This window comes from Platalea leucorodia, assembly GCF_965183815.1.
Source record: "Platalea leucorodia genome assembly, chromosome: Z".
NCBI lineage: Eukaryota > Metazoa > Chordata > Aves > Pelecaniformes > Threskiornithidae > Platalea > Platalea leucorodia.
This window is the reverse complement of record NC_138858.1, coordinates 28,733,211-28,803,087: the sequence shown is the minus strand read 5'-3', so window position 1 is coordinate 28,803,087 and position 69,877 is coordinate 28,733,211. Positions and strand designations below refer to the sequence as shown.

Below are 69,877 nucleotides of genomic sequence, written 5' to 3'. Positions count from 1 at the left end.
TGTCCAGCAGTGGCTTGCGTGGCTCGATGATGTACGTTAATAGGTTTTTCTTACGCTCCACTGCACCGGCCAAAGACAAAACTTCACATATTTTGATCTTTCTTTTTAAAAAATAATGTTTGACAAAACTCATTAGATCGCGCAAACTTTGAGGTGTTAATTTAATAACTTCCATTCCTGAAGGACAAATATTTATTTTAATTCCCCTTTTATCTCTTTCTGCCATCAACATCTGGGGAAAGCCGTTGCTCTGGCTGGTTGAGATGGCCAGATCACAAGGGTACTTCGGCAGGAGATGGCGAGGAGTGCGTGTTTTTAGACACGTATTTCAGAGGCAAAACCCCTCGCTTGGGCAGATCTCCGTCCCTCCGAAACTCCCCTTAGTAAAGCCCCTGACCCCCCGCGCCCCGCTTTCACCCGCGGCAGCGGCCCCCGGGGCCCGGCAAGGGCCGTCCCCCAGCGGGGCGGGGGGGCGGGGGGGCGGGGGGCCCCTGCATCAACCCCCTGCCCAATCACCTTCTGGCCTGCTTCAATCCCGAGCACCCGGGGGGGGGGGGGGGGGCGGGAATCCCACAGCTCCCTACATCCCGGAGAGAGCTGCCGCTCCCCGGGGATGAAATTTCCCCGGCCACGGGGCGGCTCTGACTCTGCGCCCCCCGCCCCGCGCGGGATTTTCACCGAGGTCTGGATTTCAGAGAGGCTTAACGCATCTTCTCCTCCCGCCCTCAGCCTCCCCCGCCGCCAAAACATCCAACCCCCCACCTCCTGCCTTCGCGCCCAGCCCGGAGTGGAGATGGCACGACTGCACAAGGGACTCCCGGGGCAAGGCCACTGCCAGGACTCGCAGAAGCAGAGGAGCAGATGGGTGCCGGGGCACAGGTTTCAGTTAAACCTCTCAACCCGGAGCCCTGACCCTATGTTCATGCTACTTGCAGAAATTCCCCATCTGGATTAAAAAAAAAAAAAAAAAAAAAAAGAAAAATTCCCGGTGGTAACAAGGAAACTTGCCGTATAACGCCCACGAGGGAAACAATGTGAAACATGTAAAATGTAGACAAACAGCTCAGCCACCTGCTGATTGCGACGCACTACCAGGCACACAGCTGCAGCTGCCCCTGGGTCCGGACAGGGACCATCCTCAGCCCTCACTACTTGTTTTCCGAAAGAAGGAGGTCACCAGCACCAGGGCTTCCCCTGGGGCTCCAGGAATGCAGATACAGGCCCTGGGAAGATCCTGCACTCTCTAAATTTAAGAAAACTCTAAAACTGAGTAAAACTCGGCAAGCTCTCAAGTACCCCTCACGCTGTCCTTTGATCCTTGCAGGCCGGGCACCCTCTGCTCTCGGGCACCTCCGGAGCCGCGTTTCGTGGTGAAGGGCCCCAGAACCCGTCCGTGCTGGAGGGGTGCGAGCAGGGCACAGCCAATGAGCAGGGACAAGCGACAAGCCCGCCTTTTGGGAGGGGGTGGCCTCCCTCCTTACATCGTCAGCGGCCCGGCCCGGTAGCCGGGACAAAGTCTTCTGCTCGTCCCCCGGGGCCAGTCCCCATCCCTGGCGCAGGGTGAGATCCTCCGGGAGCATTTAATGGAGAGATGCGCTCTCTGCAGCCGAGCAGATCTGTCCTCTGAGCTGGGCTCGCTTTTGAAGGCGGGGGGGAGAGAAGAAAGTAGATTCTCTGTCCCTACGGGAAATATTTGATCGGTTTTATCCTTTGGACTCGTCCTGTTGAGTTCACTGCGATTAGGCGTGACACAGCGTGAGCAGCTCCCCGCCTGGCCGCGGGCAGAGGACAGCGCGCCCGGACGAGGGCGGCGGAGCCGGGACAGGCGGGGGCTGCCCCGCTTCCCACCTGCCTGCTCACCCGGGGCGGAGAGCCCGTCCTTCCCCCGCCGGCAACGCCGCCTCATTGCCGGGGCAAAGAGCAGCACACCGAGCAGACCCTCCCAGTTCTCTCCCGTTCCCTCCCCGGCCAGAGGGTCTCTGGAGAAAGCGACTCTGGAGACCTGGAAGAAAAGGAAAGATGCCGCTTGGTTTTCCGCGCTTGCCGCTCCCGTAGGTCTTTCTCCCACGAGATCCCACCCGCCAGCGGCTCAGAGGGGCCTCTCTTGGGGGAAGGCCGGGAGAACGGGACGCAGATACTTTCCCCGGGCAGATACGACTGTTTCTCCGGAAGGGCCCATCGGGTCGTTCTGTAAAAAAAATAAATTAAAAAAAAAAAAATCCCACCCCGACTTTACCCCACTCTGCTGGCACGTGATGCGCTGCATTCACCAAAGACCCTGGTGAAATCCGCACCCTCAGCCCCCCCGGGCTTCCCGACGGCACCGCAGCCCCCCCCGCGCCGGCACAAGGTGGGTGCGGCCCCCCCGGGCGAGCGCCGTCTTCGGCACCGGCTGTCGGGGGCTCGTCGCCTGCCAAGTCATGAGTGCAAGCTCTTTTCAAGCACTTTCGGTCATATCGAGCCCGTAAATTAGAGCATCTGGGTGTAGCAGGCTGGTGTTAATGAAGAGAACATTTTCTTCCTCCCTTGCCCCGTCAGCACCAGCCTTTTATTCGCGTTTATGAGGACAAAAATCCCTCTATCGTACGCGGCAGAAGCGGCGCCGCTGATTTACGAGGTGCTCAGACACGGCAGTGCCCCGCCGGGGCCGGGCCCCCCCGGAGCGGGGCGCCCCGAGGGCTGCCCGCGCCCCCGCCCGCAGCCCGGGAGCCGTGCGGCGGGAAACGCGGGTCCGGGCGGCTCCGGGGGATGCAAACGCGTGTTTGGGTGTGCGGGGGTCTTCCCAGCTCCGAGCTGAAGGCAGAGGGCACCCCGGGGAGAGATTTCCAGCCGCCCTTCCCTCACCCCGCCCAGAGGCCCGTTGGAAACTGCCGCCCCTCCTGGGCTTCCCGCAGGCAGCGTTTTGGGGGCAGGAGCCGCTCCCCCGCGGGTGACCTTTCCCCACCCGCCCTCCGCCCCTTTTTTACCCCGCCGGTGCTTTCCGACCCAGTCCGGCGCGGCAGAGCGCAGCGGGGCGGGCGGCGAGGCAAGGCGGAGCGCCGGGCTCCGCACCTGCGCACGCACCGCGGCCGCGGGGCCGCTGGGCCAGGGGAGGAGGGCGGCGGCCTTTTCCCCTTCCCCGAGCTCCCTCCTCGCTGGCAGCAGGCAGCGGAGAAGGAGCTGGGGAGCCCAATCCAAACACACAACCCCCATCTCTTCCCCGGGGTCGGGAGCATCCCAGCCGCTGAGAAACCCCGAGGACGGAGAGCCTGGGCCTGTGAGCAGGAAAGCCGGGGCCCAACATAACGCTTGGGGAGAAAGACTTCGGCCTAGCGCCATTTTTCTGCCCTCCGTTTTTATAGCTGCGTTATCTCTTTCTGTCTTTTTTTTTTTTTTTTTTTTTTTTTTCCCCCCGAGGTGGGGGCGGGGTGGTGGTGGAGAGAAGTAATTCTGCTGAACAGAAAAGCCAGGCCCGGGAAGGAGTTTCTTTTGACTGATCAGGGTGATCTATCCAGGCCCTCTAATTAGAGAGGGATCCAGGGTGGCATTAGTTTCCAAACATTTTAATCGAGCTTTAAGCAGAGCTCTTTTCAATGGCAGGAGATAAATGTAGCAACTGTTACCGTCCCCCTGAATGGCCACCTCCCATGGCGGGCATTCAGCCTTCCTTTCACAAGCCCTAAGCAGTTTAGTCTATGGACCCAGCAACACTCCACATATCTTCTAATTAGTCTAATTAGAAAGGTGGATTGATAGATGCAAGGAAGACAGAGTTAAGTTAGGAAGATGCTCAATGCTGCCAATCTGCACCGGAGAGCGGCTTATTCTCTGTGGGAGGAAAAAGAAATAAAGGAAAAGAAAAAGAAAAGATAAAGGGGAAAAAAAAAAAAGATAAAAGAAAGAGAGAAAGAAGGAGAATCCCGGAGCCTGACACGAAGGACAAGTCCCGAGGAGTCCGAGGTCTCTTAATTGAGGGGGATACACGACTGAGGTGCCTTTCCCGGCCGGGTTTTCCCCCGGTGGGTTTGGCTGTTTGCCGTCCAGGCCTGGAAGCGCTCCCCGCCGCACGGCACAGCCCCGGGCTGGGCCACGCCGTCGAGGCACTGCTCCGGGCACCGCTCCGGCCCCCGCCGGCTCGCCGCTGGGGCGCGGGGCAACGCGATCACACACGCGTGGAGGGGAAGGAAAAGAAAGGGGAAGGCGCTGAGAAGCGGCTTGCTTCCCGGGTCCCCACCTCGGCCCACCGCGCCTCCCTGGCAGGGAGCCGGGACCCACGGAGGCCCCAGCGAGGCCGCGTTTGTGCAAGGATGGGTGACAGGGGTCTGGTCGGGGCGCAGGGGCAGGCGGGGGGCTGAGGAGGGTCTCCTCCCCGCTTTCCAGCCCACCGCTGCCTCCTCGCAGGGAGGAAAGTGCGGTGGGAAAAAGCGCGGGTGGCTTGAGGAAGGCTGAACCTTTAATTGGGCGATAAATCAGGGAGAGGAGCATGGGGCAGTGCGCGCAGGTGTCAAAACAGAGGAAAAGTCCGCCGGCCAGCACGGCAGGGCAGGGACCCTTCGCCCCCTCCCCCGCTAATGTCACCCCTGGTAAGTCTGCTGCCCGCAGAGGGGACGGGGGGGACGGGGAGGGGGGGTCAAGGCAGGGCCGGCGGATGACGAGTCCCTCCGGGCCACGGGGAGTAACCGGGCCGCGCGTGGGGTTCCCTCCCCGCCACGGCCGGTGCCAGTGTGTCCAGCGGTGGGCTTTCCCCTTCTCCCTCTTCCGCCAGGCCGGCACAAGAGCCCGCAGGAGAAGCACGGTGGAGGGAAAGGCCCCCACCTCTCATTTCGGCACCCTGCGGCAACTGAGCCGCCACTCCTCTCCCCGCCCGGTCTCCTTGCTCCTTCCCCCCCTACCTGCCTTTCCCCGCACTTGCTCGCTCTCTGGCAGATTGGGATTACAGACCAAACTGTGAGCGATTTCAAATGCAACGCTTCGCTCGGGAAAAGGGGGAGGGGGGGGGCGGGGGGGCTGGAAATTAAGACCCAGCCTGTCAAAGTCCCTAATCAAACTGCTGGCGAAAGGGGATTCGCAGACAAAAGGAAACAATGGAAGTCTCGTTAGATCATTTTTCTGGACATTGTTTATGGTCTGGAAGGGATCAATCGTTTCAAAATGTTACCAGTAAAAATGATCCTGTGTGGAATGCAGCTAATCCTTTTAGGTTCCTGTCAACTGTTTCCACTCAAGGAATCCGATTTTTCAAATCAAAGGTGCAGAACTCAATTGCCGAGGGATTTATAGCACCAGCACCGGGCTCCCCGCCCCCCTCCCAGCGCCCCACGGTGTCTCCAAAGGCCCCGCGTGGGTGCCGCAGGCCGGGCGGGCCCTGGGCCACGGGCTGGCCGTGTCGGGGCGGGTTATCAGCCCAGGGCGCTCCCTCGACGGCAGCTCTGGTCTGCTCTGCCGGCGGGAGGCCGGCTGCCCAGCGCGGCCGAGGTAGGGCGGCAGCGTACCTGGGGCCGGGAGGAGGGACGGAGCGGCCGGGCTCCTCCAGCCGGGCTCCCCGCAGCGTCCCCGGCTCTGGCCCGGCGCGGCCGCGGGGATTTGCGCGGCTCCCCGGGCGAACCGCGCCGTCTCGCAGCCGCAGGCGCAGCAGCAGCTCCGGGGCTGGGTTCAAAAGCTCTTGTGGGAGCGCTGGGTTTGGCTTGCCCGTGTGTTAGCAAGTTGTTGCGGGCTTCCTCTGGGTGGGGAAGGAGGCTGGAGGGGAAGGGAAGTCGGTTTAAAAGCAGAGACATCCACGTCTCTTGCCGGTAGCTCCGCGCCGGTGCGCGGGCCGGGGATCTGCCTCACGGGCGGGCGGGCGGCAGCGGGGTCTCCCCCGAAAAAGGCGTCCCGGTCGCGGAAAGGCAGATGTCTGAACACCCGGGGAAGAGCCATCGCGAGGGGAGTCGTGCTGAAAGCGATCTAAAGAGGTTAATTTCCAGAGAAGGGCCGCCCTTCGGCTTCTCGTACGGAAGCGGGAGGCAGCGGGGAGGAGGTCTGCGGTTTGGTGCTAGCGGGGCCGCCGGGCGCTTGCGGGACAGTACGGGGACACGCACTCGTGTGGGCTGCCCCACAAGCAGCGCCGTCTGCACGGAGAAAGAGAAGTTAAGGACTTCCAGGATGTTTGACAGAACCCACCGAGCTGCCCCAGGCGGGATTTTGTGAAATCAGAGGCAGGCTGGAATGAATAGTATGAATTATTTTCCACGGTCCGTAATTTCCGACCCCATCCACTTTCGGGCAAGCCAGTCACCTGGCATACCTGTCCCTCCTCGCTCGGCGCTGGAGAATTTTTTCTTTTTTTTCACCAATAGTTCCTTTAATCGTGAACTATTGATCCGAAGAGACTGCCTTCCTTTATCCCTCCCGTCGTGCGGCCGACAGGTGGAATTTCATTGTATACACGTATATTAGAAAACGATCCGTTTCGTCTAGTGGTTGCTGAATAAGCAGACGTGACAGTGTTTATTTTACGAAAAGAAAACCCGAGGAAGTCACCTCATTTATCTTGATTGTGTGTATTTAATATTTTTCGTGTATACAGGTGTGCATGTGCTCTCCCGTAAGGAAAGCTGAGAAACAGACCTACGTCCACTGCGGTAGGAAGAGCCGTATTCCCGGGATTTACAAGGACTTTCCAAAGGGTAGTGGGCATTTGCCGGAGCGACCACCGCCGTGCTAGAGCTGCGCGACCGCGGATCGGTGGCAGCGGCGGGTCCCGGACACACAGGCCTGGACCTACACACGGGTTTCGATGCAAGCAGATGGCTTTCTGTTGAGCGGAGGGAAGAGAAATACCTTCGGATTAACCGTGGATAAGGCTTTCCCAGACTCAGACAACGAATTAATGCAACAACTGAAATCTCTATTTATCCTTTTGCTTCCAACATAAATTGTATAATTTATCATCTAAATATGGGGCCCCGCAGACTTCTGCATGCCGTTTTGCTCCATCAACGAAAGGGAAACTTAGAATAAATTCAACAGGTCTCTTGTGGTCTGGAGAAAGGACAAGTTTAATTATTTTGATTAAAAAAAACAACACAACTTTCCCTCTGATTTGAGCTCAGCGATATAATTTCTGAAATTGGCTAGACACTGCGTTTAAAAAAAAAAAAAAAATTAAAAAGTCTTCCGTACAGTCCAGTCCATATTTTTTTCTACTTCCTGGGCACTCCGGGGCCTAGCCGGCAGGTCTCTCCTGGCCTCCCAGGCGCAGCCCGCAGCGGAGCCCCACTGCCCCTGGCAGCCCACCGAGCCGGAGACCTGCACTGAAGGCACATCTTCGTACGAAGCGCATCTTCCGCGGGCTTCCCGCGGTGATTCCCGCCGGGTGCCTCCCCGCTCCTACGGGCGGGCTGGGCGCGGAGCACCGCCGCGGTCGCGGAGGCTCTGCCCCGCTGCGCGGCCGCGCACAGCCCGCGGTGCTACCCGCGCTGCTGCAGCCGGGCCGGCCGCGATTTTTCCCTCGGGGCTCCCTGCGGCCCCCCCAGCCCCGCAGCCTTCGCCTCTCCTCTTTTGGGCCGGGCCGGGCGCTGCGCGGCAAGGCGGTCCGGGCGGCGGGGAGGGGGCCGGCGGGGCCGCGGGGCCGGCAGCCCGCAGCACCCCCCCGGGCCGGGACCGGCGGCGGGGCACGGCGCTCTTCTGCAGGAGAAAACGAGGAACAAGGGGTTTACAGATTCGGGGCTCGCCTGCGGGTCACCGCGTCCCCCCCGAACCGATGGGCACCCATCTGCGCAGAGAGGCACGTTTGGTGCCGCGGCATGGATCCGAAAGCAGCTTGTTACCGTCGGGAGTGCCATTTTCCTGCAGGCACGTAAACGCTTATGCAGGAATCGTTCCTCCGCGCCTCAGTCGTGCTTTGCAGCCCAGGAAGGGGCGGTGAGAGGAGAGCCCACGGCGGCCGCTCGACCTGGCTCTCCCGGTGGGGGTGCGGCGGGGAGCGGACTTGCGGAGAAGGGCGGAGAAGCCCTGCAGTCACCTGCGGCAGGTCACCGGGGGGTGCGGGCGAGGGCCGGCGGAGGCGGAGGGCGAGCGGACACCTACCTGCCCGGGAGGCGCCCGGCTGCGGCGGGCACACTGCGGCCGGTCCCCGCCGGTCCCCGGGTCCCGCCGGTGCCTGCGGCCCGGCGCCGCGCCGAGAGGGGAGCGGGCGACACTTCGCTGCGGATGGGATGGGGGAGCCGCTGGTAACGAGCTGAAAAACGGATCTGCTTTGGTTAGCGAGTCCCAGCGCAGGGAGCGTTTGGCCATGATCATAATTTCCATGATTTCTGTCAAATACAATATTATCAGAGACTACTGAAGTACTTACTGTAAGTAATGAGGGAAAGTATTACATACGGAGCGGAGCCTCCGGGCCGTGCCAAGGGACTATTAAACCAGACCCGCTTTCCAACAGATCCCCCGCACAGGCCTCAGCCTTGGCGGGGGCGACCGTGCGCTCTGCCCTCGCCACCAGCGCTGCGAGAAAGGCAGCAGCTGGGAGCAGGTGAGGCCCTCGCCCCCCCTTCACCCTCCGGACTCGGGGACGGGGCTGGCCCTGGGTACTTGAAACCAGGCTGCAAGGACGGGGGGGTGTGCACCAGCCGACACCCCGCTGCCCCCAGGGGTGCCTCTCGCTGCACCAGAAACATAACCAGGGGCGAATGCACGGCCCGAAGGAGCTGCGGACGGGGAAGGTTTGGGAGGAGACCGACTTCAGGGCCGGGGAGCCGCGCAGGGGCCCCCGCGGCTCGGCCGGACCCCCGGGCGGCGCTGGCCGCCGCAGCCCAGGCCGGTGCCCGCCGGGCCGGCGCGGTGCCGGGCCCCTCTGCGCAAGGCGGGGGGATCGCTGCGGCGGGAAGGGCGCAGTGTGCGGACGTGCGAACTAATCAGCTTGGAAACGGGGGAGGGAAGGGGGAACTTCTTTTATAGGGGATGTGGGAAGGGACCTAACACAGTCCTGCTTGAGAGAAACGTTATACAAGATGCTTGAAAAGAAATAATTAAAAAAAACTAATTAAAAATATATAAATCACCCAACAGAAACAAAGAAATATGTGGAAGGAAACGTTTCTGGATAGAGACACTGTGTGTGGCATAAAGAGCGATTGAATACATAAGGGCTTCATTAAATTCCCAATAGATAACATTTGGCTAAATCTATCCCTAGATTAAAACTCTGCATAATAGCACCATAAACTAAAAAGTTTCTTTTTGTGTGGTCCTTCTGGAGGAACCGATTGAAACATTAGCCCCCTCATAGAGCAATCCCCTCCCAATTCAGCTCCAGTAATTCGTCTCTCGGCCCTACGGGGATATGATGAGAAAAGGAGACGGGTTAATGAATCCGCACTTTGTAGCTGGGAGGAGGAGAAGGAGGCGACACCATCCTGTTTGTCCCACCAGCTTGTTTTTTTTTAGGGCCCAGCCTATTTTGGAGGAATTTTTCGTTCGGGCTCCGTCCTTGCGAGGACTACACGTCCCCTCTGTTCGCCTTGAAAGCCGGTGCGGGAGAGGGGGGCACGGCGGGACATTTGCATGCGAATGGGGCTCTGGGGCCCGGCGGTGCTGCGAGCCCATGGAAGGGCTGCGGGGCCGGCGCCTTTTCTGGCGGCACCTGCTCCGCCGCCGCCGCCGCCGCCATCCACCGCGCAGCGCAGCGCAGCGGCGCGGGGAACCGGGACCGCCGGGACCCGGGGCCGAGGCCGGGCGGCTTCCCCGCGGACTCGGAGAAAACAAGCGAAGGGGTCTTCCTCCAGCACCACAGGCCCCTTCCCCAGTGCTTGAAAAAAAACAAAACAAAACAAAACAATAAAGCTGCACCACGGATTGCAATTTGCTCCTGCCAGCTTCCCTGCCAGCTACCAGGTGAAGGCCCTGTCCACACAGGATGCAGACGACCGGCGTAAAGTAAGGAAGGAGCAAGTGTCCGAGTAGTTTCCTTGCCACACACCTTTGAGCACGGCTTTCCTCCGAAGGGACCCGAGGGAAGGGCGGCGGGCGCCCTCGGACCCCGCCGCCCGCCGGGCCGGGCCGGCCTCCGCGCAGGGGAGGTCGCCGGGATACCCAGGGTTTGCTGCGGGGAAGCCAAGAGAAACACACACCGGGTCGCCAGAACCTGCTCTTCCCATCCAACCGCACGGGGACGGCGCCACGACGCGCATGGTCTCCGGCCCCGGGCCGCTGCCCCAGCAGGCGGAAGCCGGACCGACGGCCAGCAGCACCCCACCCCGGGGAGCCCGCTACCGCCGTGCTCACGGCTACGGACGCCTTCTCCCCCGCAAAACCTTTCCCTGCTTGATTTCAGCCGCATCTCCAAGGGGCACCTAAGCCGAGCTGGGTACCCCGCGCTGGAGCGGCCCGGCGGCCCGGCGCATCCTCCGGCCGGGCCCGGGGAAGGGGAGTTGATCGGTCCCTCGTGAAAAGGATGCGCTCTCCCCAGAGGGCACGTACGGGGTGCCTCTGGGATCTTTTCCCTGTAGTTTTGGAAATTAAACGGCACTCTACGTCCTTGTCCTCTAAGGGATCCGGGACACCCAAGGAGGCCCTCCAGTTGCGGACTGCAAATAGAGTCCAGCAGAGATCTTACGTCCAGTCTTTCCACTTATTGAAAACCATTATTTTAACCCTGCATTGCTACAAACAAAACAGAAAAGCATCACTTTTCTATCCGCGAGAATACTCAAAACCAAGGCGACGAGGTACTTCGATATGTAAAAGCATGTAACCACACAACCTTCCCTTCCTCACTCCAAAGAGCACTAAAAGGCATCCCTCCTTTTTTTTTTGTTTTTCTGTTTTTTACAAAAATTCACACAATTTATCCCTGAATCTACCAAATTGTTATAAATACAGCCGTACTTGAAAAGCGCCTCCCTGATTTGAAAAAACGCATGTTCCTAGCCCACAACAAGCAACCACACGCCTACTCTTAAAACCTGCGATTCTCTTTTCATGCCTAAACTCCGAATATTCGAGGCGGGCTTTTTGGTTAAAAAATAATTCTAGTGTACGAAATAGATACCTATCGGCCTTGTGTGGGTTAAGACGAGAGATCAGAAAAGCTGCTTTCACAGTTTGTTTCGTACATTTGCATATCCTTACTTCAATAGCTTGTGCACTTAATCAGCTCATCACACGAAGATATTCCAATGCTTATTTTATATTATACGTATTGAAAAGTAGAAACATATGTCCCTATTATCGTCACAGAAACTTAAGAGTCTAGGACAAATCTCTCTGAAGTTCAGTATGTGCCCCTTGTTAGTAGTATTTTCCTTTGGGCCTCTTGGAAACCAAACTGTGATGCAGTTGTGATTTAGAACACACCCAAAAGTACAAAAATAGTTTTAAACCATCTTTTTAATGAATCCCCTGATTGGTGCCTTACAGAATTGGGCTTTAGTCCCGCGAGAGAGACCTATTTCTATTTATTCCCTCTTTTGTCCTTGCACTTTTTTTTTCTTTCTTTTCTTTCACTGTCTGCTAGGGTTAACAATGGTTTGACTGCAAAGATCATATTCTGATCTTCTTCTTCGTGGTCAAATCCAGACACAATAAATTTCAAGCTGTAAAATTCCTTGGCTATTGTGCTATTAATCCCGAAGAAAAAATATCCATGTCCCAAAGAAGGGAGAAGTATTAAGGAGGGAAGGGTCCGAAGCCAATTGTTTGGCTGGGCTCCTTTGGTCTTTGGTTTTGCCTTTTTTTTTTTTTTGAAAATTAAAAATTTTATTTTTGAAAATGTGTAAAAATTTTACATTAAAATGGTACAATAATACTTGCCAGTAATTTTTAACAATATTCCTTGTAAAGAATACGCATAAAGTACAAAATAAAAAACTCCGTAAGTCTATTATAATACAAAACACAGGTTAAAATAAGAAATGATAACCTTGACTTTCTTCTGTGTAAACATGTTAATCTTTTCTTTTCTTTTATAAAAGTACATGAGACAAGTGTACTAAAATGAAAAAGTATTGCTTTGCTGTCCTCCCTCAAGCCTTTTTTCTTTTCCTGTACATTACTGTTTTCAAGCTCCTAGACCTGAGAATCTCTGAACTTTAACGGTTTAGAGACGTTATTTATCACCATTATTAATTTTTTTTTTTTTTTTTTTTTTTTTTTTTTTTTTTTTAGGGAGTAGCGAGTAACTTTCCCGTAGCGTGAACGCCTGCCCATGCAGCATCCAGGCCCGGCTTTGCGTAAACGCGGGTCCCGGGCGGCCCCCGAGCCCCAGCGCGCAATCCCCGTGCAAAGCCCGCGGCCCCTCCGGGCGGCGTCCGCCGGGCATCCGAGCGGCGGAGAAAGCAGATACCCGGGTCCTACCTTCGGAAAGACTCCCAAACCCTTAACAGTTAGAGATCCGGGCCGCGAAGCCGGGGGCGGCGGGCAGGGCGGCGGCGGGGGGCAGGCCGCCCCCGGCGCTCCCCAGCGAGCGGGCCAGCCCCGGCGCCGCGGCCGACTGCGAGGCGCAGCTGCTGCCCGCGCCGGGGCCGGGGCCGGGGCCGGGGCCCGGGCCCCCCCCGATGATGCTCTCGATGGAGAAGGGCGAGCGGGCCAGCGCCGCGCCGCTGCCGGGCTTGGCGGCGTGCAGCGAGGCCGCCAGCGCCGGGCCCAGCGGGTGCGCGTAGCCGAAGGGCGTCCGTGCCAGCTCCGCCGCCGGCAGCAAGGGGCCCGGCGGCGCGGCGGCGGCGGCGGCGGCGGCGGGGGGCAGCGCCGCGCCGGGGGCGCCGCCGGGGGCGGCGGGGGGCTGGCGGGGCGGCGGGGAGGGGTGGTGGAAGGCGAAGAGGGCGGAGTGGGGGTGGTAGGGCTGGAGCTGGAGGCCGTAGCCGCAGCCGTAGGGTCCGTAGGCGCAGGGCGGCTGCTGCGGGGGCTGGGGCGGGGGCTGCGGGAGGAAGGCGGCGGGGTCCACGGCGCGCAGCAGCAGCTCGGGTGCCGGCAGCTGCTGCCGCTTGAAGCGCTTTCGGCGGCGCAGGAAGCTCCCGTTGTCGAACATGTCGGCGGACTCGGGGTCCAGCGTCCAGTAGTTGCCCTTGCCCGGGTTGCCGGGCTCCCGGGGGATCTTGACGAAGCAGTCGTTGAGGGAGAGGTTGTGGCGGATGCTGTTCTGCCAGGCGGGGAACTTCTCCCGGTAGTAGGGGAAGCGCCCGCTGATGAACTCGCAGATCTCGCTCAGCGTCAGCCGCTTCTTGGGGCTCTGCAGGATGGCCATGGTGATGAGGGCGATGTAGGAGTAGGGCGGCTTCACCAGGCTGTTCTTGCCGCCGCCGCCCGCCCCGCCGCCGCCACCGCCGCCGCCGCCGCCTCCGCCGCCCGCCCCGCCGCCGCCGCCCGCCGCCGCCTTCTGCGGGCCGCCCCGCGAGGGGGGCCGGGAGCCGCCGGCACCGTCCCCGCCGCCCGCCCCGCCGCCGCCGCCGCCGCCGCCGCCGCGCACGGGCGACCGCGGCAGCAGGGCGTCGTCGTGGAGGTCGCCCACATCCTCCTCGTCCTCTTCCTCCTCCTCCTCCTCCTCCTCGTCCTCGGCGTAGGAGCGGCGGCGGCGGCGGCGGGGCTGCGGCTCCTCGTCGTCCTCCTCGTCGTCCTCCTCGCCCACCACATCGATGTCGGTCTCCTCAGCCAGCGCCGACGCCTCGGACATCTCCGAGCTCAGGGTCATGGCGCGGCGGCGGGGCAGCGCATCGGTGGCGGCCGGCGCGGCGCGGCGGGCGGGCGGGCGCCCTCCCCGCCGCCGCCAGGCCCCCGCGCCGCTCCGCGGAGAGCCGCCCCGCCGCCGCCGCCGCCGCCGCCGCGGGCAGGCGGGCCGCTCCGAGCCGCGCCGGCCCCCAGCGCCGCGGGAGCGCTCCCGCCGCCCGCTCGGAGGCGGCGGCTGGTTTGGGTTTTGTTTCGGGGTATTTTTTGCTGCTTTTTGGGTTTCTCTCTCCCTCTCTCCTTTTTTTCCCCCTCCCCCTGTTTTGGGGTCTTTTGAGGGTTTTTTTTTGGTTGGGATCGGGGTTTGGGGGGTGGGGGGGGCTATGCCGCCGCGCCGGGAAGTCGGTTCCCCCTTCTTTCTCCTCACCTCAGCCCCCAGACATTAATGGATGCGGGGCAGGAGGGAGCGCGCCTAGTCCTGGGAGGAGGAGAGGGGAGGAGGCTGGCGAGGAGGGAGGGCGGAGGGGGCGGCTTGCCGGGCCTTCGGAAAGACCGTGAAAAGGCTGGGGCCGAGTCCCAGAGAGGGCGGCCTTCTTCCCCGCCTTATAGCGAGGGGGCCATCACATGGCTCCCGGCGTCAGAGCGCGGCGGGGCGAGCGGCGGCCCCGGGCGGCGCCGTGTCCCCCCCACCCCCGCGGGGCGCCCGGCCGCCCGCCCTGGCCCCCCGCCTTCGCCCCGCCAGGAGGGGCTCTGGGGGGCCGCGGAGCCGCGGGGCCGTCTTCAGTGGAAAAGGGGGGAAATAAAGACGCACCTCCCCCCCGCCGGGGGGTGGGGTGGGGGGGAGTGCAAGACTGTCCCAAAGTGCTGGAGCATCTTCCCAGGAGCCGTCCGGAGGGTGCCGGGAGCTCTGCGTCTTCCTGGGCTGCCCCCAGGGACGGGGTCCTGCTTCCCGTGGGAAGAAGGGGGGGGGGGGGGGAAATCAGGCCGGAGAGGGAGGTGGTGAGTTAATAAACTTCAGACTTCTGTCCGCGGGATGGTTTAGAGACATCTCTCCCCGCTCCTGCCCCTTCCCCCTCCAGAGTTTAATTTATTTAAGAATGAAATCAAATATCTCTCGATGTCGACCTCGCTAGCTCTCAAAGAACAGCGTCCAAAGCACTCCGCTAATCTCACAGTTTATTTGTAGGGCTATTGTTTTTAACGGGAGAGAGAAAGCTCCCTCCATTATGGGAAACACTAACAGAGAATTAGCGTTACCTCTTTCGTATGCAAAGGAAACAATTCACCGGCCTTTAAAATGCGAATTCTGCTCTCAGCGTAGGAGCAACACCCCCGAGAAAGCGACACAAAGGATTGCTTTGCTTCCTAACTAAGTCCCACCGTTCCCAGTTTCAGGTGATACATGCGAGGACAGCAGAAGAGCGGGGACCCCCTTTATGCGAAGGCTGGCAGGGGAGGGAAAAAATAAACTTGGACATAAATGCCAACACCGTGTTCTTGAAAAGAAAAGCTTTGAAAATTCCTATTGCTCCCAGTTCTGGCAGAATAACCCACGATCAAGATCCGATTGGGATGGGAGGAGTAGGAGAGCATTTCGTGCTCCGGCAGAAATCGTCGTGAGAAGGGCGGACTGATGCCTAGCGTCCTTGCCGCTCAAATCCCGCATCTCAAACAACTCACACACACCATTTTCTTGAAATGCGTTTGCGGTATATTGTCCCAATCCAAGGCTTCAAGCCACCCTGTTTCAAACCCAGTTCCATGGATTTACAGCACAATCCTTTCTACTATTTACAAATAATCCTATTTACACTTTGTTCACTACTAAGGCGCCTGCAGGAGAATACCACCAAAAGTTACAAAAAAGAAAAAAAAGAAGAAAAAAGAACACCCAAACACAGTAATTGACTACTGTTTTTTCCTGTATAAAGATTGATAATGTCACTCGAGATTTACAGTTAGTAGCAAGTAAAATGCCTCTTTAAATTAGTTTTGGGGTCTTAGGGCACGTTACTAAAAGGAGGGCAGGAAGAGGACTTTCTTTGCTCAGAGGTTTCTCCTCTTTACAAAGAGTTAATATTTTTTTCCTTTCTACTCCCTTTTTGTTCCTTTTATTCTTGCTTTTCTCCTGGTACTTTTAAAACCATCTTAAAAATAAAACGCATGCTCTTAAATAGGAAGAACGGTGGAGTTTAAAAATTTGGGGGGGGGGAAGAATGGCTGTAGCAGCAAAGCAGAACCAGAAGAGCCGGATCTGCTCGCGATCTTCTGCTAACACCCACGCAGGACGCACCGGTGTTTCACCAAGCGTGTGACACCGGCGGCTCCTCGGCAGCACCGGGTCCCCGGGAGCACCGCGGCCCCGGTGTGGCGGGAGGGCCTGGCCTGGGGCGCGGGTCCTCCGGGACGTGGCTGGTCGGGGTGGCCTCGGGACACACACACACACACACACACACACACACGACCCCCCGGCAGACTTGGGCAATACTGCAAGCACAAGTGGAGCTGGGGGGGCCGAGGGGCTTGCTTTCTGGGGGGCAGCCGAGGCAGCCCCCAGCGCGGACAGTTACGACCTGGCGTTACTGCAGCCCCTGGAGATCGCGGCTTGCCTTTGTGCGTCTCCCGCCCCAGCCCGGCAGGTGCCTTCTCAAAAGGGCGAGAAAGGGAAGGAGGAAGGCCAGCAGCGGCGGCGCAGCCATGAGCGGCGTTTCCCCAGGTAGGGCCCGCCGCCCCCGGGGCCGCCGTGTTGCCCCGTCCCCCGCCCCGCGGCCGGCTCCGCTCCGCGCCGCGCCGCTCCGCTCCGCTGCCGGCGGTGCTCTGCGCGGGCGGGGGATGCCACCTAGCGGCGAGGAGCGCCGGGCCGAGGCGGGTCGGCCGGCTCCGGGACGCCGTGTGCCGGGGCAGGGTGCCCGGCGTGGCCCCCCGCCCAAAGCAGCCTCCGGGAAGGGCAAGGGCAGGGGCAGAGGCAGGGCAGAAGCCCCGCCCAGCCCGGGCCGGACTCCAGGAGCCTAAGGAAAAAAAGCGTTTTGCGGGGACCGGAGGAACTCCCCCGCCATGGAAAGGCTGGAACCTCTCCGACCACCTTCCCACCGCCGCCCCCGGGCTTTGCCCCCGTCATGGGCCACACACGCGCCCGCGAAACGGCCACCCCGGGCCCGGGACCTCGTGGTTTATGGCTATCGTCCGTGGTCTCCTGCCCGTTGTGAATGATGTGACATAACGTGTAGCTAAAACAAGAGCAGCACAGAAGCGAGATGTGAAATACAGGTATGCAGGTAGGCTTTATTTTTTTATTGCTCGGGCTTATTAATATTCATTAGGAATTTTAATTATATGAGCAATTCCTGCATGCATATACAGAACACCCCACATTTTATCTGTGTGATGCACGTGTCGATCAAAGCAATCTGGTAATCCATACAAGCAGTCCTGGTGGCTCCTGCTTTTCACCTGAGCCCATGGCCCTCCCCGGCAACAAGGGTGGGCCCCTGGTGTCCACGGCTCTGCTCTGGCAGGACAGTGGATGACAGGAGCTTCCCCCTGAGCCTCATCCCTCAGATCCAAACCTGAGGAGGGACTGGGTATTTTGGCAGCTCTCCGTGGCTGGAGCTGGCTGGAGAGCCCTAGAAAGCCAGGGCATCCTGGCTCAGATGGTGCCTCCAGGGACACTGGGCAGAAGCCAGACTGGGTGGACCCACCATCACCTCCCCTTGACAGGTTCTGTGGGACAGTGCTCCTCAGGAACCCCACAGTGTCCCAGGCCTCACACCCATCCTACAGCTAGGGAGCCCGTGCCCCAGAACAACACCCAGGAGCCCACGTTGGGACAGGGAATAGATGAGCCTACAGACCTTCCCTGGCCCTTCATTCAAAATCAAAGAGCACCCTAGGCACAGTTTGGGACATTTTGACGTAGCCACACTGGCACACTGGCTGAGGTGCTCTGGGTTTTTCAGAGCTGACCCTGACCATGCAGAAGGATGCCAGAGCCTTCTCCAGCCCCACACAGGTCAACTGCCTGGTGGCAGCGTGCATGCCTGGGTGATTTGCTGAGTGTTTGACTAGGCGCAGCTTGTGGAAAGTGGGTAGGGCCTGGCCACCAGCTACACATGCTGGAGCTGAAGAGCCTGCCCTAGGCTTGCTGCACCTTGCAAGACTCCAACACCAAAGGCTGCACTTCTTTTGGCGCAGCCTCGTAGATCTTCACACGCAGATCTGGGTCTTACCAGCAGAACCAGACGTTCTGTTATTGAAATAAAACCATTTCCTGAATACTTTATACTTTCTGTCAATGCAGTTCCTTTGGCCAAAAACTGGTCTGGATTCTGAGCTGCTTGTGTAATACAAAGAAAAAATCCTCCAGCAATGACTGTTCAACAGGATGGTGGTGTCCGTTGCACCGACAGGTGTGGCCTCCATTGCCCAATATCACAGTGACCATTTTACCTCCACTTTTTTGTGGGTCTGTGTGACCAGGCCAAAAAGCAATGCATTGGTGAGGGGTTGCAGCAGTCACCTGAGAAGCTGAAGAAGGCTGAAGGAAAATCTGTGGCTTCCTGCCATGGCTACTGCTGAAAAAGTTTGTCACCTTTGGAGATGACCCTACCCCCCACCCCCTATTGTCAAACTTCGTTTTTTTTCTTCTTGACCAAGTTCATGGTTGGTTTTTTTCTTCTTTTTGTCTTTTTCCCCTTTGTTCTATAATTTTTGCAGGGCAGATAACATTTGCTGTGACAGGTGAAAGTCACTTCATTTAAGGCCCTTTTGGGCCTTTAATTTCTGTAAAATGTTCTCAGGACCCTTCTGCACTTCTCGTCTAACAGAACACAAGGAGAGTTTATACCAGGTTAGACCAAGACCTACCTAGCAGCATAAGCTGACTTCAACATCAGCCAATACCAGATGTTTAGGGAAGAATACAGGAACAGGACAAGTATGTAAAATTGATGCCTAGCTGCCAGAAATCTGTCTTTCAGCTTTTTTTTTTTTTTAAGCCAGAGATAACATCTGAATTTAGTAGCTTGTGATGGAATTTCTTCTGTGAATTTGCCCAGTCGCTTTTTGAAATCATGTACCCTTACACCGCTGAACATGTTCTGTGGTGAAACGTTCCCCAGCTCTAACCACGCGTGGTGTGAAGCGCCTCTTTTTGTTTGCTTTAAGCCAGTCACCTGCTCATTTAATCCGATGTGCTCTCATTTTTGTACTAGAAGAGGCAAGCAACAACTGTTGTTAACCACACTCTCCTTGCTGTTCATGACTTTGTAGATTTTGTCACAATTTTTTTCATCGGTCAGCTCTTTTTCAGGCTGAGGCGTTCTGCTTCAGAATCACTGGATTAGCACAGAAGTAATTCTGTACGCCTGACAATCCTTGCCATCCTCTCCACCTTTTCTCGTTCAGCTCAGGCTGATTATTATTGTAACAATCCTCCAGAACAGCACGAGATACCTAAATTTGCTTTTCCAGTTTTCATTTCAACTTATTATTTCTACTCCTTTAAGCCAGTGCCTCTTCCCGATGCTAGTGGAGGGATAGCTGATTGTCAAAATGGAGCACTGGCCGTCAGAGCTGATACAGCAGGGTACTCGTCACATGAACAAATCGTGTTTGTTTAGGTTACATTTGATTTCATGACTCCACTGACTACTGAAAACCTTTCTAATATTCTCCGCATAAGCCCTGAATTCTTCGTTGTAGACAAGCTCTGACAAATTAGGAGGGAGATCCTGTAATTAATGTCTCAGATATTTGAGATATTTTCCGTTTAATTCTGTGGTGATGCAAGTAAGCCCTGAAGGAGTATGAACCTGTTCATGAATGCAGTGAATATTGGCAGGTACGCTCTTCGTTCACTTAGAAATCCTTGGGGATAAGCTATACTGTGATCAAAGACAGAGAAGATTGATTTTTTCCATCTAAAACTAAGTGGGTGGTGGGTTCTTGCCAGGGCTTGAGCAGAAATAACAGCTAGCTGCTGCAGAAGGAGGAAGGTCCTTGCCCTGTCCAGCCTCCCCACCTCTGGCCACCTGAGCTCATCACTTATCTCCTGCCGAGCACCAAGCTGGACCAGGAGGCCTAGAAAGCCAAGGGCAAAACCCAGAATGAATCGGACCTTCACAGCTGCCAAGGCATTAGTCAAAGGTGGCACATTGACAGCTACATACCTAAAGTCTGGCAAATTTAGTCCTGATTCATCCTGGGCTTAGTGTGCCATCCTCGGGTGGGCCTACGCTGATTTTGGGTCATGTCTTAACAACATTTCTGACTTGTAACTAATTGTCTTAGCAGGGGTCAAAACATTTCTGTGATCATGGCTTAAATGATCTAGTTCTCTTGAATTCTGTGTGTAGGATATCTACAGGAATAATCTGTTTGTTTAATCTCTTGACACCTCTGCATAAATTTAAGGTACCACCTTTTTCACACACAGCCAGGGAGGAATATGGTAACTTCTGACTTTTACCCATTCTCTAGCAAGATCTTCATTGTTAACTAAGAGTAACACAAAAGCCTTTCTAGGCGAGCCTTTACCAGTCCAAATAACATGAACTCCCAAGTATTTGGCAAAGCCTGTTTGAACCATGTTCAGTGAAAGCAGGGGATTCTTCATGTAGCACTTCTCCCAACTACTCTCTGGTTGGCCTCTGTGGGGTGTTACAAAGAGAGGCATCCCACAGCTCATGAAGGGCTTGTGATGTGGCTTGAAGCCCAGCTATTTTGGGTTGCTGACTTTAAGAGTTACAGGCATGGTGAGAAAAGGACACCGTTTGCTGAGGAGCGCTCTCTCTTACTTGACACTGAAGTCTATTACGGATTACCCCATACAACTCACTGGCATGTGGTACAATGTCGTAATATATGAGATGAAAACAGTACTGCACTTGAGTTCAGTCTTCCTGGGATCCCATTCAATGTTTATGTATTTAGTATCTCTTAAGAAGTTAAGAATTCTTCCGTGAGTCTTATGTCTAGACTTTCAGAGATGGTTTCTTTTCTATTCATATCTCTCACAGCACTTTTGCTCCTGTACCCTATAATGCCGCTACTTTCCTCCATTAAGTTACTAACATATACGCATATTTTTCCAAATAACTTAGTGCTTTTCCTGTTATGTCCTGGAGCATTTACATTAGGAATGATAACATTATTATTCCCTGTGGTGCCCTGCTGATCTGCCATACACTTCTGCTTTCTTGAGTGCTGAATACATCATTCTTCTAACAAACCTTTCCTGATGAGATTTTGAGTATCAGACAGATTTCCTTCACTGCCTGAAAATACATTGAATATGTGTTCTTTGTGGTCACTGGCAATCAGGACAAATATTACTTCACTTTAACCTGATCACTTATGTTTATGACCTGTGATTTGTTTCCTGAATACGATACTATCTTAACACCTCTTCTCAACATACCCTGGTATTACTTATGCAACACTGGCCATGTCTTTCAGGACAGCTTTTCCACTGGCGTTTTGACAGCAAACATCATTCTTCTGCCTTTAAACTTCTGCATAATTTAGGAGACAATTTCCCGAAGTAACCATTTTAATGGTCATTTTCCACTCCTATGATGCTTCTGTGCAGCTAACGAACTTTGCTTTAGCAATGTATACTCTTTGATGGTTTTGAGATCCTAACTTTCACTCTTTTCAGAACTGAAAAGATGTTTACTGAGCTCAGGCTCCGTTTCAGTGCTTTGGATCTGTTTCATTTCTCAACAGAAGTTCTTCAGCTACAACTAAATCCAGGTTTAGGCTTATGTTTCCCATTATGCAATTACACAAAAAAGACTGGAGAAAGCAAGCCAATACTATTTTAGCATTCTAAAATACTTTTTCTCTGATGCAAAGTTTGTTTTTTGAAGGTTTGCTGTTTGATCCAGGAAATGTAACTAAATCTTAGAGAGTCCCTTGAACTGCAGTTCTTGAACTGCTTCAGTTGATTCCTGATACAACTCAGTGATGTGGTTTTCAGCATAATTTGCCTTAGAAATCTCACGAGGGAATATGATGAGATCATACCTCCAGCCCAGTTAATCCTAGGCTGACAGCTGGGATGGCACTTTCTACGGCTTCTATCTTGGAATAATCTTTCTGTGACTCATTTTCACTTCAGTATTTCAGCTTATTAAAACATTTTGCACATTTGTAATCATCAGTTGGCCTAGTAATTCTGAAATCTTTCTTACATATTGATGTCAGACTGTGATAAATATGAAGCAGAAGTATTTATTGCTTTTACTTTCAATAGCCCCCAGTGATTCAGTTTTTGGTTTTGTTTTTGTTTTTTTTTTTCATCTTGGCTCTATTCCCATTTGCTGCAGGTACATTGACAATTTCATCTTAGAATAAATTATAAGCTTTCTTTTTAGTTTAGAACAAACTCTATCCTCCCCAAATTCCTCCCCAGATGCTCCCTTCCCCTGAACCTGTTTTGTTCCCTTCCTTCTAAGTTAGATACTGGGTTTGGTAGTTCAGATACAGTATACAGGCTTTTTTTTTTTTTTCTTTTTTCATTCTTTTCTGAGCAAACTGATTCACTGTTCCAATTTTACAGATAGGCTGGACCAAATTTCTGCAGGTCCCTCCGCCATCCTTTATAGATGTTTGATCATCCTCTAATTTTCGACTGTGATGTTAGTCTGCTGGGAGGCACAGGCTGCTCTTCAGCAGCAGCTTTTGAATCGTCACCTCCCTGAGACCTTCTGTCACCACCAGATGGAGTAATTTCGGGTTTATCGTTCATTTTCACTAATTACAAAAGTCTCAATTTTCACAGCGATCAAATTTGTCTGTACAAATTAACACTCAGCTCTGGTATAGTGAAAAGATATCATAAGGGCAAATAAAATTTACACACACACATGAAAAGTACTGCCTTGGCAAAGTCTTGGCTCTGGGAATTACTAACATGGGAGCGTTAACAATAATCAATAATGAAGTATAAATTAATAATTAACACAGCCTTACAGAAACAAGAACAAAGGGAATGGTTTATTGAGGATATTCCAGAGAAGAACAGGTTTAAAAGGCGTTAAAATACAGGATGAGATGGTAAGGTCAGTAGTATTTCTAGTGATGCCAGGAGGCCCACTGGGTTCGGTTGCGGTGTTGATGGCGCAGGACCATGGAGCAACGTGGCTTCTCCTCTCCTGCGTCACTTGGGGAGCATGTGTAGCACTGATGGGAACTCCTGGCTTCTTCCCCCATAAATCTGCTCCTGCACCCTGCTATGCAACACAGGTGTGGGCCCTGCAAAGACTGCTTACCTTTCCACGTGGTGAGAACGGCTGTTGGAGCCAGACGTGCCAGTTGCTGGTAACCATGAGATCAGTGCCGCCGGACTCCGCAGAGAGAGCAAGCCGAAACACATTAGTAAACCTGCAGAGGACTGAAATTGTAGACCGTGAATCTAGAGATCTCTGCCCTGAGGAACACAGGCTGAGGAACAGGGTTCACAAATACTCAAATGCAGCGGCAACTGCCTGAGTTAGGGCCTTGGAGGTGTGCATTTGGTTCTCGGAACAGGATTCAGGTAGGACAAAGACAGCCAGTATGGGAAAGGGGCATGTTAACACCTCGGTGACGGAAGACACCGCTGCAGGGACGTTCAGCCCTGGGAGAAGCGGGGTGCGCGGGCAGGGGGTGTTCCACGGCCGGCCGAAAGCAGCTGCGCAGGGGAGCCCGGTCACGTAAGGGAGGACGCAAAGCCAACGCACAAACCACCCGAGATGGAAGGGAAGTAAAAGGCGGCAAGAACTGCCACGCGGGAGGCGGTGACGGATAGCCCCGCGGAGAAGGAAAGAGCCTCAGCGGCTGGGCCCTGCCAAGGGCGGCCGGGGGCAGGGCAGCTTCACCCCACAGCCACCCCGCGGGGCGGGCGGCGGGGGCAAGGGGGAGAGGCGCGGGGGGGGGGGCAGCTGGGAGAAGAAAAATCACGGCACGGGGAAGAGGAGGAGGTTTGCGTCACACGAGCAAGAACACACGACGCTGACGTGTGCTCGAGGAAGAAGAAAATGACACAGATAATGCCAGACCGGGGACGGGCCCGTCCGCGGCAGGGGGCTGCGAGCAGCGGGGATGTGGGGACGGAGGGGAAGGAGGCCGCGCCCCGCAGAGCGAAGGGCGTGGGGGCGGGGCCCGGGCCGGGGCCCCGCCGGGGCCGCGGTGATAACGCGGCGCGGCGGCCCCGCCCCCCTGGGAGGAGGCTCCGCCCCGCCCCGCCGCGGCTGAGGGGCGCCCCCTGCCGGCCCGGGCAGCGGCGCATGCGCGGTGCGGCGCGGGCTGCCTTCCTTCCGGCCGCCATCTCGCTCCGCTCCGCGTGCTGCTGCCGGTTGGGCGCCCCGCCCGCGGCCCTCGCCTTGCCCCCGCTTCGCTCCCGTTCCGGCGCCGCCGCTCCCGCCCCGGGAAGGTACGGACGGGGCGGCGGGGGGCGCTGGGAGCGCTGGGAGGAGGTTGTTGCGCGGCTGGGAGCTGTGGATCGGTGGCGGTTGGGGGAAGGGAAGGCGGTTACGGGCTGGGCCTGAGGGGAGCCCGGCCTCACCTCGCCTCGCTTCCGCGGCCCTGCGCGCCGGCAGACCCCTTCCCGCCCCGGCGGCGGGGCTGGGGAGCTCCCATGCGGGGAAGGGCGTGCGGAGGTGTGCAGTGAGGGGTGGTGGCCGAGCCCCTTGCGCCCACCCGCCCTGCTGCCCGTCCCGCCGCCGGCTGCCGCCTGACCCGCCTTCCATGGGCGCTCTTGTTGTCTCCGCAGATGAAAGAAACAATCATGAACCAAGAAAAGCTCGCCAAGCTGCAGGCCCAAGTGCGCATCGGTGGCAAGGTAGGAGCCGCCTCCCCACCCTGCCCTGGGGACTGCGTGTGCTTCTGCACGCACACCAAACCTAGCACCAGGCGTCCCGAAAACTGGGATGGGAAGCAGCCCGAAGGACTCTCGTCTTGGCTTGGTTTGTCGTCAGGGGAGGCTGTGCTGCCGCAGGGATCTCTAGAGTCAGTTCGATAGAAGCAGTACGTAGTAGCTGAACCTCCAGCATTTTCTGTTTGGGTTTGTTATTGTATTTTACAGCACACCTGCAGCCTGTAGTCTTGTATCGGCTGTTTTAGAATGCATGTAGGATTTGAAGTGAGTAGACCTTACAGCAAGTGAGCTCGGGTATAGTTTTCGTAACAGATTATAGAGGGTTACGTTCCAGACTCTCGTCACAAATCTTTAAGATGCTCATGGCTGTGCGTTTGCCTTTTAGGACAAAGCTGGAAATTCTGTACTTGTCATACTCTTGTAATTGTAGAGTAACATGCTCAGAAGACCTTATTTTATTGCAACATCTGAATATATGTAGCTATGGGAGTACTTATAATCTGAAAATAAAAAAGTATGTTGAATATAATCATATGCTAGTAAACATTTTAATTACAGTGTCAGTTTTCAGGCAAGAATTTGTTAGTGATTTTTTTTATACCTGGGGATGTGTACACACAATATTTTAGCATACAAACTATTCAACAGAACTCTTGCTGACAGCATTTCCAGGAACTTTCATTCCTGTGTTGAATTTTTTTTTCCTTTAGCTGGAGATTTAGGCAGCCTTAAATCAGGGTTAATGTAGTAATGAACTGGCTTGGTGATTTTGCGTATTCTTTGCATGGGTTACTAGTTAAGCAGAGAACTGCTGTATTAGATTGATGATTGTGTGCGTGTTAACAGCGCGTGTGTATTGACTATAGCGGCTTTTAGTGTTTGTCACATGAGATCATGCATTCAGATAACAGCTCTTGCAGCTCTCTGGTTCATACAGGTCTTTTCGAGACATTAAGCAAAGCTTAAAATACGCACGTGATGCTGTCATTCAGTTTCAAAATTGGCTTGTGAAATACTTTGAATGCCTGAACTTGACGTTTTTAATTTGTTAGATAACTGGAAATTATTACTGGGATTCTTTATGGCGTTGCCGCCGTATAAATTGAGATGGGTGTGGAGGGGGCAAAGGGGGAAGAGTCACTTGTCTTTGTGAGAAAAGGTTGCACATTGCCTCTGCTGGAAGATTTTTCATGATGTTGCAATGCTGCAGATCTTACAAATAAGCTAAATATTATGTTTAGGTGCAGGACTATTGTAGTACTTTGTTAGGTGAAATTTGAGATTTTTGTGTAGAATATCGCTACAGGTAAATGTCATGGCTCTTCTTCCAAACCTTTTTAGAGGAGTGGCAGATGAGTCTGTAGTATTCCATCGGTGGCCTGCTTTACCCCCTCCTCTTTAATATAGAGGTAAAGGGGTGTGAACAGCATGTCTCAGCATGATCACGATAGAATTTGATTAGTAAAAACCTGTAATTTTTAGAAGCTTAAATCTGTGGAGATGAAAGCAACAGCTGTTTGTTTAAATTAAACTCAAATTATCTGAAGCTGGATATCTATGTTTAATATGGGTAAAAAGGAAGTACATGTTCCTACATAGCCTTTGATTCAAAACATTATTTTGAAATTTATTGAGAGGTCTTTTGTCCAGAGAGACTTCATGTGTACCTTATGTAGCTCAATTCCTGAGTAGTCAAGGTACTAAAATGAAGCCAGTTCTATTATATTAGTAGTTTTCAAATGGCTCTGTGTGCTGACCTGACAGTAGCAGGGAATGAATATCAAGCTTTCTAGACAAATGACTAAACTTTTGAGCTGTAGTCTTCCAAGTGTTAGTTTCATGTGAATTTGTCATTAACATTCCTCATTGTTTGTAACCAGATTATATGTTAGTGTCCAGCCGGTTTTCTAACTTCTACCAGTTAACTCAAAAGGTATGGCAGCCATTTATACAGCTGGGCAGCAACACATTCTTATTGCTAGCATGTGGCAGATGGGCAACTGGAGTAGGAGGACTTAGATTAGTAGTTACAGTGTGTCAAAAAGGAGCTTAAGTTTCACCTGTTCCTGGACATTTTATGTCAGATTTCACTGAAGCCTTACGATTGTGCAAGGGAGTATAGAATGACACTTTCTGCTTTTTCATAGGTATAGATATCTTCTAATATGGGACAGTTATTTCCCTGGAGAAATCTAGAGCTCTGTGTCTGTAGGGGAACTTAACCTTTGCTTATTTTACTTTCTAAACAGGGGTGGTCTGGAATAATACGTAGAAGTATTTTTTAAAAACATGTTTATAAAATATTTTGGGAAAATAAGTGTTCTTCAAATATGTGTGTGTAAGCCCATCAGATGGGAGATGTCTGTTTGGAATAAAAATTGAGTATTTAGAGTTTTCTCATATTCATTTGTTAATGTGTTGATAACTTTATGGCCTCTGACTATTATAAAAATTTGGCTGCAATTTAAGAGAGGTGATCTAAGGAAAAATGCATAAGCTTCAGAAATTACCTAAAACTCTGCTCATTCTTCAGTTTTATGCCTATGATAACAGATAAGGGTAAACTTGAAAATTTTCTTTTCTAAGATGCTGCAGGATCCCCATAAGCATTGTAGAATAAGTGTTCTCTGGTGCATTGCTTTCTGAAACCTCACACTTCTCACAGACATGCAAAGCTTGCCTTGTAGCAATGGAAAGACTGCTGCAGTGCAGTTGGAGGGGTGGGGTTGTGTGCACTGTGACACAGAAGCAGAACTTTGTATGTTAAGTTGATTTGTAGATGGCTGCAGAGTAGTTATACGTCCCTGAGGATTAAAGTTTGTGAAGAACTACTTAAGTATTAATTTGTAACCTTTTCCCCCCACCCCCAAAAGGGTACTGCCCGCAGAAAGAAGAAGGTTGTCCATAGAACAGCTACAGCAGATGACAAAAAACTTCAGTTTTCTTTGAAGAAACTGGGAGTCAACAATATTTCTGGAATTGAAGAGGTAATTGCTTCAAAGGGAAAAAATACTTTTCTATATAGAAATTTAAAATGTATCAAAATCAATTTCTTGGTGAGTAACATCCTAAACTTGTCTGTAAATTATCAGTAGGTCTTTCTTTAAGAACTTCAATTTCCTGTTAAATTGAAAAATCTTGCTTAACTGCTTCAAATACTGAATTTTTTTCTTGCAGGTAAATATGTTTACCAACCAAGGAACAGTCATTCACTTCAATAACCCTAAAGTTCAGGCATCTTTGGCTGCTAACACTTTCACTGTGACTGGCCATGCTGAGACAAAGCAGCTGACAGAAATGCTTCCTAGCATCTTAAATCAGCTCGGAGCTGACAGTCTGACCAGCCTGAGGAGATTGGCAGAAGCTCTACCCAAGCAACGTAAGTTGAAACTTGAATGCATTTCATGTTGGCAGCTGACATGAGACTTATTTGTATAGCAGCAGTGAAATTCAGTGCACTCTTGCCGTCTGCAAGCATATTATAAAATGCTTGTAAAGAAATGGAACTCTTAGATCTTATTTATAGCTCAAATCCAATGAGGAGTATAACCAACTAAAGCAGAGGCACCTGTCAGTATATCCTGCAGCTGGTCTAGGACTGGAAAGCTGTAGCCAAACTTGATTTCATGGTAGTTTACTTGATGTGGCTACCATATTTTTACATACCTCATTCATTAAAGCTAGGTAGGTGAGTTAACTCTTGAAGAGCTAGGTTTTAAAGATAAACTTTGAGTATGTCTGTTTTGACACTTTGAATGGAAAAATAAATAATGGGGAAAGAGACTTGAGGACAGAAGTCTTGCAATTGCTTTTGTGCCTCACAGGTGTGGTGTAGGTATTCCTTGCACGGGCTTTTTGATAGTTAGGAGGGAATTACACAGGATTTGTAAGGAAGTACGTTATAGTTTCTGTGTGTATAGAACAGTGTAGAGAACAGGACTGGCATGAGCATTGAGCAAGACACACCAACTTCCTATTCCATCCTTAAATTAGTAGAAGAACATGAACACTTGTTCTTCCTAAAACTGTGTGGGAAAAGTAGAGGAGGGACTTACGTATGTGATGTTTGGAAAAGGTTCTGCCGCTACAGGGTGAGAATTGGGAGTGAAAGACAGGCTTGTTGACGCTCGGAACATTCCTCATGTCCTGTATGTACGGTCTTCCGACTTCTCTGAAATATCTTAAGCTCATTCCTTCCAAGGTACAGAACATCCTAAATACAGAGAAAATGGAACAAGCATATCATTGTGTCCAGTTTCTGGTAGTTCTGAACTTGATTGTTACATTTTTTTTTTTTTTCCTTCCTGTGCTTTGCTGCCAACAAGACAGCCTCTATTTCCATTCCTAAAGTTGATGATACTTCCCTCCCTGTCAACTTCCCACTGAAAAAATCTTGCTAGAAGTCTTCAGGAGGTGGGGTAAACTGCTTCTTTCCTCATGGAGCTCAGGTCCTTCCTTTCTAATGTCACCTCTGTGGCTTCCTTGTGGTAGTAGTAGGGCCTGAAAGAAAAAAAACTTGCAGGATTTAAAATGATCGTCTAAGATCTCTCTTCTCATAACAAGGTGCGTATATTCTGGATAAGCTAAATCGTGCAGTTTTAATATTAGGGAAGCTTGTTTAAAGTGCTTGCTTTGTATGACCTAGTAAATGGCTATTCCTTTCCACTTTGGGTGGATGCCAAAGTAGTTGCACAAAACTTTCCATTCAGCTTTGTCTGCTAGATTTGGAAGCCTGACATCGAAGAGTGAAGTGTCTGTGATGATTGCATTTGCAGGTGCTAAAGTAAACTTAGTCTGGTCTGGAGGATGAGAGAGAATGCAGACAATTTAGGAGGAAATAACATAGTTTGCTTTTAAAATGTCATATTTGACACTACGATGCACTTCAGCTGTAACAGCTCTCTGCTGTTAAGAAACAAAAGGAGGATTAGCAGTGACCTTGTCCTAAGCCCTTTCAGACCAAAGTTTATGTGTTCATCTGTTTTGGCTCTCTATAAATCAGGGCACAGGTCTAGTAGGAACCCATCTTTCCTCATGCTTTTCTTGAAATCTGAGAAGGATTAATTAGGATAAAACTAAGGTGATAGAGAGTATGAGACAGCTTACCCTTGGTAGTACAGCCAAGAATAGCAGTAAAAGTAGTGGCACAGGCATCCAGGGACCTGAGATATCTATTCTTAGTGTTATACTGCCGTGGTTTCAGAGATGCTCATTGGTCTGCTACAGTGGAGATGGTTAAGTCTCACTAGCTCTAGCAAATACAATGGGAATGGTTAAGAAATTACTGAGTCAGCAGGGATGCGGACCAGAACACATGGTTACCTCAATGACCTAAGTGTAAAGTTGTGCATCCAGTTCCATATTCTTCTGACTTTGCCAGGGAACAATAGTATCTTTAAGCACCTCTAGTCATGTGTGTGCCTCCAGCCTTACAAGTATACCTTAGTTTTCATTGAAGGCCTAGGATCATAAAAAACTTTCTTTTCCTTAGAACTTGCTGATGTAAAATACATAAATCTTGAGAAACGCTGAGTAGTCAATAAACCAAGCTGGTTTTAAGGGAAATTGGTAAAATCGGTCTCTGCACTTGTAGCTGAAAAGGATTACCGTGCAAGGCACTCAATATACCTAGATACAAGATGGTGACCAGTAAACTGGTTTAGCAGGCATCTTCTCGTTTCCCGGCTGAGCTGTTTGAGCATTATCAGTAACAAAGGGAATGTGAACTTCCTTGGTTAGTTGAAGATTTTTATTCAGCAGGGGAACTGGGTAACACATTGCAGTTTAGCTCAGACTGATAATGTTTTCAAAAAACACAAAGCAAAACAACTAGTCAAGATGGCTATGGTGAACTTGACTGATGCTTTTGAACTACTTGCTCTTGCAGCTGTGGATGGAAAAGCACCACTTGCTACTGGGGAAGATGACGACGATGAAGTTCCAGGTAAGAACAAGCATGCAGTGGAGGAAAAGGAAGTGAATTTTGCTGAGAGATAACATGTGTAGCATAAGATTGGGCCAAGGATGGTAAGAGTTTTAACTCACTGTCACAGAATTTCTGTGGGCAGGTTATTTTGTTGTTTTTGGACACCATGAGAGGCTTAGATGGACTGTTGGTTTGAGTTAGCATTTTTGTCCTGTGTAGAAATAATAGCTATGGCTAAGGTAATTATTTAATATTCAGTAAGAAGGGTGGGAAGAAACTACTTTCTCACTTTGTCCAGTTGTGGGTATAGTGAAGTTAAATGCTCTTAGAATTGTGCTTTATAATGAACCATCTAAAACTTACTTGGTTGAGCAAGAAGAATTAACCATGAAGCTCTTAAGTTATTTGGTCTGTATTTTATAAGCTGAAAGTTTTTTATGTTATAAGGACTTGATATGAACCTTGGAAAAAAACAAAACAAAACAAAAAAACAAACAAAACCTAAAACGTTTGGCAAAGCGAAAGTGGGTCAAACTTTAATTTCAACGTTCTTCTTTTTCTAGATCTTGTTGAAAACTTCGATGAAGCTTCAAAGAATGAGGCAAACTGAACTAAGTGTCACTTTCTGAATAAAGTTAAAACTTGAAAAAGCTACATGGAGCTGCTATTTTCTATTGTGACTGCTTTGATTTTATTTTTATTTCCTGATGAGATCTCAAGATCTGTGATATTTGGAAATTCCTTGAAACTGCAGCTCTTTAGTTACTGCTTGTACACAATATTATTTTTGTGGCCTGATTGAACAAACCTATGCTTTGAAATAAGTCAGATTGCTAATGAATCTCTGCCTAGACACAATTTTTGAGTAACTTGTATACAAGCAAAACCCCATCTTTAATGAACTTTGGCATACAATAAAAATATAAAATAAACTTTCTGGTGTGGCTTCTTGTCAGAAAAGCAGGGAAGAAAAATTTGCCATAAATACTAAATAATCATAAAAGGTCTTGCTTTTCTGCAGAGCATCTTCCTTTTGCTATGGTAGAAAATGGCTCCTAAAAATTTTTTTCTGTGCATAATGGAGCATTTTAGACTTAATTAGTGAATTCCCAGTATTTGCAGGTGGGAGCTACATAGGCTCTAAGTCACATTGTAATCTGAACTTAAGAAATAGATCTGTGTTCTAGAAATAATTATTGGTGGTTTAATATAACATAAAATGTGCAAGTTGAGAGAGAACGTTGCTTGGCCTTGAAAAACAGTTGCAAGCTGTTGGCATCTTGAGGGAAATAGATACTAAGGTTAAATTTTTATCTTCAGGGAGTGTTTAGTAGATATTTCCAGGGTATACCTATTTAATGAGTCAAATAATACTTTCCCAGTATTTCGATATTACTTACCTGAAAATGTCAATTATGTGGGGGAATGAAGTATAGGAAGGGGAAAAATCCTTAATAGACTTGATGATGGCTTTTAATGAAGTTTGTATTTAGCATCTTCAGCTCTATTAACTAATAATTATATTTGAATGTTTCAGGAATACGTTCTTTCTATTGCTTTTGTGTGTTCCAGAGAAAAAGAGAACTTGTGTTTTGGGCAAAAGGAAGACTTTTCAAATTCTGGTCTGACCTTTGCATAGCTGGAGCTTCCAGGGGTGGGGGCTAAACTTCATGTTTGGGAGTCTTTGGTGTTAATGATAGATCAGATTGCTTCCATAACAGAAGCTAACCTAGGATAGAAGAGCACTCAACTACCAGCCTTCTAAGGTTGTATCTAGAGCAAATACTTCTGGAAGTGGAAATTCATCCTGACTTGTGTGGGATAAAATTCAGGGTAAAACTTTGCTACAGCCATAACATAAAGTTCTCCTTGTGCCTGGGAAAAGGTGGGGCTGTGTCTGACTTGCCAAGCACGTTTGTCATGGTGTAACTCACTGCTGTTGGGAAACACTGGAGGAACTTGTTCAAGCTGTGCGGCTCCTGTGGTTTGAGGTAAGGCAGCAGCCTGATGTGAGCATGACATGGCTGAAGTCAGGTGCAAGAACTCATAGTAACAATTTCAGTTTTACTTGTCTCAGTTTGCAAGTACTTTATTAGTAAATTACACTTTTAGCATTGAATTAATTCAAATAAAAAAGTGCTTTCACTGAATTGCAGCAATAAGGTAGAAAAACTAAACTATGCAAACTTGGGTTTTGAAATGAGGGTGGTGACTTTAAGCTAATTGTCCTGTAAAAGGTGAAAACCAAATTCTACACAGTTGTTTACCACACTTCCTGTGACTTGTCAAGTCAATAAATGTGTGCTGATTTTTTTTGAGAAATCAATAAGCGTGTTGCCCATTCTGTGATTCAGATATCTAAGTCCTCAGAAGTACTTCCTTTAAGCCACAGTAGCCCTTGCTTGTGAAGTGTTTCCTACTGGTTTCTGTCTCATGAAGTGACTTAGTGTCTTGCTTAGACGATCTAGGCAGTGTTAGCCTTTTCCCCATGAACGGACTTACCCAGCGCTTAAAAAATAAGATCCTTGCTAAAACAGTATCTTTGAAATGCAAAATAATGCTAATCCTGCTTATCAGCAGCCAGGTGACGTGTCTGTGGAAGTCTACTTGCTAGGTATGCTCCCAATCAGGAAATACTGGCATATCTCTGCATCCCCAGACTGTGACTGAGGATCAAGATACGATCAAAATGTGTTCTTAATTACAACAGATTCTAAATGGAAGTAGTTCTCTTGTTGGAATTTTATAGTAGTCTTCATGTCTAACACTTAAATGCTCAATCCTGGACTCAACGCTGTGATTATTTTCCCTTAGTAGTGAGCTTGGTTATGGTCTTCCTGGTCTGTCATTAACTGCTAGAAACTGAAAATATTTCTGTCAGTGTTTCTCATTAGCTTGAACTTCTATGTTACCATACTGTAATTATGCCATTACGGATTCACATCTGTGGTCTTGCTTAAGGAAAATGGCTTCGTATCTCCATTCCAAATATCTTGGACAATGGAGAAACGAAACCAGATGCCTGCATTTCTATTGAAACAAAGGTTTGTTTGAGCTTTTTATTTTTAAAAAGCTAAGGGAATGTTCTGGTTCTGTCACATCAAACTTTGTAACAGCTTGACTCCAATAAAGTAGTGGGTACTAGTGAGATTTTTTTTTTCATCATTTTTGCAACAGATTTTTAGAAATATCTTCATAATTGTTAACCTCATGCTTTAAGGGCTTGCTCTGGTTTAAAATTAGTATATTCTAATTAAAAAATTAAAATCCTTTTGGAAGATGGTGAAACTATATTTTATTAAGCTAATGTGTGTGCATATATAAAAATTAAAAAGCTCCCTACTATGGTTGTAAAAGAACATTGTTTTTAAAGCTCTAGAAGGCGTCCTGAGTTATGACAGATTGGATTTTTTTTTTTTTAAAGTGTTGTGAGTTTGAGGTTGTGTCTCTTAGGAAATGTTCCCAGTGAGAATTTCTCATAATTAGTAGTGCGTATTTAACATACGTGACCAAGGAAGATCACTTGAGTTTGTTTAAAATGTTCACAGCTTAGTACCTCAAATACCAAATCAATACTCGAGTATCTTATTTTGTTGATTTGCTGGGGGTATGAGGGAAGCTCATGTAGTTCCAACTTATTTCTGTGAAGTTTTGTGCTAATAATGTGTTTTGTGTGTGGAAAATCATATAGACATTTCACCTTCCCTAACCTGCTGAAAATTTAAATGTCAGATTATGGTACAGATAAAGTAACAGAAGACATTTGAGATTAAGGGAATAGCTTGTATTTGTTGTCAGAGGCAGTGGAAGAATTGAACCAAGATGTGACCCAAACAGTGGCTAGGAAAGAAGCTCGTGTGCGTGAGTGTTACAACTGGTGGGAGGTGAGTGGGGGAGGCTAGCATTTTTTCAGGGGAGGTGGGGGGGGAATGCTTGAGAGGCCAGAACATGGAAGCTGGTTGATAATCCTGTTTGTGAGAATGGATTCAAACAAGTTATGAAGCTAGAGAATTAATATTCAGCACAGAAAGGGAGGCCTACAGGGAAGTCTGTGTTGATTACTAGATTACAGCCTGAAGTGACTGGCAAGATGATGGTATATGTAAAGAAGAGAGACTTTAAAACTAGGTATTTTAAAATATTAACAAGTACTCAACATGTCTTGGGTTTACATAAATAATATGCAACGTGACTCCTGATTTTTATAAGCTATTCTTTGTTCCTTTTCAGATCTATAGTTTCAGCCACATCTAGCAATCTGTGAGAGCTGCTGAAAATGTTTTCCATTGGATGTGGTAGTTGAAAGATCCTGACCTATAACAGAGATCGGACGCTGGGAGGAAGTCTTTTTTACAGAAAAGGAGCTGACAGTGCAGCTGAGCCAACCTTCTGTAGCTAAGGGGAACAGTCTGTAGCATGAGGGAGTATCATGATTAGTTTGACTGTGAGTCAAACTCAATATCTTTAAAGATGGATAAAAAGTGGATGCATCGAGAAGCTCTGACAACCAGGAGTATAACTATTTCTGTGTATTCTAATCAACTTCAAGCTGGGGTTTCCTGGTAGCATAAGCTACTTGCAGTCTCATAATGAAAGTCTTTCATTGCTCTGTTAATATTCTGCCTTCACTTCATGCATGGATTATTGTTAGAGAATAATGTTACTAAATAGAAGGAAGACAGCTTGTGTAATACTGTTACTGTACTGTCTTGCTATAATCTGGGTTTTTTTTTTTGTGAGAAATAGATTTAGCAGATGCAACTTGTGTATTGCCTTTATATTGCAGTGAAGGTATCCTGGCAATGAAAAAGCCATTGTAACAATGTTTGTGTAGTGCAAGGATTAATAATACTTTTACAGATGAGTTACAGCCCAACCTTTTGCATTACTAATGAATCTGAACAAATCATAGGTTAATTAATGTTGTAATGGTATAAGCACTAACCATTATTCTTATAGTGGATGTCTATTATTTCTTATGTAGGTGGAAGGCAGAATTGTAGGCCATCTTACTGCTATTCAGATCCTGGGCTGTTTGAAGGTCAGTTTGATCATGCAACACAGTGCTTTTGCTTTTGCTATCCCATAACCAACATTTGCAACACTTTTCTCACACAGTCAGGGATTTGATGTGCTATGCAGGATACTGGCAGGTAATGGTGGAAGTATCTGCTGCACTTGAAATCCCTATTCTACATTTCTGTTGCGTAGTGGTTTTTGGTGTTTTGTTTTTTTTGGGGGGGTACTGGAAAAACGTAGATGTGCGTTGTGCCCTACTCTCCCAGTTTTTAGAAGACACCTGGAGTTGAGTTAAACAGCTCTTATTTTCTTTGGTTTGAGACTTTTACAGTTGTTTATGGAGCTGCAACTGAGTTAATAATGTCTAGTGGGCTTGTGCTGGAATCTCAGGTATACAGCGTTGTATACCTGAGCAGTCTCCTGCTTCGCGGGCATATGTTTGCATGTGCTTATTATCGCTGGGTTTAAAATGTTGCAATAAGATTAAGCAAAATTTGAAGGTGTTGGAAGTATCTATTGAAACAGGAGGAACTCGGGGTTTAAGCCACAGTTCCAGGAACTGCGACCAGTCCTGCTGTACTTCCCTGTTAGTACCAGCAACCGCATCAGGCAATGGCAGAGGCGTGACTGAGTATGGCTTGAGGGTCAGATCTTCTCTCAGCAGCAGCATTTTGTGGGCTGCTGTTTTGCAATGAGTTCCTAATAAATATGCACAAGTAAGACTGCCACCTTTAAGGAGCCAGCTGAGATCCAGGAGGGCTTCTTGCACTTTTGTGACTGTGCAGAACGAAGGTAATGTAAAGCTGGTTGTGTGGGCCACAATCTCTGCTAGATCTGTGACATTAGTGTTTGACATTATCTGTGGCATTACACACCAGCTGAGTGTAACTGGCAGTCACAGTAGAATGATGTTAGTAATGCATGTGGTGATTAAGATCTTCCTTGTCTCTTCAGTATTGCTGCCTCTGCAAGACTAGCAGAGGTTAAAAGTGGCAATGCCTCATTACAGCCACTTACATGACCACCGTGGCTGTGATACATAGTGAGCAGACTTGAGTAGGTAGGAACCATTTTTACAATATTTATTATGATCAGCTATGTTTTAAGGACTTCTGCATTTGTGCTGATTTCTAACATTGCTTGGCTTCACCTATACAGGTCAGTCAGTCCACAGTTTTTTGCATTATAGTTGAGGGATTCATCTGCCCCTATCAGGCATGAGTCTTATGTAAACATATGGTGAGAGACAGCTACTGCCTCAGGGTGTGGGAATAAATGAGATTGTGTTTGACTTTGACAAGATGCAGCTGTGCCCTTGAGGCTTGTTACAAACAGGTTCGCAGGAATGCAGCTGTGCCCTTGAGGCTTGTTATAAACAAGTCTGTGAAACTTAGAGGCAGAAAAATAAGGATGAGATTGGGTACATCCCTGAAAGAGGAATTCGCGTGCACCGACTTGAAGAACCAATGGGCGACACTGAGGGGACGCGTGGACACAAGACAGTAGCCAATGAGATGGGTTTTGCTTGCTCGTGAACACTAGATCATATTATAAGAGGGATAGATTGTAAAAATAAAGTGTCATTGTCGTCGTTGTTGTCGTCGTCTTCGCCTAAACTCATATGCAGAGTCCGTGATTAATTGCCACATCAAGACTCCTGATCCTGTAAAAGTTACGTGAACATGAGTGCTTGTAGGATTCATACCTAAACTGAAAATGAGATGAAGTGAAAAAATTGAACAGTTGTGGCAGCAGAGTGGCAGGGTCATTGATTTGAGGTGTCTGTTACAAGTTTTCGTCCCTAGGACAGTTGGCGTCCAAAGCAGCAGGGAGGAGTTAATGTTAAAATTTGTTTATATCCCTTCTGGCTGCTTTGCACCACTTAGCGTTAGGAATCAGGAGATGGTGCAGTTCTTTCTGGTTTAGGGAAGTTCCTAAACAACGTGAAACCAGCATAGCCAGCTTATGCAGCTGGGCTTTGCTTTTCGCATAGGTTGGGGGCAGCATTTGGATAAACAATCCCCGTGTACATCTGCAGAATTTCATGCTCCAGTAATTCCTACCCGGCAGTGATGATCTTTAAGATTTTTTTGGTGTGTTTTTTACTGTTTGTAGAAGCTGGAGTAGCCTACAGGTCTCAGGATTCACTGAGTCATCTTCTTCCACCAGCATATAAAATTCAGACTTGTTTAGATGTGACCTCGTGCATGTATGCACTGGTGTCTGGGCTGACCTCTGTCAGGAACTGTAGACTAGATGGGTTGTCATTCTGCTGTAGTGTGTCAGCACTCGCATTTGTAGAATCGACCTTCTACTCCCATTATATCTGTTCCTCATATTTTAGCATTGTCCTATTTTAGTTATTTGTACCTTGAAAATGAAGCGCTATTATTTGTTTCAAAACCTGGAATTGTTTTTACTTTTGCTTTTTCAATTATGTACCATCTCTGTAGCTCTCAGGTTTCATCAGGAAATACAGTATATTTGACAGACAAACTATGTCAGCAGGCTGTAGGTTAAATTCCAAGGCAGACTTGAGCCTTCAAGGATGCACCAGTAGATTTTCTGGGAGGCTGTGGATCTTCTTGAAACCTCCACATTTGATGTGAGCAGAAAAGCATAACGCTTCTAAACAAAGGCCTTTTTGGAGACAATGGCAATGTTGTTATGCCTGTGATCTTACCCTGTACTTGTGACAGACATTATACCACAGATGCAGAATAGCTAGGCAAGCTGGTTTTCTAATTCATTTTCAGAAGCAACTGCATTTTGAGTCCTTTAGGTTATAACATTTAAGATAATCTAAGCGTAGCTGAATGGCTACAAATGCAGGATGCAGGGATTTATAGGGTTTAGCCAGACCGTGCCCATTTTTCAGCTGTGCTAGAAGCCTGGCTAAGTGCTGGCACATCAAGTTTGCCTGCAGATTGCACATCACCCAGTGTCCTCTAGCTGACAATAATACAGAAAGGTTGAGTCAAGCCATTGGATGGTATGATAGGTCCTCCTGAAATACTTGTAAGTGATATATACTAGAATTTGTGTGAAAATTGTACTGTCCTGTAAGCTGTATTTTCTGTTTATGAAATAGAAATGCTGATGTCCTAGAAAAACTTGTGGGCTATGAAAAGCATGTCATGTGGCTGTATTTGCCATGTTTTGATTTCGGTGCTAAAAAAGGAGCACGTGCAGTTGGTTTACATAATGGATCAAAACAATATTCCCCACAATGCAGATTAGGATTTTTTTGCAGGGTATTATTCAGAGATTACTTAGGTTTCTTCTTTCAGGAGAAGGATGAGCTGTACAGCACAGTCCCACAGCTGTAATCCACCTTGTTGCTGTGCCCAGTTTACATCTCCCTTTCTGGTGAGCTCTGCAACCTTCCCCACTGATTTCTGTGTGCATGGTTGGCTTCATCACTGCTCACCTGCTGAAGATTGACCATCATGCTTTACAGTCCTGTATGCCTGGAGAGTTGCTAGCTTAATTTGGTGACAAATCAACCTCAACAGAAAGATCTATTCAGACGTCATTCCTAGGACTAACCCCTAACAATATCTTTGATCTTTAAAGTTCCAAGTGACTGGATTCCTGATTCACCCAGTTATACATTCATTGTCAGACAGAGCAGTGTACTTCCTCGAAGTGTTGTGTGCTGCACAGCAGGAGGTGCATGCAAAAGGAACTGCTATAACAATACTAATGATGATCATTCTAGTGACGGGCTGTGTCTGCACTCCAGTGATTTATACTGTTGTTGTAAAGGAGAAAAAGTCTGGTCCACAATGTTCAGAAAAAGCTCTGCTGGAATGCCCCTAACAATCAGCTTCCTAGCGAAAAACGCAGAACATATTTTCATCTATCATCCCAGTAAATACACTCTTTCTCTTTTTTTCCTATACCTTCTCCTTTACGGTTTCATGAGAATATGGAGTTGCATCTGATTCATGCTAGGGATTACCTAGAGCTGTGAATGTGAACTGCTTAGGTGGAGCAAGTTACCTAGAATTAGGATAAACTTTCATGGTTGCTCTACTTCTGACGCATTTTGTTCCAAGTACTGTTACAAAACAGTTGTGGAAAATTAGTAGTTCTGGCCTTAGTTTACAGCTGTCTCTTCAGACTGTAAATTAAGTAGCATCATCAGGGTTTAAAGAAGTGAGCTTCAAGGTTGCTTAAAGGTTACTGGAAGAACGTAGGACCAAGGCACAGTAAAACAAGGCTTTGGAAATCCAAAATCGGTGCATGCTGTAAGTAGAAGTTTGTCTGTGTTGTTTCTCAGCCAAGTAAAAATAAGGTTCAGTGGCTGATTTCCGTCTCCTTGGAGTTGAGTAATAGTATTTGTTTCTGCAGGAATACTGTTGGGATACAACTGCTGAATTCTCTGAAAAAAAGTGCCCCGGGGGAAACCTTGCATCATGGCCCTGGGAGAGATTTTGCTTCTGGTGCCACAGTGGGAAGCTGTGATCACCCTGCATGGATCTTGGAAAAGGTGGAGAGCAGAAGCCCTGTCTTCGATCCCTTGGCTTCCTGCTGTGGGCACCAGCTCCCAGTGTAGCATGAGTAGGATACCGATAAATATATATATATTAAAAAAAATATTATATATTATTATAATATATATATTATCTTTTTTTTTTTTAATATATATACCAAGGAAAAACCCTCAGGAGGCTGAAGGGAGATGAGGCTCTACCGTGGGAAGGTCTGGGAGGAGGTTGCTGCCTTCTGTAACTGTCTCTGAAATACAAGTGGGGAATTGAAAGTCCAAGACAGATGAACAAAGAAGGTAACAGAGTGGAACTAGTAACAGCTCCAGGGAAAACCAGAACAGACAGGGAAGAGTGTTACAAAGTGCTCATCAAATTTACATGCAAATAGTAATGCTAGCATTGTACATGATTAACCCCTCACTTGACTGAATCCTGTCTGAATGAAAATGTATAGATTTAACATTATGTTTCTGTCACCCAACACTGAGGGGACAGACAAGTTCTTTTAGGGATCCTTGGCAGAATGGTGACAGCACTAAATTGTAATTACAATTTAAGCTTTATTTTCTTAATGGGAAATTATGATTAGTATAGCACAGAATTTATGATTAGAATGGCAGAGGATTTCTCCAAGCAGAATCAATGTAGTACAGTTTATAAGTAGCATAATACAGAATTTATAATACAACTTAACTTACAATTTCTAATCACCTAGATACTAACTAATGATTTTTAATCACCTGGACCCTCTGCAGATTGGGTTGGATCTTAACGCATGGTTTGCTCTAACAAGATAACAATCATAATCTAGGCTCAAAATGATATAAAGAATACAAGTCACTCCTTCAGTCCTCGGAGGCAGCAGATGATGGTGGAGGTGTCCCTGGCCACCGGGGGGGTCCCGGTCTCACTGCCCAGCAGCAGCTCTGCTCCAAGTTCATCCTTGGGGCTTGTAACTGCTTGGTTTTCCAGACAGTGCTCTGGGTGCTGTTCTGCTTCCCTGTTCGGCGGTGGGGTCACCAACAGCACCGGGCTGGCCAGGGACCTGCGACCTTCAAGGCCGGCAAGGAAGGGAGTAATTGGCCTGGTGCCCAGGAACCTTGAGGCCAGCAGGGAGGGAAAGAAGAAATCTGTTCGGTTTCTCTGCTTGGTGCACAGGACCTTCAGGGCCTGAAAAGGAGGGGAAAGGGAACAAATGCGTGACCCGCTCGGTCCCAGAGAACAGCTGCTTGCCTTATAAAACAGTGCTAGTTATGCTAACCACGTCACCAGGGGTCGGGAGCAGGGGGTACTGGTCACAGTTCCTTTGTGAATGGCTTTACAGCCAGCATCTTAACTTCTTTTAATCAAATATTAACGATCTATTTATGGTTATTCTTCACTGTCTTCATTGGTTCAGTTTCTATCCCAGCCATCGCCTAACTGTGAGAAAGTAGAATTCCTTTGAGCAGTTACAAAGTGGATGTGTAGAATTTTGTTTTCTCCTTGGTAGAATTATTTCACACCTAAATTATTGCCCTCTATGAACAGAGCTGCGTGCTTGTTTAGCTTTGTTTTACCTTCCTGCCAGACAGATAAAGCCTGTCTGTCTTGCATTGTAAGGTTTCTAAGCTGTTGCAGCCAGTAGTAGCTGTAAGTGAATATTAGTTCTGACAAACGTACCCACTGCATTGCAGGCTAGGGTTCATTTGTTGTGTACTCCCTCTGTTCAATAGACCAGAACACCCTGCGAAGTCAAACATGAATGAATGAGACAAAGACTTTGCACAGCTCTGAAGCATTTGGCTGTTATTACTACATGAAACTCTGCTAGGCAATCTGCTTTCTGAGGCAGAGTTCATGATGTCTGTGATTACATGCTGCACATTGAATTTGGCAAAAATAATTTAGTTAATCAGGAAAAGCAACTTGTTTGCTAAAGCTCTGGAATACAGTATGATGTCATTCAAGTTCAAATGTAAAATATTTTCCTAACATTTCCATAAGAAATTAAATTGGCAAGAGCTTTTGGTAAAAGGTTTGGGGAGAATGAACTTGGAGTTAAGATTTTGACTGCAGAATTTTCAAACTCCTCTGGTCTTGCTGCATGCCATGGCAAGGAAACACTGCTGCCTTCAGACCCGTGGGTGTCATTCAGAGGTAACTCCTCGTGTCTTCTCCCCTGCCGTCAGAGGCTACAGAAATTGTTTACCAAAACAAAACCAGCAGGCTGACATTCCAAAACGCTTATCAATGCTGAATCGGGGGCTTTACAATTTTTACCACTATAAGCAAAGAAAACTAAATACTGAGAAGTATTTACACCAAGAGAAACAAAAATTCATCGTTGTGCCTCAGAGAAACACAAAGTATGCGGAGTGAAGCATGCTGTTAATATTGCATAATCAACAGTTGTCTGTGCTTTCTTGACAGTGATTTTTTCCAGTGAGTAAAGCTTTTTCTTTGCATAGATTTCCACCCTCCCCCCCAGTTGCTAACTCTAAGTTTTCCTCAGGGTGTCTGAATGATACCTTATGAAATACTGCTGGCTGTTCCCTGCACGGCCGTCACAAGAGCCACAGAAAACTTGAATTCCATGTTCATTGCTTTAGCAGCATAGTGTTATGCTATAGAAAGGGCTCCTAATGCAGGAAACAGCTTCTGAAAGATGACCATCTTCACCCTTGTACTCACTTTTGTGGGATGCATGGTGATGACTATCTGACAATTGCTTGAAATTCTACAGCAAAAAGATGGAAGAAATTTTACATTTTGGTGTCTTTATCTACATTCCTCTATTTTTCTATCTTCCCGTATAATCAAAAAATGCATTTTCTAGTATACATTTCCAGGAAATAGTTAAGAATTAGTCAGTTTATTTCCTGTGTATTAACTCAATGCTGACTGAAGTTCAAGACAATACAAAGCAGATATTGAATGTTCATCATTTAGAAAGAGTACTTTCTTGTAACAGAAATAATACAGAAAAAGGAATTCTGTTTCTATGCATACTTATATAGCATGTCTATACACAAGATATCTTAAAAATGAATCAGAAATGGCTCAGGTTATGATATTTCAAGCAAGCACAGTTTGCTTTTAGTTGCATTGTTTTTCAACAAACATGGAATATCAACATTTGTTTTTACAAAGGACATTAAATCTCAGTATTTCTAATATGCAACTTTACAGTAATTGCCACTTCATATAATTTTATTTTAAAATTACTTAAAATAAGATGCATTTTTCTAGATTTTGATTATGAAACAATTTCCTTCCCTTGCTTCCAAGGCATGTCAGATTTACTGTTTCTTTCATCTGATTTAATTGTGCATGATACAGTAAAACTGGGGTAAATCCTACATAAAAGTACAAGTGTCAGAGCCTGGGAGACAGATAATACTTAAACGCAGCAAGGATTTCACCAACACCTGCAAGATCAGTTACATTTGTTGCTCCACCTCCCTTAAAGTTCATTCCATTTCAGATTGCAGCTTCATGAAAGAAATGGATCTCCGGACTGGCTCTCACATAAACAACCTGTCAGAGGTTAATTCTGACCTGATTTACACCTTTTATACCTCATAGATGTTTCAGTACAGAGTCAGAGAGAAATTTGGCCACAAATTCAGGTTTAATCCATGTAGGTTTGGATTTTTTTTTTCTTCATTTTCCCCTGTTGTATATTCAGTTACTTTGAAATAACAAAGTTAGCATTTTGAATTCATTATTTCTCTGGCTCTGACCCAAAGCACTCAGCTGGATTATTCTCTAGCCTTCCAGTACCTTTGGTCAGGATCACAGTGCATGGACTTTAGATAGTATTGATTTCCTTTGTGCGTGGAATGATTTTCAAATAGAAAAATGAAACATGGTAGACACTATACTGGGAATACAGTAATTTACCTGGGTCTGCTCACATCTTGTGAACTCTAGGTAGATAGTAAATTGGAGACTGGCCTCACTGCTGGTGGACTGGGGAAGAAAGGCGGGGATTAGGAGTGTATGTTTGTGAATAGATGCCAGACCTCTAGTGGACACAAAGGAGAAATGCTTATGGAAACACCTCAGCACTGCATGGAGGATCCGTATGTACTGTCAGGGGAAAAGCTTCTGAAAAGTCTCTTTCAAAAGCTTACTTATTATTTGTGTAAAACCATCATATGTCTCATCACTCAGTGTAGTTTTGATTAAGTGCAGGGGCCCCAGAAAATCAGTTAACATTGTCTGATTTTTCAACTCATTTCAAAAGCGTAATTGCTCTTCTAACTAAACAGCTACACTGGGACATCCCTCCAAACTGGGGGACGAGAGGCTGGAGAGCAGCCTCACAGGAAGAGATCTGGGGGTTTGGGTTGATGGCAAGTTGAATATGAGCCAACGGTGTGCCCTGGCAGCCAAAAGGGCCAACCATTGTCCTGGGGTGCCTCGAGCACAGCACAGCTGGCTGGTCGAGGGAGGCAACTGTCCCACTCTACACTGCACGGGTGCAGCCCCACCTCGAGTCCTGTGTGCAGTTTTGGGCACCTCAATATAAGAAGGACATCAAACTATTAGAGTGTCCAGAGGAGGGTGACCAAGATGGTGAAAGGCCTCGAGGGCAAGACTTGACTTAAGAGGAGCAGCTGAGGTCACTTGGTTTGCTCAGCTTGGGGAAGAGAAGGCTGAGGGGTGACGTCATCACAGCCTACAACTTCCTCATGGGGGGCAGCGGAGGGGGAGGTGCTGATCTTTCTCTGGTGACAAGCAACAGGACACAAGGAGATGGGATGAAGCCATCAGGGGAAGTTCAGACTGGGCATTAGGAAAAGGTTCTTCACCGAGAAGGTGGTCGGTCACTGGGACAGGCTCCTCAGGGAAGTGGTCATGGCACCAAGCCTGTCAGAGTTCAAGGAGCATCTGGATGACAGTCTTAGTCATATGGTTTAGTTTTAGGTAGTCCTGTGAGGAGCAGGGAGTTGGACTTGATGATCCTTGTGCGACCCTTCCAACTTGAGATATTGTATGATTCTATTATCCAAAGGACCACAGTTCGGCTGAAGAAGGCTGGAATGCAGTAGGCTCTGGCTTCTCTTCCCATACGGCTGATGTCTGCTTTCGGCTACTGCAGGGAGGATATTTAGGAGCTAGGAATTCTGCACAACTAGGCTTTCTTATACCAGAGAAATTTCTACCTAGGACACTGGCCGAGATGTTTCAGGACTACAACAGGAAAGCAGAGGCAGGTGGAAAGAAATCAGGTAGGAATTAAACTGCCATCATCAAAGTCCTTGAGTTTATTACCAACTTAAAAATTGGACTAAACCAAAAGCTGACACAGTAATATTAACTGGGGATCTTGAAAACAATCACACATGGTGCACATTTTGGTATTATTAACAGTAAAGACATTTATATTCTATGGAGATACACCTCAATATCTAAACAAATTTCTTCCTGTGAATACATATCAATGATGTGATCAAGTAGGACACTTGGCACAGTACCACCCACTGCATTCAGTGTAAACATTTAGATGGTCAAAACTGGATTTATTTACAAAGTTTTTCATGCACAACTGACTTTTTCTTCTAAAATTATATAAAATATATTTAAGAAAAGGATGACATTGCATATTTCTATGAACAACAATGAAAGCAGAAGGAGCATATTAAAAAGCTTAACTAAAACCAGCAAATAGTTGAACTGAGGTAAAGTTACAAAACAACCAACCCTTGTCACCAATTACAGGGCTAAAAAGCAGTTCAAATCTCCAAGCCAAGAACTGACACCCACAGACGAGCCAACCATTATTCCTTGATATTTTGAAGTAGCCTTAATAAGTGAGACTCAATAACCTGTTGAACTAAAGCAGAGAAAAAAATCAGGTTAATCAGTGTTCAGTGTTTTTTCACATCTTTAGGGTTGTACTATTTTGTCCTGGCAGATGCTGGCTTGTCCTGTACAATCATTTAATAAAAACCAGACAGGAGTAAATTCACCCTGGGAAGAGAGTTTGCGTCCCTTCAGAAAAGAAAAGCCTCACATAATGCAAAAACAATACATGCAGTAAGGCGGATGATGTTTTTTGGAGGTGATGATCTGTTCTCTGGTTTGACTAGGCAGATAGCATATGGAAGGAAATTTTTAAGCCTATAAATGGAAAGTAGGCAAAACGGTGTATTAGAAACTACTTCTGTGAACATCTGAAGCGATTGAACTCTTGAAGTAGTCCTACATCTAGACATCTGTGAAGTTACTGGCCCCCTATAAGCACAGGACTCTGCCTGGAAAAGCTACATGTGCAGTACTGGGCTTATTTTTGGATTCAGTTCATTTCTGTAACAGCAGACATTTCACAGCTTTCAAAATGAAGGCAGCATGAGAGAAAAACAATGAAGAGTCCCTTCTTTGCCTCTGTTTTCTGGAACCAAGTAAGGTAGCCTAATTGACTGATCCTGGCACTATTACTGTCTGCCTCCAAGATAAACTAGAGCTAGAGCGAGTCTGACAGGGGAAGAAGGTTTTGCAAACTACATCACATGAACAGAGCACCAGGGCGAGGGGTTCAGGAAGGCTGCAGGCCTCTTATCATTGTCAAGAGCAATACACGCTCTTTTGTACAGGGTGGGGGAGCAGCTCAGCTCCCCTCGTCTGGATCATGGCTGCATCAGCCCTACACACCATTATCTGTGCCCACAGATGCAGATCCAGGTCAGTGACATTTTCTTAACTAGCTACCTGGCTTTCTGAGACAGGGATGGAAGCTCCTACCCATTTTGGGCTGATACATTTAGGTGTATTAAAACTTTTAGGACAGGGATCTTACAGCTGCAAAACCTCTACTAGGCCATTGCAGCAGCTGCATGAAAAAGGAGCAGTAAAAAAAAAAAAAAAAAAAAATCAAAGAATTTCCATTTGCAATACTCACCACTCCGATAGCCCAAGGCTACAGCCAAATCCATGGAATTATAGCCAGCATCTGTTTCAGTAGTTGGATCAGCACCACTTTCTATGTAAAACAGGAAAAGAAACTCCTATTTCTGACAAGGAGAACTGATAGTACATTATTAATGATAATTCAGTTTGGACAGTCTGCTTACCGAGGAGAATTTTTACACATTTCACATGGTTCCCATGTACTGCATATAGTAGAGGTGTGCCTCCATTCTGCAAAAGCAGGAAAAAGCCTTAGACACTTAATGACTGAGCAGTCTGCAAGTGTAATTCCTTAACACACCAGTATACTTCAATGTACCAGTAAGAGGCTTCACAGGTTTTATAAAAATGAGGTTCTGTTTCGGTTCTTCACAACTTCCATCTTTTTTTGTCTACTGTCTACAAGGACTCAGCCTTAGCCTTATTCTCTTTTTACCAAGAAGTCAGAACTACTAGGGCCAACTTCTCTTATCCTATGAAGTTTTGAAACTCTCAGATATTTCAGAAGTAGAAGAACAATTTTCAAACCCAAGACAGTGCTGTGCCCTGTTTCAAATTTCTGACCAAAGCACCCTCTCACATAAATTCAAGCTAGAGTCTTACCCAGTCATACTCATTAACATCAACTCCACAGTCAAGCAGCATTTTGACAATATCTGTGTATCCTTTACTGCAAGCCAATGAGAGGGCACTTTCCCGCCCTTTCCCCAAAATCTGAGGATCTGCACCCTGAAATGATAATTATTTAAAAAAAAAAATCAAATTAACCACGCTTTTTTTAAATATGAGGTTTTACACAGAACTTAACTTTAAAACATTTAAGTGTATAGCAGCGGTGACGAACTTAGGAAGGCAAATTGAACTAAAAAGTAAATAAATTTAAAATGAAGTGTGTTTTTTTCCTTACATTTTGGAGGAGAAATTCTACTACTGCTATCTGCCCATGAGCTGCAGCCCACATCAGAGGGGTAAATCCTTCTTCATCCTTGTGATTGATTACATTTTCTGTTTAAAGAAAAATATGCAGCTTAGTAATCCCTTTCACTAATGCACTGTATGAGCTGGTGAAATACATTGACATATCCATGGTGAATGGACTGAGGTGTCCTACAAGTCATTCTCATATTAACTTCAAAAACAAAATTCTATCCCAAAGGTGGTGCAAATACCTTTGTCCAAGAAAGAAAAAAACATCCAACTGTCCACAGTAAAATTTACGATTTGGGTTTATTTATTTTTTTAAGCTCTATAAATCAAGCTCTGTTTTTACTCAGAAATGTTACAACTTGTCTGTTATCTGGGCTTTATGTTTGGAAAGAAGAAAAGGGATGCTTGAATAATAAAGAGGTACATTCTATATTATTATTATACTGTAGAAAGTGTATTTTTCAATAAAGTGAGCTACACAATCTTGTAAAGAATTAGCTTATAAAGCAATACAGATAGTATAACTCCGTTCTCCCCAAAGTTCATGTAATCAATAGGGTGTTTTGTGGAAACAATTAAGGTCTACTTCAAGTGCAGCTGGAAGAAGGAAAAAGAACTTTTTTTAACAATTGGCTGACTGAAGTAGTTGAGTTGGAATTATTTTTTCAGATCTAAGTACTTAAAAAAATCCCATGCTTATCATAGCACCATAATATGCATTTTTAACTGACACTCCAGAATCAATTTGCTTTCCATATATATGGCTCATTACAAATTATATAGAGTCAGCGACTCATTACCTACTTTCCAGTAAACATTTCAACAAAGATGCACTGAAAGCATGGCTGATTACTAATAATACAGTAAGAATATACTATTAACAGTACTCAATTCGATACGTTATGTAGAGTTGAAATTTTGCGTACTATGGACACACAAATGCCACACTGAAGATTATCACACAACTCAGAAGGAGTAGTGCTATTATATTGCAGGTGTGAGCCGTGGCTTAAATTACTAACATATAGCTCTACATGTTGATTGATTAAATAGAATTGGAAAGCCACCATTAATAGAAATGTGTTTTAAATTACAAAGATAATTTAAAAAAAAAAATTAACTCTTCTGATAGAACTAACAGATTCTCCCTTCTCATTTCCATGAATTACCTATATAGCTGGGGAGCAGAGGGAGGAAGGGATTTACCTACAACTCTGTTAACACTAATGTTTAATTTAAAATCCAAATCATAGCAATAAGCGAATAGAAGACTGATGTGAAACAAAAGTCCACGTCTCCAAAGAACAGTTACCTCAAATATCCTTCAATTTGTACCAGAATTGAGGATTTCTTTTTAAATACAGCTTTGGGGAAAAAGTCAAGCACAATAGGGCATAAATGCCTCAAAGAAAAAAGGCAGGCATTTAATCTCCCTCTGTCTCACCTTGTTCAATACGCGTGGCCAGATACAACATTTCTCCCTGAGCAGCCAGCTGATGAACTGATAAAGCTGCAAAAAGGGAAGCAGAAGCATGTGTTAACACACACCAGTTCTCATTCTGCTCTATTTGGAGCTAGGCATAACATGTCCATTGGCTTGAGCAGTACAGAACTTGGATTTGAGAGTGTAGATGATAGGTTTCATTTTATACTCTGAACTGGAATCACTGTCTTAAAAACGGAAAAGTTTCCAAAGAGTTTCATAGGCTTAGGTAATTTTTTAACCAACGTATAAATCATACTACAAAGCAAAGATACTTCCTACGCTGACTCTTTACAAGGCAACGCGCTCTCTTCCCGCGGCTTGGTCAGCAACTCAAGATCACATTAAGAACATTCCTCAAATGAAAATAAGCATCTTTTGATAAATTAAGGCTGCGTAGTTTAAAAATGACACCTAAGAGATCACATGCTATCAGGAGACCTGTCATGCTGCTCAATAAAGCCTGTAGCATGACTGTCACTCACTACAATGTGGAATAGATCAGACATTAACTAAAACTATACACCACATGACATCTCCAGGGGAAGAAAAGGATTGTCTGGGGTTTTTAAAATCATTTTTAATAAAAAGTACCGAGCATTAAAAGCAGAATAATTCTTAAGAGATTATGATGAAAAAATCTCTGATCCCACAGTAAACTCTGCACAGGTGCATGGTTTTGATAATTACAACTTGGAGCAGGTCTCAGAGGTGCTCAGGAGGGAATATATAATACATTACCCTCATTATATAATAACAAAATTAGCTAATGGTTACATAATATGCAAATGTTCACTCTCCTCTTCTTATTCACTACACGGAAGTTTGATTTTTTTCCAGAAAGACTGCATGTTTTGTTCAGAGGCGTATGTTGCAGCTCCAGATTAATTTTTCCCATGCAAGCAGCCTTTTTTTTTTAAACATTGGACTTATAATTTATAGAGGAAATAATTTATAGGTGAAGTAAATCACAGAGAATTAATTTATAAAGAAAATGCTTGACAATTAAGAATAACAAAACCCCATAAATAACACTGCCTTCTTGACTTTCAAGATCCATGACAATCCTGAAGTTTGCAGTAGTCTGTAGCACTTACCAATCATCTAATTTTAATAGATTTTACAAGACACACAAGTTCTGAAAACAGATATATGAAGCCCATTAACTTAAAGCTTAGAAAGGATCAGAAAAATATTTACCTATATTTTTTTAAATCAAGAATTGGATCCTTTCTGGAAAATACGCTTCAGTCATGAATTCAATACAGCAGGTGGATTACTATTTTATGGCTGGAACCACGTGAAATTAGACAAGACTATCTCAATGTTTTCTTCCTGTATTAAAGTTCATTACAACAGCAAGGAAAAAATTGGAAAAAGCTGTCAAGCATCTAACATACAGTTCACAAAATCAACAACAGTAAGACAGAAAGATACTTACAGTTTACAAGCAGAGGCGTTGTAGAGACTTCGTTTCCCCTGTGTTTGTTAGTTAGGGTAGTTGATTGTTTTATTGGTGAGAAATGCTTAGTAGTTGATGGAGTATAAACGTGTCTTACTTGGATACCAGGGGAAGGAGAAGTGTGGATGTTGCATTCGGCTACATTGAACAGAGAAAACAGGATTTTAGTACTAGTAAGAGCATTAAAAGAAAGCCACAGATTCTAAGTCAAACTAGAAAGCACCAGTATCACAAGAGCTTTAAAAAAAGTAAGCTTTGTGACATGTGCTTTTTCCACAGTGTATTGTGAGAGTTGAATAAAGGGCTGTATTAATTTCTGGCATAAAACAATGCTGCTACCCCACAGGTTCAGTATGGCGTAACATCACCCAGAGACAGGCTGGTGCCTAAACGAGGTAAGCCTTTGTCTGAACGTTCAACACGCCTGGGATGGATTTATCAGGTAGGATGGCTCCACTTAGCCCTTCATACCCTCACCAACACTCTCCAGTGCAATAACATGATGCAGCTCTGGTCAGCCATGTAGTCAGGTAACTGCTCAGATCATCCCTTTGCCCACTCTCCAACCAGTCCACTGCATGAGTGGAGATGACCTTCACTCATTTTCTTCACCAGGACTTTTTCCACTCCTGCTGGATAAAATTGTAACTGCATTATGAATGCCTTACGAATACTCATCCAGCAGAAGAGAGATATTCCACACTAACTTACATAAAATGCAACTGCAGGTGACCACTTGGAATTCAAGAAGTCACTCAGTGCTGTTGAGTTCATTGGTACTAACTTTTCTAGCTTTCTCTTAGAATCTAGCACCATTTTATTACAAAATATGTATGTTATCTTGGCTTCTAATTTTCAAAAGTAGGTTTTGAGAAGCAGCTGAGAAGCCAAATAATTTTTAAGAAGCCAGCTGACTAAATACTGGAAAAACATATTGAACAATGAAACTCCATTATTGGCTAAATTGATTTGACACAGTGTGCACTAATAATTAATGACTAGAAGCTAATTAACATGCACACTGAATTCGCACCATAGAGAACTTAATGATCATAAACCTAAGCACAAATCTGGGGAGAGAACAAATTAAAAGTATAGGGTAACAGAATGAAAATGAAATTACGTTTTGTTTGCCAATCAAATAGCTACAGCTGACATCATAAAATTAATAGGCCTACCAGGGATTTTTGACCTGCGGCCCTTGGATCCGCAGGACTACTTCTACGGGGTTCACAATGTTACGTAAGAAAAACCACCCTATCACTGATGGGTCTAAATTTGCCGTTCAGGTCTGCAGCTCCACTAGTAAGCACTTAGGGCCTGCAAATCAAAAAAGTTTGAAAATTACAATGGCTGAACTGCAGCCAAACAATACAAATCAGAGAAATCATCAAAATCCGCAATAGGTCTGTGCTTGTATTTGTTATAGGAAATGGGTCAAATTCAACTTCATGAAAAGATACATTACTCGCAGTCTGAAATATTACAGCGAGTGCTGGAAACCACAATTGTTATAGGGAAATAGATAGAAGTCCTAATTCTGTTGTCCATCGATATGTTCAGTCATGAAAAAGCACAGATCAGTTCTGATGAAGCTACCCAGCAATGGCTGGAGATTAGCTGCAGGGATCCAGAATTGCAGCAACATTTCATTTCAAATACTGTGAAGCTGGAGCCAATCGCTACAACTACAGGCTTTGCACAGCCGTATTGATAAAACAAAGTCAACCGCATGACCTATGTTATTTTGCCATTGTATTAGCGAAGATAAAATGTGCTGCAGAAAGCTACTGAAGTTGAAATGATCATATAGTGCTTTCAGTAGTGTTCTGTAAAGACACATACATTCAACAATGTGTAGAATGTTGTAGGACATGCTACAAAAAAGAAGTAAGCTTGTTTTCATAATCAGCATCAGCTCTTATTAAATTACACTAGAACCTTTTTGTGCCACTACTTTTTCAATTAAAAAAAATTTTAAAATGTGATTTAAAAAATAATCTCAGGGAAAATTAATTTTACATTAATAATCCATTAAGCACATAATAAAAATGGTAGGGGAACAAATCTTAGAAAACTATTACTGATTAAAAGGCAGAAGCTTTTTTTTTTTTAAAAAATATAACAGCTTAACAGGATGACACAGTCCATACATAACAATTTGCACCATAAAGTTCAACCTTTAAATAAGACAGATGCCACTTCAAGGTCAGAGTTAACTTGGTCTTGGATGTTTTTACTGTCCTCCTCATTCAAAGATTTCACAAATCGCGAGCAGACGTTCATATCAAATCTATTGGGCAAAATGAATTTCATTCCCATGGCGACACTCTGAGCCGGGCCTTCCTCTGTGCTAGAGTCAAGCTGATGCTCCACTTTAATGTCCGGCATGGGCGGAAGGCTGTAGCTGGTGGGACATTCTTCTACAATTAACTGGGCCCCAGCATCTAAGTTTGTTGAAGATGCCATGGCCTCAGTCATGTAGAAGTTTTATGCAAACTGTTTCTTCATAGCTTCTAGCCAAGAGCAGCTCCGGCCAACCAGGCTGTATCTGAAGAGATCCGGATGTTTGATCAACCTGCAAGTGAACACATGTAACATAGGTTAACAACATTCTGGTGAAGTAATGCATAAAATACACCAAACTTGGCTTCATTTAAGCTTATGGCATTTGGTTTTGATAGTCAAGATCTTGGTGAAATATCAGTCTTGCTGCTGCCACAAGCTATTGACCAAATCCTCCATTTAAATTTTATCACATGGATATTTAAGCCAAATTCCGTCATGACGCCAGTAGGAGTTTCATCTAAGTGATATTTTAGAATATCTGTGGGGTTGCAATAAAAAACCTGCCACAACCAACCACGTTTACACCAAGACAGAAACCAGCTGTGAGCAGAAGACGACTTCATTGCCTAAAAGCATTAGGCTTGAAGGAAGAGTTAAAGTGACTTTATGTCCCTTCATGACTTTAAGTCTTTTCATCAGCCGAGTGAAATAAATGCCTTCTACCGTACGCATAGGAAAATGATAAATCCCCTTACAGACCGACGACAGCAAAACATCCCCGGGGCTCTCTGGCAGCACCGCGGGCAGCCTAACGTCAGGCCAGGCCCGGCAGGCAGAGCGGCCCGGCAGGCAGAGCGGCCTAGCGGCCCGGCAACCCCGGGCGCTCCTGGCGCCCTCCCCCCGCGCTGCAGGCCGCCGGCCCCGGGACAAAAGGCCCGACGGCGAGCTGCGGCAGCGGCGGGCTCTCCACGGACGCTGCGGAGCAGCCGCCGCCCGGGAACCCCTCCCTCAGAGCGGGCCCGCGGCTCCGCTCCCGGCGGCTCCGCTCCCGGCAGCCCCGCCTCACCTCGGCGCCGCCGTTTTGGCCGCCGATAGAAAGGGGGAAGTGACGCCCTACCACCCCGCCGGCGGTAGGACGGAAGTGACGCTTGGCGCCGCGGTGGCGATTGGCTAGGATGAGTCGCCTGGTGATGATGTACTGCCCACACGTGCGCTTTGGCTCTCCTCGCGGCAGGCGCGGGGCTCGCCGTAGCGGCCGGGTCGGCGGGGCGCAGCGCGGCCCTCGCCCCTGAGGCGGTGCGGATCGGTGCGGCCCTCCCGGAGCTCCTCCCGCGGCGCCACCCGCCGGGCCGGGCCCGCAGGCGGGAGCGCGACTCGGCGGCGGCGGCCGCCGCTCCGTGAGGAGGCGCCGCGCAGGCCTTCGCCTGGCCCGGCGGCCCCCGCTCCCGGTCAGCCATGGCCACCTACAAACCGGTGGTGGTTCAGGCGATCCCCAAGCTCGGGGAGAGGGTGACGCAGGACACGGTGTACTGGCGCGGCTACAAGGTAGGGGGCGGCCCCCTGCGGCGCGGGGGCCTGGGGGCAGCCGGCCGGCCCCCGCGGCCCCGTGGCTGGCGCCGGGCTGCGCTCCCGCCCGTGCTTTTTCTGCCGGCCCTTGCGGCTCTCGGTTAGAAGCGGTTCTTTAATATCGCCCTGGAACCTATTAAACGGCTTCCCAGGAATCGAGGCTGACTTGTGCCCCACATGGGCCCAGCAGACGTAGTTATTGTCCTAGAATACTTTTTTATACCTTTCGTGCGAGTAGTCGAGGTATTTTTAAACTTGCGTGAGCGAATAAGTTTGTTTTTTCATCAGAACACGTAATTAATGGGTCAATTGTAACCCGTGGATTGGAAAAAATTTATAAGAGCAGAAGTAGCCTGGCAGAAGGGAAACTCAGTAGGATTGTATTTAAAAAAATAACTTGGCTCTAAATGGAGTTTTGAGCTCTGTGTAGGAAGAATAGCTTTTGTTTTGCTGTTTTCATTTTTGATGGTGTTCTTATGTGTATTTAATGATCTTTATTGCAATTGTTTTAGACACCTGTCCAGATAAAGGAATTTGGTGCTGTAAATAAAGTCGACTTCTCCCCGGTTCCTCCATATAACTATGCTGTCACAGCCTCCTCAAGGGTAAGTGGCTTTTCTGAGGTTTTTATGTTCTTGTTCTTCAGTTGGTATCATATGAGTGAACTTAACCTCTTCTTGTTTTGCTAGATCCACATTTATGGTCGTTACTCTCAGGAACCAATCAAAACATTTTCTCGCTTCAAAGATGCTGCTTATTGTGCCACATACAGAGATGATGGCAATCTGCTTGTTGCTGGCAGCGAGGAAGGTAGCATTCGCCTCTTTGACATTAGTGGAAGAGCACCGCTGAGACAGTTTGATGGTCATACTAAGTAAGACAGTGTTGGTTTTTTTTTGTTTGTGTGCATAAGCTTGTTTGGTGTATTTACATTTGTCTGCTTTGAATGTTGCTGAACATCTGAATGATATTGATCTATGTTGCTTACAAACATAAATTTTACTGGAAAGTAGATTTTAAAATTTAATTCAGAATTGGAGTGACTTTTTTTAAAATTCTAAGTATGCATTGAGTACATGGAAGAATAAATACATTTTCTAATTCAGGTAGGTGTCTGTTAATATGTTGTGTAGACATAGTTTTGTGACTGCATATTGCTGATAAGCACGTTTTATTTGATGCTGGCAGGAAAAGAGTGGCTAAACAAAAACAGTGAAGAAATACACCAGGAAGAGCAGGAATCCCTTAAAAAAAAAAAACAAAAAACAAAAAAAAAACAGAAAAAGTGCATGATGATGGGGTGGGCTTGGGATGGGGTGGGAGTTCGAAGAGGAGTTCTGATGGACCGGTGAGGAGAAGACAATGGTAATACTTAGATTAAACAGGTTGCTGTGCTATGGAAGACCAATACGTGTTTTGTCTATCTAGAACAACAACAACAGACCCCCTTTCACAGGAAAGCACACAGGCAGACCTTGAGAGTGTTTCTATTTGAGGTCTGTAGTTGTGTATTGGGTATTATTTTATGTCCTAACCACAGGATAGGTTAACATAGGTTAACTGTAATAAGATTTAAGGTATCTGTGTTTTCTGTCAAAGTGATTCTCTGTTGCGATGTTACAAGGATAATGCAGATTTAAATAGTGATTTTAAAGGACAAGAATAGTGTCCAACCCAGTCATACTTAAAACTCACTATTATACATTTTCTCTGAAGGACAGTGCTGGTACACAGACCTCTAAGTAACAAATGCAGAATTTACAGCTTTTGAATGAGCATCTAGTTGACCTGTAAAACCTTTAAGGCAGATCATATCAGTGCTTAGGTAAGCGTCTGTCAGCATGACCCTTTTCTGGCTGGAAATAGGAAAACTAAAGTGTTTTTAACCTCTGAAGTGGCGCTTTCTAACTTCCAACAGTAAATACTTTGCACTTTTAAGTTAGAGAGAATACTTTAATAAACTCTTCATACAGACCAACTGTTCTAGAAACAAGTATGTATTTTAACTTTGGATATTCTTTGGTTTCTAGAGCTGTTCATGTAGTGGGCTTCCTGTCTGATAAATACCGAATATTTTCTGGTGGTGATGATTATTCATCAAATCTGTGGGATATTCCGAGTGCTACAGAAATCGTCTCCTACAGTGAACATACTGACTATGTGAGATGTGGCTGTGCAAGTAAAGTGAATGCAGATGTCTTTATAACAGGTTTGATTTTCTTTTTTATATATGTTTCTTTCAGATTAAATTGAGGAAGAATGCAGGAAGATAGGTTTTGATACAGTAGGATCTAGTTTATTATATTTTAAACATGGAGGATCTGTCTTACCACTCACTGCCTACTTTGTTGTTTCCTTTTTAAGCTTGACAGTGATGTTTGTAGGGAAACTCTGAGTGAACTAATTTTTAACATCTTTTTTCTTTAGCCTGTTAGGATTAATGGGACTGTTCTGACTGGCCTTTGAAAGTTTTAAGAAAATCTTGTGAATATATCTTTTAGTTGGGATTGACTGAAGTGTTTTATCAGGTTTCCAGAGGACACAAGTTCCATTGTAGTTTGTACAGCCCCAAACTGGCAGACTCAAAAATGAAAGGTTGTAAGAGGAGTTATTTGAAACCAGTTGCTTTTGGTTTTCCTAGCACTAGCTTTCTATTAATCTGTGATAAATTGCTAGTGAAAAAAATAGTATTCCTTACTTCGGGTGGCACAAGAGACTAGGTTTCATCAGGTTGCCCGATACTTGTTGTTATAAATACACTTGATTAATGGATGGGAAATAAAATTAAGACTTAAATTACTTTTAAGGCCTGACATGTTGCTAGGGCTAGAATTAGAAGACTTAAGTTGCCTGAAGGCTGTAAATTAACCAGGTTAAACCACAAGGTGTTCTAATGTATGGTTTAAAACTGTTTCCGTTTGGCAGGGGTTCCTTTAGATTGTAGGACATGGCTGTTTTAGTTCCTGAAATAATTGAAATGATGAAACTGAAGCTATTTATGGTGGTGTTTGCAGGTTCCTATGATCACACGGTGAAACTATTTGATGCACGAACAAAAAGTAGTGTCATGACAATAGAACATGGCCAGCCTGTGGAGAGTGTGCTTCTATTCCCTTCTGGTGGGCTTCTAGTATCTGCAGGTACTTCAATAAAATAAAATTTCTTTCTGTGGCCCTAATTTGAGAAATATTCCAGCTGCTTCTTTCTTGTGTCGTGTTTTCATCTGGTAATGAAGTGGTAAGTGATGTAACAGCTGGACTTCTCAAAGATCTTTAGGAATCTGTGTTAATCTGCAGGGTGAAGGTAGGGGTCTTTTTGTCTCTGATTTGATTTTCTTGTAGTTGGTCTAAAAGAAAAAGATATTTTTTTAATGACAAGATACAGACTTTAATTAGCCCAGTGCTAAAGTGAAGGAGTGAACATACTTAAGTTTTGAAAAGATGGGACTGTATCTTTTAGTGATGATGAGGCTTTTTAGTCTTTTCTTGCCATTGCATCAGAAGTGCTGTAACCCAGTGGTATTTAGATTATTTTACATGAGGAGTATGTTGAATCATTCAGCTGTTCCTGCAGAATGGCCTAAAAAAGAGCAGGCTTGTAGTGTGTCTTGTCCCAGGAGATAGTCATAATGGATGGGGAGAGTGAGTAGGTGCAGAAAACTGTGTTACGAAGGAGGCACTGTCTGAAAACTTCTCCAGAGAAGCATAAATGTGTAGGTATGTCAAACTGTTTTGTGTGCTTCCTTCTCACAGGAGGTCGATACGTCAAAGTCTGGGATGTACTAAAAGGTGGACAATTGCTAGTTTCACTTAAAAATCACCATAAAACTGTAACTTGTTTATGCCTGAACAGCTCTGGACAAAGGTTATTGTCAGGATCCTTGGACAGGTTAGTATATTTTGTGGCTTTGTTGTTATTTAAATTCTTTAGGGCTTTTTTCCTTTGAAAATTATTATACATCAGTGTGAATCTGTGCATGTTTTTTGGGCTTAAACACTTTTTAACTGTTAGAGATACAACTTGTTTGAAACATGTCTTGGGGCCAAGGTACATACTGTGATATACATTAACCTTTTCCTCTTATTAGCCTGAAAGTTAGTAAGGATTGCATGTGCCGTTTGGGAATGCATGTGAGGAACTTCTGAATAAACATTAGTTTTTCTGAATCTCTAAATGGACATTTGCAGTCTCCGTCAAGTAATTATTCTTAACTTTAATACAGTTTAAATGACTGAAAGTGTATTAGTATTCACCTTCAGAGAGCCTGGTTTTTGTGTCTCTGTGCTGTTGCTTTTTGTACCCAAGGTGCACAGGTGGAATATGTCCTCCTTCCTTTTTTGTTTGCTTGTTTGGGTTGAGTTGATGAGTACTGGTACCCAATCTGTTGTCTCTGAGACATTAGAAATATGAGGTGGTCTGAAATGACAGTGGTCTGCTCTCGTCCTCCTCCCCTCCCTCCTGTACTTTATAGGCTTCTTCAGGCTTTATGATTACAAAGCATAAGCTGAAGGATCACACTAGATGTACAGCTATTTCTTGTTCAGTGCTCACAACACTAAAGTTCATACTTGTTGTAAGATAATGTTTTGTTTTCCCATTTGTTAAATATTTCCTACCTTCAACCAAATAATTAAAAAGCAGCCGGATACAAGAATATCTATGGATTTATTTCCAGAAATTGTCAATAGATCTTGTATTCAAAATTTAAGAAGAAATTTGAAGAAACGCTGTCTTAGTGTGTCCTAATAAGCATTGCTGAAGTCAGTCACTACATCTGCCTTCAATTTCTTCTTCTGTCCTTGTCCCATTTTCATCTTTTTTGGGTAAGGGTAATCCTTTCTTGACTTCTGCATATCTTTTAACAGAACGTTTGTGTTGCAGCAGAGGTAATAACTAAGAAGCTCAGTGGTAGTCTGAAGAATGTTTTGTATAAATACTCGGTTTCCTTAAATGATCTATAGAAGTGATGAAATTCCTGCAAGGTGTCTACAATAAGGCATTAGTAACGAGGTTTTAATCATTACTCTTCTGTATAGGCATGTGAAGATTTACAGTACTACTTCCTACAAAGTAGTCCACAGCTTTAACTATGCAACATCCATCCTCAGTCTTGCGTTGTCGGTAAGTACGTTAGAAGTCTTTCTAGGCAAGGCAATTACTGATACTTTTTAAGTCACTGAAGTAATTAATTTTTGCTTTCATTGCTATTGGGTGTTTCAGAAAAATGTTGTACATGCAAAGTAGTATGAGTATATTCCTCCTGAGTAAAAAATGAATTAGGAGGTTTTAAACAATACACTCAGATACCAAATGTTACCTGATTAGGTCTGTACAAAATTGTGTTTATCAAGGACAGTATGTATCATAGGGAAAGTATTCAGTTTAGAAGAAAAGTCCTTTGACTTTAAAAAGATTGTACTCATCTTTTGCCTTTCAGGAACCTAGTGAGTCCTCTCGTATGGCAGTGATAAAAGAAAAAAAGTACTTCATTTGTTGAGAAATTTAGAATAGGGTGAGCTTGTCTTAAAATTTGTTGGTGTCAGGTTGTTGGTCTGAGGAAGAAGAAGAGGAGATGGCATGAGGTATGAGCATAAACAAACTTGTTTGCCAAGGCATGTGTCTTATTGTCTTGGAAACAAAACAAAGACTCTCATTTCTCTGAAACATTTGAATTCCAATGGATAAGTGACCGGCTGGCCAGAAATTTGGAGGCTAGCACCACTTTTTAAAACAATGCTGTCATCATGTAGTCACCCTTTTATGCATCTTTTGAAGGACATGTAAAAGGATCTGTGAGGGATCTTTACTACCTTTGCTACTTTACTATTGTCCTGCTCTTCTGGAACCTAGGGAAAGATGTGTGTGGAGGGGGTGTCTTCCTTTCTTCATTTTCTGCCTTGTTGCCTAGGGAGCTAGAGCTAAATAGGTTTTGAATTATTTTGGCTGAGGTGAAGAGTTCAGAGCCAAAAAAATCTCATACCCTTTAAGCCTCTACAGCAGCTGCAAAACGTGCAATACCTGTAGTTTGCCATCTCTGGAGCTGCTTTTGAAACATGATCTTTTGTTTTCTATTGACTAAAACCCTTGAGTTTTAAATGGTCACGTGAGAACATAAGACTGGCTCTACTGGGTCAAACCAAAGGCTGGTCTAATGCCAGATGCTGCTTCCAACTATAGCCGTAAGTACATGTGTACGGAAGACTAAAAACAGGGCAAGTGTGTATGATAAGTTTCCTGATACTCTCCCAAACTCCAAACTCATTTTCAGATGAGAAATTAGCTCATCAGTGTAATTCTTCTGTAATTCAAAGAATTTCTTACATAAACCTGCTCACTTTCTCCTTGAGCTTGGACAAACTTTTAACCTTCACTAGATTCCTTGACAAGGAGTTCCACATTTCTGCTACTTGTGAAGAATTGCCTCCTTGTGTTCCATTTGAACCTTCATTAGCTTCACTTGATGCCCCTAAAGGAGACATTGACCAGCTGATACCCATCTATACCTGTCATAATTCTGTAGGCTTTTGCCATATCCCTCCTCAATTGTCTTTTTTTTCCCATGCTGAAGAACACTGTCTCAAAGCAAGCCAATCTTTGATTTTCCTTGAGGGTTTTTGACTCTTATTCTGAATCTGCTACTGTTTTTTGAGACTGACTCACACAGGATTTAAGATGTGGGTGAACAACGGATTTATTCAGTGGCATAATGACTTTCTAGTTTTTATTTCTTCTGTAGTAATTCCTAAGGCTTTTTATTTGTTTGTTTTTTTTTTTTTTTTCCTTAGCAGCAGTTGAGCATTCAGCTAATGTTTAATGTTTTCGTAGAATTATCTGTTAATAGTAACAGGTCAGAACTCACTATCGTATATGTGAAGTCAGTGGTTTTCTCCAGTGCATCATTTAAAGTTAAAACCTTTAGCGTCAAATACATGCAACCTTTGTTATGTAGGTGAAATTTATACCAGTGACTGGTATTTTGAACAACTTTCACTTGTTTCTCAAAATCCTGCTGTTCAATGATAGCTTTCTCACAGGTGGGTGTTTGTGTCTGCTGTATCGCATGTAATAGCCAAGGGCAGTTGTCCACCACTGAAAAAAAAAAAAAAAAAAAAAGTCATAGATTATACTTGCAGAAGGATGTTAATTGAGCTTTCTTCACTAGTCAGCCTGTAGTCCCTCTAGGTATTCGTTAAAGGTTTATTAGATGGATAATGTTGCTTACCATCATAGCCTTGAAGCTGTCCCGGTTGAATGAGGTATTTGACCATGGGACCTCATGGAAGGTGCCAGTCTGCACGGTAGAGCATGCATCATCAAATAAAAAAGGAAGGTTGCACCTTCCAACTTAAGTTATTCTATGATACTGTGATTAGAGCCTTATCATGAAGCATAAAAATTTAAAAATCTGCACGGTAGAGCATGCATCATCAAATAAAACACTAGGTTCCTAACTCTCCGATTTCTTCATTTTAGCCTGAAGATGAAACCATAGTCGTAGGCATGACCAATGGGGTGCTAAATGTTAAACACAGAAAACCTGAAGAAAGGAAAGAAAAGTTTCAAAAGAAGAGACAACCAGCATATAGAACCTATGTGAAAGGAAGAACTTACATGCCAAAACAGGTATAGAGGGGTGAGAAAATGTATACTGAAGCACTCTTAAAAAAATTTTTTTTTTTTTTTTTGTGTCTGCTAAGTTGAAGAAAGGGAAGGGAGGAAAGATACAAAGACATATAAGCTTGTTCATGGTAATACGTTTAATCCACTGTGTGTGTGTGTCTGTCTTATTCTGAACTTGTCTTTCAATTCTAGGAAGATTTCTGTGTCAGTAAACCTGTAAAACGTGTTTTGAGGAAATACGACAAGCTGCTGAAGAGCTTTCAGTCTTCCAAGGCCCTTGATGCGGTACTGGAGGTAAGGGATTGGGTTTTGTCTCATCAGAGTTGTGTGCTGTGATCTGATGTGGATTTTTTCTATATGTCAAACTAATTTTATTTCAGTGTATAACTAGAAAGGAATCAAACTTGGGTGGGTTCTGTTTTGGTTTTGCTGATGTCAGCCCTGTTTTGTGTGTGAAGTTGTTGCTTTGGTACTAAACATTTCTTATATATGTCCAGCCACCCATCAGGCTTTATACTCCTGAAGTTACGGTTGCAGTCATGCAGGAGCTGCATCGCAGAGGAACACTGAGGAGTGCACTTGCAGGCCGAGACGAGAAGCAAATTAATCTCCTTCTTACCTTTGTGGCAAGGTATTACTTCAACCTGAGTTCTTTCTGACTGTTTTGAGGCCTGTATTTCTTAATAGCTTTTGCCACAGAGTCTGAAGAGATCACAGGTGGAACACTGGTACTCTTGAAATCTCACATGCCTTCTGCTTTCTGATATCAAGGTCTGGGATTTCACTCATAGTACTGAGCTAGTTTACCTGTTAGCACAAAAAAAATTTGCTGATAGTGTGAGAGAGTATATTTTACTTTGCCAGACATTCTACCCTTAGTCTATTATTTTCTGTCTCCTCGATGAAACTCATGTTTTCATGTACCTGAGGCTTTTGCCAGTGCTCCAACCCCCACTGCCTTCCTGAAAGGAGGAGGGTAAATATCAAATGTAGCTTTTTTTGAGTTGCATCTCTGACTGCTGTTCTGTGATGTCTCTTCATGAAAAAAAAAATTGTCTGTATGCCTGTATGAGAAAGTTGTTTGTTGGTGGGAGGAGTGCAGTTGGCAAAACCGATAAAATTGGGATGTCTTCTAATTTTGCAGGCGTGTGATTGAGCCTAGGTTTACTCCTGTACTGGTGACTGTTGCAGATATGATCACTGGTAAGTACAACACAAAAAAGATTCTCAAAGCCATATAGCTAGCTTGGAAATAAGATTAAAAGTGCTGCATTTTTAAGAAACCAAACGGTTGTGGGTTTGTTTGTAAGTATGAACTCAGTGTCAAGAGGATGATCCAGAAAGAGATATTGCCAGGTAACTTTGACCACAGTCAGTATCTGGTTTGCACCAGCTGCAGGAAGCTCCTCATGGTCTCTAAGTATCTTTGATACCTCATGTTTCTATAGTTACTTAGCACAAGTGACTTCCACTTCTCCAATGAGGTAAAAATAGTATTGGGGTCATAAAAACTTCTGTTTCTGTTAGTTTGACTTACTGTTACTGTGAGTACGTACCAATAATTAACACTGTTTTCAGAATGCCGTTAAAGTTGTCATATTTGTCCACAATGTTGGACTAGTGCCAGAATCCTTAAATGCATCTTTAACTAGCTAATATAATTTTCACATTTTTATAAATATGTGGATTCTTAAGTGACTTTTTTCTTTACAGACATTTATCAGCCTGTGGTTGGGCAGTCAGCGATTGTTGATAGACAATTCTTGAGACTTCAGGAAGCCATAGGAAAAGAGATTGACTATCAAGAGGAACTACTAGAAGTTTTGGGAATGATGGATACGCTCTTTGCTACTTTTACTAAGAAAAGAGCTACTTACCTAGAAGAGAACAAAAGTAATGGTCTTACAGAGACCATTGAAACAAGTACGAATAACTGACTGACAACCATCACAACAAATTGTCACAAAAATCATGTGGACTTGAAATATATGACCTGTTCTCCTGGTAACTTCTTATAATAGTGACTTCCAAAATAAGCCCCTCTGTGCTGAAGTTCTGTCTTCCAAACTGTGTTTTTGAATAGGCTGAATTACTGAAGACAGAAAAAGAAGGATGTTTCCAGGATTTCCCATAAAATATTTTTCAAACAATTGAATTTTAAAGTTTTATTCCAAAGTTATGTAACTTTTAAAGAGTATTTTGTGCATTCAGTACTAAGTCATTATTTGATTTGGATAGTCAACAATTTTCAGTTTTTATTTATCAGACAATAATTGAGGTTTGTCTAATTTTAATGTGTCATTGTCCTTATTTAAGGTTAATATCCCATCTCACATACTTGGACACAAGAATAAAACCACATATGCATTTGATAAAACTCGACGACATTGTGTTTTCTCTCCCTGCTTCATCTCCATTTCAGACTTCTGTGAATTCATAGGAAACAGCAAAATGACTCAAGAAAATAAGCATGTTATTTTTTTGTTTTGTTTTAGTTGTTTGTTTTGTTTAGTGCAATAGGAGAAATATGCTTGCGTATATTGAAAAATCTGTTCGTTTCATTTCATACTTCTAAAGGGGAATCAAATTAAATTAATGTAGTAAGTAAACTGCACAGCAGTGCGAAAATCCTCAGTTAAGTAAAAGAACTCAATTTTTGTGCAATTCTATCGCTTCCAATGTACAGTAGATGCAATTTGAGTCTACATTGTTATCAGTATGTATTTAAGTACTGGGGTAATGGTTTATTTTAACTTCAAGCAGTGCTGGAGAAGGATCGTGTACTTTGGAAAGAGGGATGTGCCAAAGGCTGCTCAATGCATGTAGGATGACAATAGGGTAGAACTTCGTCCTTAACCTGTTTTTGGTGACTTGCATTTTCCTCCAGGCCTGGAATTTATTTGAGATATAAGAGGAATTTCCTGCAAAAGGAATTTCCTCAAGTGTTGCAGTGAAAGGTGGGTATCAGTGGTAAAAATAACTTGAAAAATTTTGCAAGTTCTACCTAAAATCTTAACAATCTTTGACTGAAAAGTGTAGAGCAGTATCTGGTCTGCCCTTAAATTAATATGTGAGCAATATATGTTCCTGGCTATGGTGATTACTGGTTTTGAAGACTTAGGGTGATAATAGGTAATAATAAGGAGCATGCTCGTGCAAACTTTAAACTTTTAGTTTCCTTGCTGCTTACTTTACTATTTTTATTTTATTTCTGCTAATAGACCTGAACTTGCTTTTTTTTTTTTTTTTTTGAAATCTGTGTGCTACTTGTAATTGTGTGACTTAATCAGGCAATATCTCTTAGGAGACTTCACATAAAATGAGTTGGAGGGGAAGGCTCTTCCTGGAGCTTTCTTATTCCATGACCCTTCAGTAGTGCTTTGAGTTGAAGGTGGACATTTCTCTCGGCAGCCTAGTGTTCTGCTCAGGGAGTGGATGGAAAGGATGACTAGTAGATGAGCTCCCAAACCTCCACTATTTTGTGAATTATGATGCTGTTTCCCCAGCTGCAAAGGGAACTTAGGATCTGGTAGGTTGGTTGCATCACCACCTGAATTTACAAAAAGATGTTAAAGCTGCTCTTATGAAGAAACTGTTGCCTTCCATTACTTCTATTCTTCTATTCTATTCTACTTCTATTACTTCTGTTACTTCCATTTTTTTCTGCATTGTCTTTCACTATCAAATGAAGTGAAAATATATGATGATTAACTCTGGCTCTTGGAGATCTGGATTGATCAGGTATTGGGTTTCAGCTACTATTGCTGGCTTTCTCTGTACTTCTGATAAAAAATTGTTTTGTCCCTTATTACATCTTAGACTTGTTCTTTTTGTTAAACTGTAGTTGAACTGGTTCCATTTAAAGACTTGGTGTTTGGTCATGGAAGGCTTCTGAAACTGAAACAGTTTTATTTATTAGACACAGTTGTTCTTAGATGGTTACAAAATTTACTACAGTCTTCTATGTAAATTAAAATAGCAGGGTATACTTTTCTCCTTCCTAAATGGAACACTTTCTCATTGTTTGCCATCATCATCTGCAACTTGTATAACAATGTCATAAAGTACATTTGCTTGCTCTCAAGTAATGCAGGGCTATTGAGTTACCATTTGAAAAGTAATTTCAGAACCCCATGCTTGTTTCACTCTTTATAAAATAATCACTGCTCCCATCAGGGTGTCAACAGCATAGGAAATAAGACAGCTTGGACTAGGTTTTTGAAGTTAATTTGGTATCATAAATATATATATTAAATAAAGTTGTCTTGCCAAATAAGATAAAAGATGATATTTGAATGCAAAATTTGTACTCAATTTTTTAATTGCAGAAAATATTCATGTTCCTGAGTAGTTTTGGCACTGTGCATGGCTAACCTTTAGTGGAAGGGGCAGGGTGATACTCAGAAGTATGTTATTTGTGAAGACGCACTGGTAATGGCAGTTGCTAAAAGGGTGCTACACGAAGTGTAAAGAACTTGACAGAGAAAACAGTAAAATGTGAAGGGAATGAGCAATGCTGTGAAAGTGTAGTATTGAAGTGACTAATAAAGCAAGCAATTTCTGATTGATTGATTGATGTGGCAGGAAGTGCTGGGAAATAGATGGATATAAAAGACGATGGAAATATTCTTGCTGTTTATGTACCAGGCTGAGTTCCCCCATGACTTAGTGCGTAAGCCGTCACAAGAGAGTTGTTTCTTTTACTGTTTAATTCTTAAAGTTAATTCTTTTACTGTTTCAAGGTTATGTGCTTACTCCAGCCCTCCTCAAATGAAATAGGTTCCTACTTACAGAGTTGTCCCTTTTATATAATCACTGACGTAATTCTGGAGTTGAGACAACATAAACCAGTTCGTGTGCTCGCAACAGTAAATGGAAACATTACACATCTAAAATCTGAAGTTTTGATACAGAATAGGTTTCTCGATGCTTTGGGATCATTTAACCTTCTGCCAAGGATTTCTGCTTTAGGTCTGAAGTCTCATGAGTTGACTAAGTGTGAAAGAGTGGGCTGTGTTAGGAAAAATTTTGAGCATGTTAAAGCAGGCTTGAGACATTCCTTACTTAAAAGAAAACAAGCAAACAAACAAATAAAATGTACCTCTTCATAGATTTAAAAAAAAAATTTCTGACCCTGCCCAGATGAAGCAACTTCCTTATATTGCAGAAGTCCAGCTGGATGGTGAATTTGGCATTACTATTGCCAGTAAATAGCCATCATTAGTATTCAGACTCTTTCACATCCCTGGATTTAAAAGCAAACAAAAAGAGTTTGTAATGGCTCTAACAATCCTTGTGCAACACAAGCAAATCTTGCCAAATATTTGATTTTGATTTGCATGGGTACTTGAGCTCAGAGTTTGTGCGAAGGTTACAGTTGCAATACTGAGCTGAAACATTTTCAGGTTGCTCTAGATAACCACAGTCTACCTTTCACTGACATTCAATGATTGGAGCCTGTAACCTAAACTACTGAAATACTGCAAAACAAAGAAGTCAGAAGTTTTATGGGAAAACATAAGATTTTATAGGATACTGCAGTTTATAATGTAAAACACAAATTTGGTAGCTACAGAGCAAATTTTCAGCAAAGATCACACACTTTTTACACTTGAAAAGCAGGCAAAACTAAAGACACCCCCCCCCCCCGTAGTTTTCAATACTTCTTCATTTACAATCCCCTTTAAAAATGAAGGAAAAGGCATATAGGACATGTCAAAACACTGTGTTGTAAAAAGATTTGAGCATAAGTTGTGATTTTAATCCTTATCTCTGTAGCTATTTGTAGCTACAATGACATATTCAGATGGAAGATGACTTGAAGTGCTCATCTTTTTTTTTTTTTTTTTTTTTTAATCTCTTCAATGAGAGTTACTTTGCTTTCTGGAGCTTCCTGTACCACGACTTCTAACACCACCTTTGGTCTTCGGGAAAGATTATTTCAGCATTTTTCTTATTTTGGTAACCATTTATTAAGACTGTAAATTCAGAAGTAGACTTGGAGAAGTTTCTCCAAGCTGTGTCACTTGGGGGGCAGGGGGGGCTAGAAGAAGAGGAGTAGGAGGAGTAATAGTAATTAAGTACTAAGTAAGTAGTACTAATATTAGGAAGCTCAAGAAACCACCTCACTGCCTCTTTGCCTATCATGCTTTCCATTTTGTAACATTATTTTTTGCATGTGTGTGTTGAAAGCTAAGCATTCATCTAAACGTTTCAGTTCTTATTAATTAAGGTAGTAGTTGGCAGATCACAGATTCTTTGCTTTAAACTGTATTTAATAACCAATGTATTCAAGAAGAAACCATTCTGTGCATCATGAAAAACTGAGTAAACTTTAGTCAGTGACACATAAGTCCTGGGCAACAGCCATTACTTTGTGAGGATGTTCTATGCGATCCAAAGACAGTCTCTAAAGCATATGTTGTTTCTTTTCCTTTGATATTTGAATGTGGTCTAGCAAAACTTACTTGTCATATTGCAACGTACAAAAAGCTTACCTAAATCCTTGTTTGCATGATGGAAATGCAAGAGGTGATTTCCTCTAGAATTGAGGTCTTAGTCAGAAACTTAGAGTAATGCTACATAGCGTTGGAAATTATGTAAATTAAATTACAATGCTTAACTAGCTATTTTTGTAACTCTTTCAATTAGGAAAATTTGGAATTGAAATCCTGAGGGTCTACAGCTGCTGCAGATGCACTTTAGCTTGTCTTCTTTTCTTGGATAATATGCAGCTGGATGGCTTGCTATATTCCGTGGTAAGTGAATACAGCAAAGAAATCCTTATCTATGCTTCCAGTAACATATGCTGGGGCAGCATGTAAGGAAAGGTACTGTAAGATGGTTGCAAGCCACCCCTAACCTGGTTGCATCTCATCAACCTTTATCTTTTATTTTTCCTCCTTTGGAAATTTAACTTTCCAAAGTCCTGATCGCACTGTAGCCAGCAGGTGTATTACCTTTGCAATCTCAGAGTTGTGGACTTGTTCTGACAAGTATGACACAGAAAGTCCCTGCTTCCTTGTACTCTTGCATGGGTGTTTGTCTGTGATAAGCCACGCAAAGCAAACCAATGAAAAGTTTCAAATTTTAAAGATGGACACACACCGGGTAAAGCCATGAAACTCTTGCTGAAACGAAAGGGGTGGTGATGCGGTTTTACTGGTTTCTTTCTCTCCTTCAGGGAGGTACCTGCATGACCTTGGGCTGTGTTGCAGCAGTCTAATATACTTTTTTTAAAATGCTGGTGAAACTATCATGCATTTAGATGGGTGAAGGTAAGTGAATTAGAGGGATTTAATTGCATTAGGGACATCTGGTAAGAAGACAATAACTGAGAAGCTTGAATTTTTGATTATGAAATGTGAGTCAGGTCGTGATCTTGTGCTCTTAACTAGGAGCTTTCAGTGTATTTACCAGCTTGGCTACAGATTTTCTATTAGTGGAATATGCAACATGTAGGCCTTTGAATATCAGCTAAGGAAAATGCCAGTCTGAATTGTGTTCCTGTTTCCTATGTACAATTTTTTTAAACTGTCAACACAGATTATTGAAGTTAATGTGTTTACTCTTCTCATTGTAAGTGGTTTTCAGTTTATAAGTCAGGACCTGCAGTTATCCTTGTGGGTATGCAAAAAGAGTACAGGATGGAAAAAGGTATGGCAATAGAGCATGCTTTCATCTCAGATAATACTCTTGGAGGACTTGGATAACATTTTTT

General features: G+C 45.3%; 4 protein-coding genes across 7 annotated transcripts; 2 read left to right on the top strand and 2 right to left on the bottom strand.

Annotated features, from left to right (window-relative positions):
• Positions 1 to 11,953: 11,953 nt before the first annotated feature.
• Positions 11,954 to 13,642, bottom strand: LOC309603069 (forkhead box protein D1-like; the record flags this gene model as incomplete). The annotated part of the gene is made up of 1 exon (XM_082337438.1): positions 11,954 to 13,642. The coding sequence occupies one exon, from the start codon at positions 13,640 to 13,642 to the stop codon at positions 12,335 to 12,337; it is 1,308 nt and encodes a 435-aa protein (XP_082193564.1). The 3' UTR covers positions 11,954 to 12,334.
• Positions 13,643 to 23,899: 10,257 nt separating this feature from the next.
• On the top strand, positions 23,900 to 33,311 carry BTF3 (basic transcription factor 3). Its single transcript, XM_082337081.1, has 6 exons — positions 23,900 to 24,028; positions 24,368 to 24,436; positions 27,346 to 27,459; positions 27,650 to 27,851; positions 30,360 to 30,416; positions 30,962 to 33,311. The coding sequence occupies exons 2-6, from the start codon at positions 24,368 to 24,370 to the stop codon at positions 31,006 to 31,008; spliced, it is 489 nt and encodes a 162-aa protein (XP_082193207.1). The 5' UTR covers positions 23,900 to 24,028; the 3' UTR covers positions 31,009 to 33,311.
• A 7,471-nt stretch (positions 33,312 to 40,782) lies between these two features.
• On the bottom strand, positions 40,783 to 54,077 carry ANKRA2 (ankyrin repeat family A member 2). 4 transcript variants are annotated; one of them, XM_082337246.1, is made up of 9 exons: positions 54,038 to 54,077; positions 52,863 to 53,260; positions 50,662 to 50,820; positions 49,182 to 49,247; positions 47,718 to 47,815; positions 47,414 to 47,539; positions 46,975 to 47,041; positions 46,803 to 46,883; positions 40,783 to 41,083 (listed from the first exon to the last, which is right to left on the bottom strand). In XM_082337246.1, exons 2-9 carry the CDS (start codon positions 53,161 to 53,163, stop codon positions 40,968 to 40,970), a joined length of 1,014 nt encoding a protein of 337 aa, XP_082193372.1. In that variant the 5' UTR covers positions 53,164 to 53,260; positions 54,038 to 54,077; the 3' UTR covers positions 40,783 to 40,967. The 4 variants fall into 4 exon arrangements, with proteins under 4 accessions (XP_082193372.1, XP_082193371.1, XP_082193373.1 ...); XM_082337245.1 differs by lacking the exon at positions 54,038 to 54,077 and adding an exon at positions 53,727 to 54,020; XM_082337247.1 differs by lacking the exon at positions 54,038 to 54,077 and adding an exon at positions 53,731 to 54,020.
• A 291-nt stretch (positions 54,078 to 54,368) lies between these two features.
• On the top strand, positions 54,369 to 64,429 carry UTP15 (UTP15 small subunit processome component). The gene is made up of 12 exons (XM_082335591.1): positions 54,369 to 54,516; positions 55,050 to 55,142; positions 55,227 to 55,411; positions 56,568 to 56,746; positions 57,552 to 57,677; positions 58,290 to 58,425; positions 59,574 to 59,658; positions 62,011 to 62,160; positions 62,350 to 62,451; positions 62,655 to 62,788; positions 63,302 to 63,360; positions 63,871 to 64,429. The coding sequence occupies exons 1-12, from the start codon at positions 54,427 to 54,429 to the stop codon at positions 64,092 to 64,094; spliced, it is 1,563 nt and encodes a 520-aa protein (XP_082191717.1). The 5' UTR covers positions 54,369 to 54,426; the 3' UTR covers positions 64,095 to 64,429.
• The last annotated feature ends 5,448 nt before the right edge of the window (positions 64,430 to 69,877 follow it).

Coding starts and splice junctions, on each gene's coding strand:
- ANKRA2 (XM_082337246.1), bottom strand. CDS start 53,163: ATGACTGAGGCCATGGCATCTTCAACAAACTTAGATGCTGGGGCCCAG. Junction 47,540..47,717: donor TAGAATTTCTCCTCCAAAAT/GTAAGGAAAAAA, acceptor TTATCATTTCAG/GGTGCAGATCCTCAGATTTT. Junction 46,884..46,974: donor ATGTGTAAAAATTCTCCTCG/GTAAGCAGACTG, acceptor TGTTTTACATAG/AAAGTGGTGCTGATCCAACT.
- BTF3 (XM_082337081.1), top strand. CDS start 24,368: ATGAAAGAAACAATCATGAACCAAGAAAAGCTCGCCAAGCTGCAGGCC. Junction 24,437..27,345: donor AAGTGCGCATCGGTGGCAAG/GTAGGAGCCGCC, acceptor CACCCCCAAAAG/GGTACTGCCCGCAGAAAGAA. Junction 27,460..27,649: donor ATATTTCTGGAATTGAAGAG/GTAATTGCTTCA, acceptor TTTTTCTTGCAG/GTAAATATGTTTACCAACCA.
- UTP15 (XM_082335591.1), top strand. CDS start 54,427: ATGGCCACCTACAAACCGGTGGTGGTTCAGGCGATCCCCAAGCTCGGG. Junction 54,517..55,049: donor TGTACTGGCGCGGCTACAAG/GTAGGGGGCGGC, acceptor CAATTGTTTTAG/ACACCTGTCCAGATAAAGGA. Junction 58,426..59,573: donor TTGTCAGGATCCTTGGACAG/GTTAGTATATTT, acceptor TCTTCTGTATAG/GCATGTGAAGATTTACAGTA.